The sequence below is a fragment of the Chenopodium album genome, chromosome 26, assembly GCF_948465745.1.
Source record: "Chenopodium album chromosome 26, dcCheAlbu1.1, whole genome shotgun sequence".
Classification (NCBI taxonomy): Eukaryota; Viridiplantae; Streptophyta; class Magnoliopsida; order Caryophyllales; family Amaranthaceae; genus Chenopodium; species Chenopodium album.
The window spans coordinates 25,932,619-26,004,707 of NC_137859.1; positions in this window are offsets into that span (position 1 = coordinate 25,932,619).

Here is a 72,089-nt window from a genome sequence, read left to right on the forward strand (position 1 = left end):
AATTGCATTCCATAATGCTAATTGAGTAAAATGAAATTCAAACACATTCAACAAAGCTAATTGAGTCAAATAAATGTCAAACACTTTCAACAAAGCTTTTAGAATCAAATGCAAGTCAAATACATTCAAACAAAGCTTTTCGAATCAAATGAAAGTCAATTGCATTCCACAATGCTTAGTGAGTAAAATGAAAGTCAAACACATTCAACAAAGCTAATTGAGTCAAATGAAAGTCAAACACTTTCAACAAAGATTTTACAATCATATGAAAGTTAAATACATTCAAACAAAGATTTTTGAGTCAAATCAAAGTCAATTGCATTCTACAATGCTAATTGAGTCAAATGAAAGTCAAACACATTCAACAAAGCTAATTGATTCAAATGAAAGTAAAACACATTCAAACAAAGTTTTTTGAATCAAATGAAAGTCAAATGCATTCGACAAAGCTAATTGAGTCAAATGAAAGTCAAACACTTTCAACAAAGCTTTTAGAATCAAATGAAAGTTAAATACATTCAAACAAAGCTTTTTGAATCAAATGAAAGTCAATTGCATTCCACAATGCTAATTGAGTCAAATGAAAGTCAAACACATTCAACAAAGCTAATTGAGTCAAATGAAAGTCAAACACATTCAAATAAAGCTTTTTGAATCGAATGAAAGTCAAACACTTTCAACAAAGCTTTTAGAATCAAATAAATGTCAAATACATTCAACACAAAGCTTTTTGAATCAAATGAATGTCAATTGCATTCCACAATGGTAATTGAGTCAAATGAAAGTCAAACACATTCACCAAAGCTAATTGAGTCAAATGAAAGTTAAACACATTCAAACAAAGCTTTTTGAATCAAATGAAAGTCAAATGCATTCAACAAAGCTAACTGAGTCAAATGAAAGTCAAACACTTTCAACAAAGCTTTTAGAATCAAATGAAAGTCAAATACATTCACACAAAGCTTTCGGAATCAAATGAAAGTGAATTGCATTCCACAATGCTAATTGAGTCATATGAAACTGAAACACATTCAACAAAGCTAATTGAGTCAAATGAAAGTCAAACACATTAAAACAAATCTTTTTGAATCAAATGAAAGTCAAATGCATTCAACAAAGCTAATTGAGTCAATGAAAGTCAAACACTTTGAACAAAGCTTTTAGAATCAAATGAAAGTCAAATACATTCAAACAAAGCTTTTTGAATCAAATGAAAGTCAATTGCATTCCACAATACTAACTAAGTCAAATGAAAGTCAAACACATTCACCAAAGCTAATTGAGTCAAATGAAAGTCAAACACATTCAAACAAATCTTTTTGAATCAAATGAATGTCAAATGCATTCAACAAAGCTAATTGAGTCAAATGAAAGTCCAACACTTTCAACAAAGCTTTTAGAATCAAATGCAAGTCAAATACGTTCAAACAAAGCTTTTTGAATCAAATGAAATTCAATTGCATTCCATAATGCTAATTGAGTAAAATGAAATTCAAACACATTCAACAAAGCTAATTGAGTCAAATAAATGTCAAACACTTTCAACAAAGCTTTTAGAATCAAATGCAAGTCAAATACATTCAAACAAAGCTTTTCGAATCAAATGAAAGTCAATTGCATTCCACAATGCTTAGTGAGTAAAATGAAAGTCAAACACATTCAACAAAGCTAATTGAGTCAAATGAAAGTCAAACACTTTCAACAAAGATTTTACAATCATATGAAAGTTAAATACATTCAAACAAAGATTTTTGAGTCAAATCAAAGTCAATTGCATTCTACAATGCTAATTGAGTCAAATGAAAGTCAAACACATTCAACAAAGCTAATTGATTCAAATGAAAGTAAAACACATTCAAACAAAGTTTTTTGAATCAAATGAAAGTCAAATGCATTCGACAAAGCTAATTGAGTCAAATGAAAGTCAAACACTTTCAACAAAGCTTTTAGAATCAAATGAAAGTTAAATACATTCAAACAAAGCTTTTTGAATCAAATGAAAGTCAATTGCATTCCACAATGCTAATTGAGTCAAATGAAAGTCAAACACATTCAACAAAGCTAATTGAGTCAAATGAAAGTCAAACACATTCAAATAAAGCTTTTTGAATCGAATGAAAGTCAAACACTTTCAACAAAGCTTTTAGAATCAAATAAATGTCAAATACATTCAAACAAAGCTTTTTGAATCAAATGAATGTCAATTGCATTCCACAATGGTAATTGAGTCAAATGAAAGTCAAACACATTCACCAAAGCTAATTGAGTCAAATGAAAGTTAAACACATTCAAACAAAGCTTTTTGAATCAAATGAAAGTCAAATGCATTCAACAAAGCTAACTGAGTCAAATGAAAGTCAAACACTTTCAACAAAGCTTTTAGAATTAAATGAAAGTCAAATACTTTCGTACAAAGCTTTTTGAATCAAATGAAAGTCAAATGCATTCTACAAAGCTAATTGAGTCAAATGAAAGTTAAATGCATTCAACAAAGCTTTTAGAATCAAATGAAAGTCAAATACATTCACACAAAGCTTTCGGAATCAAATGAAAGTCAATTGCATTCCACAATGCTAATAGAGTCATATGAAACTCAAACACATTCAACAAAGCTAATTGAGTCAAATGAAAGTCAAACACATTAAAACAACTCTTTTTGAATCAAATGAAAGTCAAATGGATTCAACAAAGCTAATTGAGTCAAATGAAAGTCAAACACTTTGAACAAAGCTTTTAGTATCAAATGAAAGTCAAATACATTCAAACAAAGCTTTTTGAATCAAATGAAAGTCAATTGCATTCCACAATGCTAATTGAGTTAAATGAAAGTCAAACACATTCAAACAAAGCTTTTTGAATCAAATGAAAGTCAAATGCATTCAACAAAGCTAATTGAGTCAAATGAAAGTCAAACACTTTCAACAAAGCTTTTAAGATCAAATGAAGGTCAAATACAATCAAACAAAGCTTTTTTAATTAAATGAAAGTTAATTGCATTCCACAATGCTAATTGAGTCAAATGAAAGTCAAACACATTCAACAAAGCTAATTGAGTCAAATGAAAGTGAAATACATTCAAACAAAGCTTTTTGAATCAAATGAAAGTCAATTGCATTCCACAATGCTAATTGCGTCAAATGAAAGTCAAACACGTTCTACAAAGCTAATCGAGTCAAATGAAAGTCAAACACATTCAAATAAAGCTTTTTGAATCGAATGAAAGTCAAACACTTTCAACAAAGCTTTTAGAATCAAATAAATGTCAAATACATTCAAACAAAGCTTTTTGAATCAAATGAATGTCAATTGCATTCCACAATGGTAATTGAGTCAAATGATAGTCAAACACATTCACCAAAGCTAATTGAGTCAAATGAAAGTCAAATACATTCAAACAAAGCTTTTTGAATCAAATGAAAGTCAAATGCATTCAACAAAGCTAATTGAGTCAAATGAAAGTCAAACACTTTCAACAAAACGTTTAAAATCAAATGAAAGTCAAATACATTCAATCAATGCTTTTTAAATCAAATGAAAGTCAATTGCATTCCACAAAGCTAATTGAGTCAAATGAAAGTCTAATGCATTCAACAAAGCTTTTAGAATCAAATGAAAGTCAAATACATTCACACAATGCTTTCGGAATCAAATGAAAGTCAATTGCATTCCACAATGCTAATTGAGTAATATGAAACTCAAACACATTGAACAAAGCTAATTGAGTCAAATGAAAGTCAAACACATTAAAACAACTCTTTTTGAATCAAATGAAAGTCAAATGCATTCAACAAAGCTAATTGAATCAAATGAAAGTCAAACACTTTGAACAAAGCTTTTAGAATCAAATGAAAGTCAAATACATTCAAACAAAGCTTTTTGAATCAAATGAAAGTCAATTGCATTCCACAATGCTAATTGAGTTAAATGAAGGTCAAACACATTCAACAAAGCTAATTGAGTCAAATGAAAGTCAAACACATTCAAACAAAGCTTTTTGAATCAAATGAAAGTCAAATGAATTCAACAAAGCTAATTGAGTCAAATGAAAGTCAAACACTTTCAACAAAGCTTTTAAGATCAAATGAAGGTCAAATACAATCAGACAAAGCTTTTTTAATTAAATGAAAGTTAATTGCATTCCACAATGCTAATTGAGTCAAATGAAAGTCAAACACATTCAACAAAGCTAATAGAGTCAAATGAAAGTCAAACACATTCAAACAAAGCTTTTTGAATCAAATGAAAGTCAAATGCATTCAGCAAAGCTAATTAAGTCAAATGAAAGTCAAACACTTTCAACAAAGCTTTTTAGATAAAATGAAAGTCAAATACAATCAAACAAAGCTTTATTAATTAAATGAAAGTCAATTGCATTCCACGATGCTAATTGAGTCAAATGAAAGTCAAACACATTCACCAAAGCTAATTGAGTCAAATGAAAGTCAATTGCATTCTACAATGCTAATTGAGTCAAATGAAAGTCAAACACATTCAACAAAGCTAATTGAGTCAAATGAAAGTTAAACACATTCAAATAAAGCTTTTTGAATCGAATGAAAGTCAAACACTTTCAACAAAACTTTTAGAATCAAATAAATGTCAAATACATTCAAACAAAGCTTTTTGAATCAAATGAATGTCAATTGCATTCCACAATGGTAATTGAGTCAAATGAAAGTCAAACACATTCACCAAAGTGAATTGAGTCAAATGAAAGTCAAACACATTCAAACAAAGCTTTTTGAATCAAATGAAAGTCAAATGCATTCAACAAAGCTAATTGAGTCAAATGAAAGTCAAACACTTTCAACAAAGCTTTTAGAATTAAATGAAAGTCAAATACTTTCATACAAAGCTTTTTGAATCAAATGAAAGTCAATTGCATTTCACAAAGCTAATTGAGACAAATGAAAGTAAAATGCATTCAACAAAGCTTTTATAATCAAATGAAAGTCAAATACATTCACACAAAGCATTCGGAATCAAATGAAAGTCAATTGCATTCCACAATGCTAATTGAGTCATATAAAACTCAAACACATTGAACAAAGCTAATTGAGTCAAATGAAAGTCAAACACATTAAAACAAATCTTTTTGAATCAAATGAAAGTCAAATGCATTCAACAAAGCTAATTGAGTCAAATGAAAGTCAAACACTTTCAACAAAGCTTTTAGAATTAAATGAAAGTCAAATACTTTCATACAAAGCTTTTTGAATCAAATGAAAGTCAATTGCATTCCACAAAGCTTTTAGAATCAAATGAAAGTCAAATACATTCAAACAAAGCTTTTTGAGTCAAATGAAAGTCAATTGCATTCCACAATGCTAATTGAGTCAAATGAAAGTCAAACACATTCAACAAAGCTAATTGAGTCAAATGAAAGTCAAGCACATTCAAACAAAGCTTTTTGAATCAAATGAAAGTCAAATGAATTCAACAAAGCTAACTGAGTCAAATGAAAGTCAAACACTTTCAACAAAGCTTTTAAGATCAAATGAAGGTCAAATACAATCAAACAAAGCTTTTTAATTAAATGAAAGTTAATTGCATTCCACAATGCTAATTGAGTCAAATGAAAGTCAAACACATTCAACAAAGCTAATTGAGTCAAATGAAAGTCAAACACATTCAAATAATGTTTTTTGAATCAAATGAAAGTCAAATGAATTCAACAAAGCTAATTGAGTCAAATGAAAGTCAAACAATTTCAACAAAGCTTTTAAGATCAAATGAAAGTCAAATACAATCAAACAAAGCTTTTATAATTAAATGAAAGTCAATTGTATTCCACAATGCTAATTGAGTCAAATGAAAGACAAACACATTCACCAAAGCAAATTGAGTCAAATGAATGTCAAATACATTCAAACAAATCTTTTTGAATCAAATAAAAGTCAAATGCATTCAACAAAGCTAATTAAGTCAAATGAAATTCAAACACTTTCAACAAAGCTTTTAGAATCAAATGCAAGTCAAATACATTCAAATAAAGCTATTTGAATCAAATGAAAGTCAATTGCATTCCAAAATGCTAATTGAGTAAAATGAAAGACAAACACATTCAACAAAGCTAATTGAGTCAAATGAAAGTCAAACACATTCAAACAAAGCTTTTTGATTCAAATGAAAGTCAAATGCATTCAACAAAGCTAATTGAGTCAAATGAAAGTCAAACACTTTCAACAAAGCTTTTAAGATCAAATGAAAGTCAAATACAATCAAACAAAGCTTTATTAATTAAATGAAAGTCAATTGCATTCCACAATGCTGATTGAGTCAAATGAAAGTCAAACACATTCAACAAAGCTAATTGAGTCAAATGAAAGTCAAACACATTCAAATAATGCTTTTTGAATCAAATGAAAGTCAAATGAATTCAACAAAGCTAATTGAGTCAAATGAAAGTCAAACAATTTCAACAAAGCTTTTAAGATCAAATGAAAGTCAAATACAATCAAACTAAGCTTTTATAATTAAATGAAAGTCAATTGTATTCCACAATGCTAATTGAGTCAAATGAAAGACAAACACATTCACCAAAGCAAATTGAGTCAAATGAATGTCAAATACATTCAAACAAATCTTTTTGAATCAAATAAAAGTCAAATGCATTCAACAAAGCTAATTAAGTCAAATGAAATTCAAACACTTTCAACAAAGCTTTTAGAATCAAATGCAAGTCAAATACATTCAAATAAAGCTATTTGAATCAAATGAAAGTCAATTGCATTCCAAAATGCTAATTGAGTAAAATGAAAGACAAACACATTCAACAAAGCTAATTGAGTCAAATGAAAGTCAAACACATTCAAACAAAGCTTTTTGATTCAAATGAAAGTCAAATGCATTCAACAAAGCTAATTGAGTCAAATGAAAGTCAAACACTTTCAACAAAGCTTTTAAGATCAAATGAAAGTCAAATACAATCAAACAAAGCTTTATTAATTAAATGAAAGTCAATTGCATTCCACAATGCTAATTGAGTCAAATGAAAGTCAAACACATTCACCAAAGCTAATTGAGTAAATTGAAAGTCAAATACATTCAAACAAAGCTTTTTGAATCAAATGAAAGTCAATTGCATTCCACAATGCTAATTGAGTCAAATGAAAGTGAAACACATTCAAACAAAGCTTTTTGAATCAAATGAAAGTCAAATGCATTCAACAAAGCTAATTGAGTCAAATGAAAGTCAAACACTTTCAACAAAGCTTTTAGAATTAAATGAAAGTCAAATACTTTCATACAAAGCTTTTTGAATCAAATGAAAGTCAATTGCATTTCACAAAGCTAATTGAGACAAATGAAAGTAAAATGCATTCAACAAAGCTTTTATAATCAAATGAAAGTCAAATACATTCACACAAAGCATTCGGAATCAAATGAAAGTCAGTTGCATTCCACAATGCTAATTGAGTCATATGAAACTCAAACACATTCAACAAAGCTAATTGAGTCAAATGAAAGTCAAACACATTAAAACAAATCTTTTTGAATCAAATGAAAGTCAAATGCATTCAACAAAGCTAATTGAGTCAAATGAAAGTCAAACACTTTCAACAAACCTTTTAAGATCAAATGAATGTCAAATACAATCAAACAAAGCTTTTTTAATTAAATGAAAGTTAATTGCATTCCACAATGCTTATTGAGTCAAATGAAAGTCAAACACATTCAACAAAGCTAATTGAGTCAAATGAGAGTCAAACACATTCAAATAATGCTTTTTGAATCAAATGAAAGTCAAATGCATTCAACAAAGCTAATTGAGTCAAATGAAAGTCAAACAATTTCAACAAAGCTTTTAAGATCAAATGAAAGTCAAATACAATCAAACAAAGCTTTTTTAATTAAATGAAAGTCAATTGCATTCCACAATACTAATTGAGTCAAATGAAAGTCAAACACATTCACCAAAGCTAATTGAGTCCAATGAATGTCAAATACATTCAAACAAATCTTTTTGAATCAAATAAAAGTCAAATGCATTCAACAAAGCTAATTAAGTCAAATGAAATTCAAACACTTTCAACAAAGCTTTTAGAATCAAATGCAAGTCAAACACATTCAAATAAAGCTATTTGAATCAAATGAAAGTCAATTGCATTCCACAATGCTAATTGAGTAAAATGAAAGACAAACACATTCAACAAAGCTAATTGAGTCAAATGAAAGTCAAACACATTCAAACAAAGCTTTTTGAATCAAATGAAAGTCAAATGCATTCAACAAAGCTAATTGAGTCAAATGAAAGTCAAACACTTTCAACAAAGCTTTTAAGATCAAATGAAAGTCAAATACAATCAAACAAAGCTTTATTAATTAAATAAAAGTCAATTGCATTCCACAATGCTAATTGAGTCAAATGAAAGTCAAACACATTCACCAAAGCTAATTGAGTAAATTGAAAGTCAAATACATTCAAACAAAGCTTTTTGAATCAAATGAAAGTCAATTGCATTCCACAATGCTAATTGAGTCAAATGAAAGTCAAACACATTCAACAAAGCTAATTGAGTCAAATGAAAGTTAAACACATTCAAATAAAGCTTTTTGAATCGAATGAAAGTCAAACACTTTCAACAAAGCTTTTAGAATTAAATAAATGTCAAATACATTCAAACAAAGCTTTTTGAATCAAATGAATGTCAATTGCATTCCACGATGCTAATTGAGTCAAATGAAAGTCAAACACATTCACCAAAGCTAATTGAGTCAAATGAAAGTCAAACACTTTCAAACAAAGCTTTTTGAATCAAATGAAAGTCAAATGCATTCAACAAAGCTAATTAAGTCAAATGAAAGTCAAACACTTTCAACGAAGCATTTTGAATCGAATGAAAGTCAAACACTTTCAACAAAGCTTTTAGAATTAAATGAATACAATCAGACAAAGCTTTTTTAATTAAATGAAAGTTAATTGCATTCCACAATGCTAATTGAGTCAAATGAAAGTCAAACACATTCAACAAAGCTAATTGAGTCAAATGAAAGTCAAACACATTCAAACAAAGCTTTTTGAATCAAATGAAAGTCAAATGCATTCAACAAAGCTAATTAAGTCAAATGAAAGTCAAACACTTTCAACAAAGCTTTTTAGATAAAATGAAAGTCAAATACAATCAAACAAAGCTTTATTAATTAAATGAAAGTCATTTGCATTCCACGATGCTAATTGAGTCAAATGAAAGTCAAACACATTCAACAAAGCTAATTGAGTCAAATGAAAGTCAATTGCATTCTACAATGCTAATTGAGTCAAATGAAAGTCAAACACATTCAACAAAGCTAATTGAGTCAAATGAAAGTTAAACACATTCAAATAAAGCTTTTTGAATCGAATGAAAGTCAAACACTTTCAACAAAACTTTTAGAATCAAATAAATGTCAAATACATTCAAACAAAGCTTTTTGAATCAAATGAATGTCAATTGCATTCCACAATGGTAATTGAGTCAAATGAAAGTCAAACACATTCACCAAAGTGAATTGAGTCAAATGAAAGTCAAACACATTCAAACAAAGCTTTTTGAATCAAATGAAAGTCAAATGCATTCAACAAAGCTAATTGAGTCAAATGAAAGTCAAACACTTTCAACAAAGCTTTTAGAATTAAATGAAAGTCAAATACTTTCATACAAAGCTTTTTGAATCAAATGAAAGTCAATTGCATTTTACAAAGCTAATTGAGACAAATGAAAGTAAAATGCATTCAACAAAGCTTTTATAATCAAATGAAAGTCAAATACATTCACACAAAGCATTCGGAATCAAATGAAAGTCAATTGCATTCCACAATGCTAATTGAGTCATATGAAACTCAAACACATTCAACAAAGCTAATTGAGTCAAATGAAAGTCAAACACATTAAAACAAATCTTTTTGAATCAAATGAAAGTCAAATGCATTCAACAAAGCTAATTGAGTCAAATGAAAGTCAAACACTTTCAACAAAGCTTTTAGAATTAAATGAAAGTCAAATACTTTCATACAAAGCTTTTTGAATCAAATGAAAGTCAATTGCATTCCACAAAGCTAATTGAGTCAAATGAAAGTCAAATGCATTCAACAAAGCTTTTAGAATCAAATGAAAGTCAAATACATTCAAACAAAGCTTTTTGAATCAAATGAAAGTCAATTGCATTCCACAATGCTAATTGAGTCAAATGAAAGTCAAACTCATTCAACAAAGCTAATTGAGTCAAATGAAAGTCAAACACATTTAAACAAAGATTTTTGAATCAAATGAAAGTCAAATGAATTCAACAAAGCTAATTGAGTCAAATGAAAGTCAAACACTTTCAACAAAGCTTTTAAGATCAAATGAAGGTCAAATACAATCAAACAAAGCTTTTTTAATTAAATGAAAGTCAATTGCATTCCACAATGCTAATTGAGTCAAATGAAAGTCAAACACATTCACCAAAGCTAATTGAGTAAATTGAAAGTCAAATACATTCAAACAAAGCTTTTTGAATCAAATGAAAGTCAATTGCATTCCACAATGCTAATTGAGTCATATGAAACTCAAACACATTCAACAAAGCTAATTGAGTCAAATGAAAGTCAAACACATTAAAACAAATCTTTTTGAATCAAATGAAAGTCAAATGCATTCAACAAAGCTAATTGAGTCAAATGAAAGTCAAACACTTTCAACAAAGCTTTTAGAATTAAATGAAAGTCAAATACTTTCATACAAAGCTTTTTGAATCAAATGAAAGTCAATTGCATTCCACAACGCTAATTGAGTCAAATGAAAGTCAAATGCATTCAACAAAGCTTTTAGAATCAAATGAAAGTCAAATACATTCAAACAAAGCTTTTTGAATCAAATGAAAGTCAATTGCATTCCACAATGCTAATTGAGTCAAATGAAAGTCAAACACATTCAACAAAGCCAATTGAGTCAAATGAAAGTCAAACACATTTAAACAAAGCTTTTTGAATCAAATGAAAGTCAAATGAATTCAACAAAGCTAATTGAGTCAAATGAAAGTCAAACACTTTCAACAAAGCTTTTAAGATCAAATGAAGGTCAAATACAATCAAACAAAGCTTTTTTAATTAAATGAATGTCAATTGCATTCCACAATGCTAATTGAGTCAAATGAAAGTCAAACACATTCAACAAAGCTAATTGAGTCAAATGAAAGTCAAACACATTCAAACAAATCTTTTTGAATCAAATAAAAGTCAAATGCATTCAACAAAGCTAATTAAGTCAAATGAAATTCAAACACTTTCAACAAAGCTTTTAGAATCAAATGCAAGTCAAATACATTCAAATAAAGCTATTTGAATCAAATGAAAGTCAATTGCATTCCACAATGCTAATTGAGTAAAATGAAAGACAAACACATTCAACAAAGCTAATTGAGTCAAATGAAAGTAAAACACATTCAAACAAAGCTTTTTGAATCAAATGAAAGTCAAATGCATTCAACAAAGCTAATTGAGTCAAATGAAAGTCAAACACTTTCAACAAAGCTTTTAAGATCAAATGAAAGTCAAATACAATCAAACAAAGCTTTATTAATTAAATGAAAGTCAATTGCATTCCACAATGCTAATTGAGTCAAATGAAAGTCAAACACATTCACCAAAGCTAATTGAGTAAATTGAAAGTCAAATACATTCAAACAAAGCTTTTTGAATCAAATGAAAGTCAATTGCATTCCACAATGCTAATTGAGTTAAATGAAAGTCAAACACATTCAACAAAGCTAATTGAGTCAAATGAAAGTTAAACACATTTAAATAAAGCTTTTTGAATCGAATGAAAGTCAAACACTTTCAACAAAGCTTTTAGAATCAAATAAATGTCAAATACATTCAAACAAAGCTTTTTGAATCAAATGAATGTCAATTGCATTCCACAATGGTAATTGAGTCAAATGAAAGTCAAACACATTCACCAAAGCTAATTGAGTCAAATGAAAGTCAAATACATTCAAACAAAGCTTTTTGAATCAAATGAAAGTCAAATGCATTCAACAAAGCTAATTGAGTCAAATGAAAGTCAAACACTTTCAACAAAGCTTTTAGAATTAAATGAAAGTCAAATACTTTCATACAAAACTTTTTGAATCAAATGAAAGTCAATTGCATTCCACAAAGCTAATTGAGACAAATGAAAGTCAAATGCATTCAACAAAGCTTTTAGAATCAAATGAAAGTCAAAAAAACAATCACACAAAGCTTTCGGAATCAAATGAAAGTCAATTGCATTCCACAATGCTAGTTGAGTCATATGAAACTCAAACACATTCAACAAAGCTAATTGAGTCAAATGAAAGTCAAACACATTAAAACAACTCTTTTTGAATTAAATGAAAGTCAAATGCATTCAACAAAGCTAATTGAGTCAAATGAAAGTCAAACACTTTGAACAAAGCTTTTAGAATCAAATGAAAGTCAAATACATTCAAACAAAGCTTTTTGAATCAAATGAAAGTCAATTGCATTCCACAATGCTAATTGAGTTAAATGAAAGTCAAACACATTCAACAAAGCTAATTGAGTCAAATGAAAATCAAACACATTCAAACAAAGCTTTTTGAATCAAATGAAAGTCAAATGCATTCAACAAAGCTAATTGAGTCAAATGAAAGTCAAACACTTTCAACAAAGCTTTTAAGATCAAATGAAGGTCAAATACAATCAAACAAAGCTTTTTTAATTAAATGAAAGTTAATTGCATTCCACAATGCTAATTGAGTCAAATGAAAGTCAAACACATTCAACAAAGCTAATTGAGTCAAATGAAACTCAAACACATTCAACAAAGTTAATTGAGTCAAATGAAAGTCAAACACATTCAAACAAATCTTTTTGAATCAAATGAAAGTCAAATGCATTCAACAAAGCTAATTGAGTCAAATGAAAGTCAAACACTTTCAACAAAGCTTTTATAATCAAATGAAAGTCAAATACATTTAAACAAAGCTTTTTGAATCAAATGAAAGTCAATTGCATTCCACAATGCTAATTGAGTCAAATGAAAGTCAAACACATTCAACAAAGCTAATTGAGTCAAATCAAAGTCAAATATATTCAAACAAAGCTTTTTGAATCAAATGAAAGTCAAATGCATTCAACAAAGCTAATTGAGTCAAATGAAAGTCAAACACTTTCAACAAAGCTTTTAAGATCAAATGAAAGTCAAATACAATGAAACAAAGCTTTATTAATTAAATGAAAGTCAATTGCATTCCACAATGCTAATTGAGTCAACTGAAAGTCAAACACATTCACCTAAGCTAATTGAGTCAAATAAAAGTCAAATACATTCAAACAAAGCTTTTTGAATAAAATAAAAGTCAAATGCATTCAACAAAGCTAATTAAGTCAAATGAAAGTCAAACACTTTCAACTAAGCTTTTAGAATCAAATGAAAGTCAAATACATTCAAACAAAGCTTTTTGGATCAAATTAAAGTCAATTGCATTCTACAATGCTAATTGAGTCAAATGAATGTCAAACACATTCACCAAAGCTAATTCAGTCAAATGAAAGTCAAACAAATTCAAACAAAGCTTTTTGAATCAACTGAAAGTCAAATGCATACAACAAAGCTCATTGAGTCAAATGAAAGTCAAACACTTTCAACAAAGCTTTTAGAATCAAATGAAAGTCAAATTTATTCTAACAAAGCTTTTTAGATGAAATGAAAGTCAATTGCATTCCACAACGCTAATTGAGTCAAATGAAAGTCAAACACATTCAACAAACCTAATGGAGTCAAATGAAAGTCATCAAACAAAACTTTTTAAATCAAATGAAAGTCAACCACTTTCAACAAAGCTTTTAGAATCAAATGAAAGTCAAATACATTCAAACAAAGCTTTTTGAATCAGATGAAAGTCAATTGCATTCCACAATGCTAATTGAGTCAAATGAAAGTCAAACACATTCACCATAGCTAATTGAGTCAAATGAAAGTCAAACACATTCAAACAAATCTTTTTGAATCAAATGAAAGTCAAATGCATTCAACAAAGCTAATTGAGTCAAATGAAAGTCTAACACTTTCAACAAAGCTTTTAGAATCAAATGCAAGTCAAATACATTAAAACAAAGCTTTTTGAATCAAATGAAAGTCAATTGCATTCCACAATTAATTGAGTAAAATGAAACTCAAACACATTCAACAAAGCTAATTGAGTCAAATGAAAGTCAAACACATTCAAACAAATCTTTTTGAATCAAATGAAAGTCAAATGCATTCAACAAAGCTAATTGAGTCAAATGAAAGTCAAACACTTTGAACAAAGCTTTTAAAACCAAATGAAAGTCAAATACATTTAAACAAAGCTTTTTGAATCAGATGAAAGTCAAATGCATTCAACAAAGCTAATTGAGTCAAATGAAAGTCAAACACTTTCAACAAAGCTTTTAAGATCAAATGAAGGTCAAATACAATCAAACAAAGCTTTTTGAATCAAATGAAAGTCAATTGCATTCCACAATGCTAATTGAGTCAAATGAAAATCAAACACATTCAACAAAGCTAATTAAGTCAAATGAAAGTCAAACACATTTAAACAAAGCTTTTTGAATCAAATGAAAGTCAAATGCATTCAACAAAGCTAATTGAGTCAAATGAAAGTCAAACACTTTCAACAAAGCTTTTAAGATCAAATGAAAGTCAAATACAATCAAACAAAGCTTTTTTAATTAAATGAAAGTCAATTGCATTCCACAATGCTAATTGAGTCAAATGAAAGTCAAACACATTCACCAAAGCTAATTGAGTCAAATGAAAGTCAAATACATTCAAACAAAGCTTTTTGAATCAAATAAAAGTCAAATGCATTCAACAAAGCTAATTAAGTCAAATGAAAGTCAAACACTTTCAACAAAGCTTTTAAAATCAAATGAAAGTCAAATACATTCAAACAAAGCTTTTTGAATCAAATGAAATTCAATTGCATTCCACAATGGTAATTGAGTCAAATAAAAGTCAAACACATTCACCAAAGCTAACTGAGTCAAATGAAAGTCAAACACATTCAAACAAATCCTTTTGAATCAAACGAAAGTGAAATGCATTCAACAAAGCTAATTGAGTCAAATGAAAGTCAAACACTTTTAACAAAGCTTTAAGAATCAAATGCAAGTCAAATACATTCAAATAAAGCTATTTGAATCAAATGAAAGTCAATTGCACACAATGCTAATTGAGTAAAATGAAAGTCAAACACATTCAACAAAGCTAATTGAGTCAAATGAAAGTCAAACACATTCAAACAAAGCTTTTTGAAACAAATGAAAGTCAAATGCATTCAACAAAGCTAATTGAGTCAAATGAAAGTCAAACACTTTCAACAAAGCTTTTAAGATCAAATGAAAGTCAAATACAATCGAACAAAGCTTTATTAGTTAAATGAAAGTCAATTGCATTCCACAATGCTAATTGAGTCAAATGAAAGTCAAACACATTCACCAAAGCTAATTAAGTCAAATGAAAGTCAAATACATTCAAACAAAGCTTTTTGAATTAAATGAAAGTCAAATGAATTCAACAAAGCTAATTGATTCAAATGAAAGTCGAACACTTTCAACAAAGCTTTTAAGATCAAATGAAAGTCAAATACAATCAAACAAAGCTTTATTAATTAAATGAAAGTCAATTGCATTCCACAATGCTAATTGAGTCAAATGAAAGTCAAACACATTCACCAAAGCTAATTGAGTCAAATGAAAGTCAATTGCATTCTACAATGCTAATTGAGTCAAATGAAAGTCAAACACATTCAACAAAGCTAATTGAGTCAAATGAAAGTTAAACACATTCAAATAAAGCTTTTTGAATCGATTGAAAGTCAAACACTTTCAACAAAGCTTTTAGAATCAAATAAATGTCAAATACATTCAAACAAAGCTTTTTGAATCAAATGAATGTCAATTGCATTCCACAATGGTAAATGAGTCAAATGAAAGTCAAACACATTCACCAAAGTGAATTGAGTCAAATGAAAGTCAAACACATTCAAACAAAGCTTTTTGAATCAAATGAAAGTCAAATGCATTCAACAAAGCTAATTGAGTCAAATGAAAGTCAAACACTTTCAACAAAGCTTTTAGAATTAAATGAAAGTCAAATACTTTCATACAAAGCTTTTTGAATCAAATGAAAGTCAATTGCATTCCACAAAGCTAATTGAGGCAAATTAAAGTAAAATGCATTCAACAAAGCTTTTATAATCAAATGAAAGTCAAATACATTCACACAAAGCATTCGGAATCAAATGAAAGTCAATTGCATTCCACAATGCTAATTGAGTCATATGAAACTCAAACACATTCAACAAAGCTAATTGAGTCAAATGAAAGTCAAACACATTCAAACAAATCTTTTTGAATCAAATGAAAGTCAAATGCATTCAACAAAGCTAATTGAGTCAAATGAAAGTCAAACACTTTGAACAAAGCTTTTAAAACCAAATGAAAGTCAAATACATTTAAACAAAGCTTTTTGAATCAAATGAAAGTCAAATGCATTCAACAAAGCTAATTGAGTTAAATGAAAGTCAAACACTTTCAACAAAGCTTTTAAGATCAAATGAAGGTCAAATACAATCAAACAAAGCTTTTTGAATCAAATGAAAGTCAATTGCATTCCACAATGCTAATTGAGTCAAATGAAAGTCAAACACATTCAACAAAGCTAATTAAGTCAAATGAAAGTCAAACACATTCAATCAAAGCTTTTTTAATCAAATGAAAGTCAAAAGCATTCAACAAAGCTAATTGAGTCAAATGAAAGTCAAACACTTTCAAAAAAGCTTTTAAGATCAAATGAAAGTCAAATACAATCAAACAAAGCTTTATTAATTAAATGAAAGTCAATTGCATTCCACAATGCTAATTGAGTCAAATGAAAGTCAAACACATTCACCAAAGCTAATTGAGTCATATGAAAGTCAAATACATTCAAACAAAGCTTTTTGAATCAAATAAAAGTCAAATGCATTCAACAAAGCAAATTAAGTCAAATGAAAGTCAAACACATTCACCAAAGCTAATTGAGTCAAATGAAAGTCAAACACATTCAAACAAATCTTTTTGAATCAAACGAAAGTGAAATGCATTCAACAAAGCTAATTGTGTCAAATGAAAGTCAAACACTTTCAACAAAGCTTTTAGAATTAAATGCAAGTCAAATACATTCAAATAAAGCTATTTGAATCAAATGAAAGTCAATTGCATTCCACAATGCTAATTGAGTAAAATGAAAGTCAAACACATTCAACAAAGCTAATTGAGTCAAATGAATGTCAAACACATTCAAACAAAGCTTTTTGAATCAAATGAAAGTCAAATGCATTCAACAAAGCTAATTGAGTCAAATGAAAGTCAAACACTTTCAAAAAAGCTTTTAAGATCAAATGAAAGTCAAATACAATCAAACAAAGCTTTATTAATTAAATGAAAGTCAATTGCATTCCACAATGCTAATTGAGTCAAATGAAAGTTAAACACAATCACCAAAGCTAATTAAGTCAAATGAAAGTCAAATACATTCAACCAAAGCTTTTGAATTAAATGAAAGTCAATTGCATTCCACAATGCTAATTGAGTCAAATGAAAGTCAAACACTTTCAACAAAGCTTTTAAGATCAAATGAAAGTCAAATACAATCAAACAAAGCTTTATTAATTAAATGAAAGTCAATTGCATTCCACAATGCTAATTGAGTCAAATGAAAGTCAAACACATTCAACAAAGCTAATTGAGTCAAATGAAAGTCAAACACATTCAAACAAAGCTTTTTGAATCAAATGAAAGTCAAATGAATTCAACAAAGCTAATTGAGTCAAATGAAAGTCAAACACTTTCAACAAAGCTTTTAAGATCAAATGAAGGTCAAATACAATCAAACAAAGCTTTTTTAATTAAATGAAAGTTAATTGCATTCCACAATGCTAATTGAGTAAAATGAAAGACAAACACATTCAACAAAGCTAATTGAGTCAAATTAAAGTCAAACACATTCTAACAAAGCTTTTTGAATCAAATGAAAGTCAAATGCATTCAACAAAGCTAATTGAGTCAAATGAAAGTCAAACACTTTCAACAAAGCTTTTAAGATCAAATGAAGGTCAAATACAATCAAACAAAGCTTTATTAATTAAATGAAAGTAAATTGCATTCCACAATGCTAATTGAGTCAAATGAAAGTCAAACACATTCACCAAAGCTAATTGAGTAAAATGAAAGTCAAATACATTCAAACAAAGCTTTTTTAATCAAATGAAAGTCAATTGCATTCCACAATGCTAATTAAGTCAAATGAAAGTCAAACACATTCAAAAAAGCTAATTGAGTCAAATGAAAGTTAAACACATTCAAATAAAGCTTTTTGAATCGAATGAAAGTCAAACACTTTCAACAAAGCTTTTAGAATCAAATAAATGTCAAATACATTCAAACAAAGCTTTTTGAATCAAATGAAAGTCAAATGCATTCCATAATGCTAATTGAGTCAAATGAAAGTCAAACACATTCAACAAAGCTAATTGAGTCAAATCAAAGTCAAACACATTCAAACAAAGCTTTTTGAATCAAATGAAAGTCAAATGCATTCAACAAAGCTAATTGAGTCAAATGAAAGTCTAAAACTTTCAACAAAGCTTTTAGAATCAAATGCAAGTCAAATACATTAAAACAAAGCTTTTTGAATCAAATGAAAGTCAATTGCATTCCACAATGCAAATTGAGTAAAATGAAACTCAAACACATTTAACAAAGCTAATTGAGTCAAATGAAAGTCAAACACATTCAAACAAATCTTTTTGAATCAAATGAAAGTCAAATGCATTCAACAAAGCTAATTGAGTCAAATGAAAGTCAAACACTTTCAACAAAGCTTTTAGAATCAAATGAAAGTCAAATACATTCAAACAAAGCTTTTTGAATCAAATGAAAGTCAATTGCATTCCACAATGCTAATTGAGTCAAATGAAAGTCAAACACATTCAACAAAGCTAATTGAGTCAAATGAAAGTCAAACACATTCAAACAAAGCTTTTTGAATCAAATGAAAGTCAAATGCATTCAACAAAGCTAAGTGAGTCAAATGAAAGTCAAACACTTTCAACAAAGCTTTTAAGATCAAATGAAAGTTAAATACAATCAAACAAAGTTTTATTAATTAAATGAAAGGCAATTGTATTCCACAATGCTAATTGAGTCAAATGAAAGTCAAACACATCCACCAAAGCTAATTGAGTCAAATGAAAGTCAAATACATTCAAACAAAGCTTTTTGAATAAAATAAAAGTCAAATGCATACAACAAAGCTAATTAAGTCAAATGAAAGTCAAACACTTTCAACTAAGCATTTAGAATCAAATGAAAGTCAAATACATTCAAACAAAGCTTTTTGAATCAAATTAAAGTCAATTGCATTCTACAATGCTAATTGAGTCATATGAAAGTCAAACACATTCACCAAAGCTAATTGAGTCAAATGAAAGTCAAACTAATTCAAACAAAGCTTTTTGAATCAAATGAAAGTCAAATGCATACAACAAAGCTAATTGAGTCAAATGAAAGTCAAACACTTTCAACAAAGCTTTTAGAATCAAATGAAAGTCAAATTTATTCAAACAAAGCTTTTTAAATCAAATGAAAGTCAATTGCATTCCACAACGCTAATTTAGTCAAATGAAAGTCAAACACATTCAACAAAGCTAATGGAGTCAAATGAAAGTCAAACACATTCAAACAAAGCTTTTTAAATCAAATGAAAGTCAACCACTTTCAGCAAAGCTTTTAGAATCACATGAAAGTCAAATACATTCAAACAAAGCTTTTTAAATCAAATGAAAGTCAATTGCATTCCACAATGCTAATTGAGTCAAATGAAAGTCAAATGAATTCAACAAAGCTTTTAAGATCAAATGAAAGTCAAATACAATCAAACAAAGCTTTATAAATTAAATGAAAGTCAATTGCATTCGACAATGCTAATTGAGTCAAATGAAAGTCAAACACATTCACCAAAGCTAATTGAGTCAAATGAAAGTCAAATACATTTTAACAAAGCTTTTTGAATCAAATGAAAGTCAATTGCATTCCACAATGCTAATTGAGTCAAATGAAAGTCAAACACATTCAACAAAGCTAATTGAGTCAAATGAAAGTCAAACACATTCAAATAAAGCTTTTGGAATCGAATGAAAGTCTAACACTTTCAACAAAGCTTTTATAATCAAATAAATGTCAAATACATTCAAACAAAGCTTTTTGAATCAAATGAATGTCAATTGCATTCCACAATGGTAATTGAGTCAAATGAAAGTCAAACACATTCACCAAAGCTAATTGAGTCAAATGAAAGTCAAACACATTCAAACAAAGCTTTTTGAATCAAATGAAAGTCAAATGCATTCAACAAAGCTAATTGAGTCAAATCAAAGTCAAACACTTTTAACAAAGCTTTTAAAATTTAATGAAAGTCAAATACTTTCATACAAAGCTTTTTGAATCAAATAAAAGTCAATTGCATTCCACAAAGCTAATTGAGTCAAATGAAAGTCAAATGCATTCAACAAAGCTTTTAGAATCAAATGAAAGTCAAATACATTCACACAAAGCTTTCGGAATCAAATGAAAGTCAAATGCATTCAACAAAGCTAATTGAGTCAAATGAAAGTCAAACACATTCAACAAAGCTTTTAGAATCAAATGAAAGTCTAATACTTTCATACAAAGCTTGTTAAATCAAATGAAAGTCAATTGCATTCCACAATGCTAATTGAGTCAAATGAAAGTCAAACACATTCAAAAAAGCTAATTGAGTCAAATGAATGTCAAAAACATTCAAACAAAGCTTTTTGAATAAAATGAAAGTCAAATGCATTCAACAAAGCTAATTGAGTCAAATGAAAGTCAAATGCATTCAACAAAGCTAATTGAGTCAAATAAAAGTCAAACACTTTCAACAAAGCTTTTAGAATCAAATGAAAGTCAAATACATTCAAACAAAGCTTTTTGAATCAAATCAAAGTCAATTGCATTCCACAACGCTAATTGAGTCAAATAAAACTCAAACACATTCAACAAAGCTAATTGAGTCAAATGAAAGTCAAACACATTCAAACAAATCTTTTTGAATCAAATGAAAGTCAAATGCATTCAACTAAGCTAATTGAGTCAAATGAAAGTCAAACACTTTCAACAAAGCTTTTAAGGTCAAATGAAAGTCAAATACAATCAAACAAAGCTTTATAAATTAAATGAAAGTCAATTGCATTCGACAATGCTAATTGAGTCAAATGAAAGTCAAACACATTCACCAAAGCTAATTGAGCCAAATGAAAGTCAAATACATTCAAACAAAGCTTTTTGAATCAAATGAAAGTCAATTGCATTCCACAATGCTAATTGAGTCAAATGAAAGTCAAACACATTCAACAAAGCTAATTGAGTCAAATGAAAGTCAAACACATTCAAATAAAGCTTTTTGAATCGAATGAAAGTCTAACACTTTCAACAAAGCTTTTAGAATCAAATAAATGTCAAATACATTCAAACAAAGCTTTTTGAATCAAATGAATGTCAATTGCATTCCACAATGGTAATTGAATCAAATGAAAGTCAAACACATTCACCAAAGCTAATTGAGTCAAATGAAAGTCAAACACATTCAAACAAAGCTTTTTGAATCAAATGAAAGTCAAATGCATTCAATAAAGCTAATTGAGTCAAATCAAAGTCAAACACTTTTAACAAAGCTTTTAAAATTAAATGAAAGTCAAATACTTTCATACAAAGCTTTTTGAATCAAATGACAGTCAATTACATTCCACAAAGCTAATTGAGTCAAATGAAAGTCAAATGCATTCAACAAAGCTTTTAGAATCAAATGAAAGTCAAATACATTCACACAAAGCTTTCGGAATCAAATGAAAGTCAAATGCATTCAACAAAGCTAATTGAGTCAAATGAAAGTCAAACACATTCAACAAAGCTTTTAGAATCAAATGAAAGTCTAATACTTTCAAACAAAGCTTGTTAAATCAAATGAAAGTCAATTGCATTCCACAATGCTAATTGAGTCAAATGAAAGTCAAACACATTCAAAAAAGCTAATTGAGTCAAATGAATGTCAAACACATTCAAACAAAGCTTTTTGAATAAAATGAAAGTCAAATGCATTCAACAAAGCTAATTGAGTCAAATGAAAGTCAAATGCATTCAACAAAGCTAATTGAGTCAAATAAAAGTCAAACACTTTCAACAAAGCTTTTAGAATCAAATGAAAGTCAAATACATTCAAACAAAGCTTTTTGAATCAAATCAAAGTCAATTGCATTCCACAACGCTAATTGAGTCAAATAAAACTCAAACACATTCAACAAAGCTAATTGAGTCAAATGAAAGTCAAACACATTCAAACAAAGCTTTTTGAATCAAATGAAAGTCAAATGAATTCAACAAAGCTAATTGAGTCAAATGAAAGTCAAACACTTTCAACAAAGCTTTTAAGATCAAATGAAGGTCAAATACAATCAAACAAAGCTTTTTTAATTAAATGAAAGTTAATTGCATTCCACAATGCTAATTGAGTAAAATGAAAGACAAACACATTCAACAAAGCTAATTGAGTCAAATTAAAGTCAAACACATTCTAACAAAGCTTTTTGAATCAAATGAAAGTCAAATGCATTCAACAAAGCTAATTGAGTCAAATGAAAGTCAAACACTTTCAACAAAGCTTTTAAGATCAAATGAAGGTCAAATACAATCAAACAAAGCTTTATTAATTAAATGAAAGTCAATTGCATTCCACAATGCTAATTGAGTCAAATGAAAGTCAAACACATTCACCAAAGCTAATTGAGTAAAATGAAAGTCAAATACATTCAAACAAAGCTTTTTTAATCAAATGAAAGTCAATTGCATTCCACAATGCTAATTGAGTCAAATGAAAGTCAAACACATTCAAAAAAGCTAATTGAGTCAAATGAAAGTTAAACACATTCAAATAAAGCTTTTTGAATCGAATGAAAGTCAAACACTTTCAACAAAGCTTTTAGAATCAAATAAATGTCAAATACATTCAAACAAAGCTTTTTGAATCAAATGAAAGTCAAATGCATTCCATAATGCTAATTGAGTCAAATGAAAGTCTAAAACTTTCAACAAAGCTTTTAGAATCAAATGCAAGTCAAATACATTAAAACAAAGCTTTTTGAATCAAATGAAAGTCAATTGCATTCCACAATGCAAATTGAGTAAAATGAAACTCAAACACATTTAACAAAGCTAATTGAGTCAAATGAAAGTCAAACACATTCAAACAAATCTTTTAGAATCAAATGAAAGTCAAATGCATTCAACAAAGCTAATTGAGTCAAATGAAAGTCAAACACTTTCAACAAAGCTTTTAGAATCAAATGAAAGTCATATACATTCAAACAAAGCTTTTTGAATCAAATGAAAGTCAATTGCATTCCACAATGCTAATTAAGTCAAATGAAAGTCAAACACATTCAACAAAGCTAATTGAGTCAAATGAAAGTGAAACACATTCAAACAAAGCTTTTTGAATCAAATGAAAGTCAAATGCATTCAACAAAGCTAAGTGAGTCAAATGAAAGTCAAACACTTTCAACAAAGCTTTTAAGATCAAATGAAAGTTAAATACAATCAAACAAAGTTTTATTAATTAAATGAAAGGCAATTGTATTCCACAATGCTAATTGAGTCAAATGAAAGTCAAACACATCCACCAAAGCTAATTGAGTCAAATGAAAGTCAAATACATTCAAACAAAGCTTTTTGAATAAAATAAAAGTCAAATGCATACAACAAAGCTCATTAAGTCAAATGAAAGTCAAACACTTTCAACTAAGCATTTAGAATCAAATGAAAGTCAAATACATTCAAACAAAGCTTTTTGAATCAAATTAAAGTCAATTGCATTCTACAATGCTAATTGAGTCATATGAAAGTCAAACACATTCACCAAAGCTAATTGAGTCAAATGAAAGTCAAACTAATTCAAACAAAGCTTTTTGAATCAAATGAAAGTCAAATGCATACAACAAAGCTACTTGAGTCAAATGAAAGTCAAACACTTTCAACAAAGCTTTTAGAATCAAATGAAAGTCAAATTTATTCAAACAAAGCTTTTTAAATCAACTGAAAGTCAATTGCATTCCACAACGCTAATTTAGTCAAATGAAAGTCAAACACATTCAACAAAGCTAATGGAGTCAAATGAAAGTCAAACACATTCAAACAAAGCTTTTTAAATCAAATGAAAGTCAACCACTTTCAGCAAAGCTTTTAGAATCACATGAAAGTCAAATACATTCAAACAAAGCTTTTTAAATCAAATGAAAGTCAATTGCATTCCACAATGCTAATTGAGTCAAATGAAAGTCAAATGAATTCAACAAAGCTTTTAAGATCAAATGAAAGTCAAATACAATCAAACAAAGCTTTATAAATTAAATGAAAGTCAATTGCATTCGACAATGCTAATTGAGTCAAATGAAAGTCAAACACATTCACCAAAGCTAATTGAGTCAAATGAAAGTCAAATACATTTTAACAAAGCTTTTTGAATCAAATGAAAGTCAATTGCATTCCACAATGCTAATTGAGTCAAATGAAAGTCAAACACATTCAACAAAGCTAATTGAGTCAAATGAAAGTCAAACACATTCAAATAAAGCTTTTGGAATCGAATGAAAGTCTAACACTTTCAACAAAGCTTTTATAATCAAATAAATGTCAAATACATTCAAACAAAGCTTTTTGAATCAAATGAATGTCAATTGCATTCCACAATGGTAATTGAGTCAAATGAAAGTCAAACACATTCACCAAAGCTAATTGAGTCAAATGAAAGTCAAACACATTCAAACAAAGCTTTTTGAATCAAATGAAAGTCAAATGCATTCAACAAAGCTAATTGAGTCAAATCAAAGTCAAACACTTTTAACAAAGCTTTTAAAATTTAATGAAAGTCAAATACTTTCATACAAAGCTTTTTGAATCAAATGAAAGTCAATTGCATTCCACAAAGCTAATTGAGTCAAATGAAAGTCAAATGCATTCAACAAAGCTTTTAGAATCAAATGAAAGTCAAATACATTCACACAAAGCTTTCGGAATCAAATGAAAGTCAAATGCATTCAACAAAGCTAATTGAGTCAAATGAAAGTCAAACACATTCAACAAAGCTTTTAGAATCAAATGAAAGTCTAATACTTTCATACAAAGCTTGTTAAATCAAATGAAAGTCAATTGCATTCCACAATGCTAATTGAGTCAAATGAAAGTCAAACACATTCAAAAAAGCTAATTGAGTCAAATGAATGTCAAAAACATTCAAACAAAGCTTTTTGAATAAAATGAAAGTCAAATGCATTCAACAAAGCTAATTGAGTCAAATGAAAGTCAAATGCATTCAACAAAGCTAATTGAGTCAAATAAAAGTCAAACACTTTCAACAAAGCTTTTAGAATCAAATGAAAGTCAAATACATTCAAACAAAGCTTTTTGAATCAAATCAAAGTCAATTGCATTCCACAACGCTAATTGAGTCAAATAAAACTCAAACACATTCAACAAAGCTAATTGAGTCAAATGAAAGTCAAACACATTCAAACAAATCTTTTTGAATCAAATGAAAGTCAAATGCATTCAACTAAGCTAATTGAGTCAAATGAAAGTCAAACACTTTCAACAAAGCTTTTAAGGTCAAATGAAAGTCAAATACAATCAAACAAAGCTTTATAAATTAAATGAAAGTCAATTGCATTCGACAATGCTAATTGAGTCAAATGAAAGTCAAACACATTCACCAAAGCTAATTGAGCCAAATGAAAGTCAAATACATTCAAACAAAGCTTTTTGAATCAAATGAAAGTCAATTGCATTCCACAATGCTAATTGAGTCAAATGAAAGTCAAACACATTCAACAAAGCTAATTGAGTCAAATGAAAGTCAAACACATTCAAATAAAGCTTTTTGAATCGAATGAAAGTCTAACACTTTCAACAAAGCTTTTAGAATCAAATAAATGTCAAATACATTCAAACAAAGCTTTTTGAATCAAATGAATGTCAATTGCATTCCACAATGGTAATTGAATCAAATGAAAGTCAAACACATTCACCAAAGCTAATTGAGTCAAATGAAAGTCAAACACATTCAAACAAAGCTTTTTGAATCAAATGAAAGTCAAATGCATTCAATAAAGCTAATTGAGTCAAATCAAAGTCAAACACTTTTAACAAAGCTTTTAAAATTAAATGAAAGTCAAATACTTTCATACAAAGCTTTTTGAATCAAATGAAAGTCAATTACATTCCACAAAGCTAATTGAGTCAAATGAAAGTCAAATGCATTCAACAAAGCTTTTAGAATCAAATGAAAGTCAAATACATTCACACAAAGCTTTCGGAATCAAATGAAAGTCAAATGCATTCAACAAAGCTAATTGAGTCAAATGAAAGTCAAACACATTCAACAAAGCTTTTAGAATCAAATGAAAGTCTAATACTTTCAAACAAAGCTTGTTAAATCAAATGAAAGTCAATTGCATTCCACAATGCTAATTGAGTCAAATGAAAGTCAAACACATTCAAAAAAGCTAATTGAGTCAAATGAATGTCAAACACATTCAAACAAAGCTTTTTGAATAAAATGAAAGTCAAATGCATTCAACAAAGCTAATTGAGTCAAATGAAAGTCAAATGCATTCAACAAAGCTAATTGAGTCAAATAAAAGTCAAACACTTTCAACAAAGCTTTTAGAATCAAATGAAAGTCAAATACATTCAAACAAAGCTTTTTGAATCAAATCAAAGTCAATTGCATTCCACAACGCTAATTGAGTCAAATAAAACTCAAACACATTCAACAAAGCTAATTGAGTCAAATGAAAGTCAAACACATTCAAACAAAGCTTTTTGAATCAAATGAAAGTCAAATGAATTCAACAAAGCTAATTGAGTCAAATGAAAGTCAAACACTTTCAACAAAGCTTTTAAGATCAAATGAAGGTCAAATACAATCAAACAAAGCTTTTTTAATTAAATGAAAGTTAATTGCATTCCACAATGCTAATTGAGTAAAATGAAAGACAAACACATTCAACAAAGCTAATTGAGTCAAATTAAAGTCAAACACATTCTAACAAAGCTTTTTGAATCAAATGAAAGTCAAATGCATTCAACAAAGCTAATTGAGTCAAATGAAAGTCAAACACTTTCAACAAAGCTTTTAAGATCAAATGAAGGTCAAATACAATCAAACAAAGCTTTATTAATTAAATGAAAGTCAATTGCATTCCACAATGCTAATTGAGTCAAATGAAAGTCAAACACATTCACCAAAGCTAATTGAGTAAAATGAAAGTCAAATACATTCAAACAAAGCTTTTTTAATCAAATGAAAGTCAATTGCATTCCACAAAGCTAATTGAGTCAAATGAAAGTTAAACACATTCAAATAAAGCTTTTTGAATCGAATGAAAGTCAAACACTTTCAACAAAGCTTTTAGAATCAAATAAATGTCAAATACATTCAAACAAAGCTTTTTGAATCAAATGAAAGTCAAATGCATTCCATAATGCTAATTGAGTCAAATGAAAGTCTAAAACTTTCAACAAAGCTTTTAGAATCAAATGCAAGTCAAATACATTAAAACAAAGCTTTTTGAATCAAATGAAAGTCAATTGCATTCCACAATGCAAATTGAGTAAAATGAAACTCAAACACATTTAACAAAGCTAATTGAGTCAAATGAAAGTCAAACACATTCAAACAAATCTTTTAGAATCAAATGAAAGTCAAATGCATTCAACAAAGCTAATTGAGTCAAATGAAAGTCAAACACTTTCAACAAAGCTTTTAGAATCAAATGAAAGTCATATACATTCAAACAAAGCTTTTTGAATCAAATGAAAGTCAATTGCATTCCACAATGCTAATTAAGTCAAATGAAAGTCAAACACATTCAACAAAGCTAATTGAGTCAAATGAAAGTGAAACACATTCAAACAAAGCTTTTTGAATCAAATGAAAGTCAAATGCATTCAACAAAGCTAAGTGAGTCAAATGAAAGTCAAACACTTTCAACAAAGCTTTTAAGATCAAATGAAAGTTAAATACAATCAAACAAAGTTTTATTAATTAAATGAAAGGCAATTGTATTCCACAATGCTAATTGAGTCAAATGAAAGTCAAACACATCCACCAAAGCTAATTGAGTCAAATGAAAGTCAAATACATTCAAACAAAGCTTTTTGAATAAAATAAAAGTCAAATGCATACAACAAAGCTCATTAAGTCAAATGAAAGTCAAACACTTTCAACTAAGCATTTAGAATCAAATGAAAGTCAAATACATTCAAACAAAGCTTTTTGAATCAAATTAAAGTCAATTGCATTCTACAATGCTAATTGAGTCATATGAAAGTCAAACACATTCACCAAAGCTAATTGAGTCAAATGAAAGTCAAACTAATTCAAACAAAGCTTTTTGAATCAAATGAAAGTCAAATGCATACAACAAAGCTAATTGAGTCCAATGAAAGTCAAACACTTTCAACAAAGCTTTTAGAATAAAATGAAAGTCAAATTTATTCAAACAAAGCTTTTTAAATCAAATGAAAGTCAATTGCATTCCACAACGCTAATTTAGTCAAATGAAAGTCAAACACATTCAACAAAGCTAATGGAGTCAAATGAAAGTCAAACACATTCAAACAAAGCTTTTTAAATCAAATGAAAGTCAACCACTTTCAGCAAAGCTTTTAGAATCACATGAAAGTCAAATACATTCAAACAAAGCTTTTTAAATCAAATGAAAGTCAATTGCATTCCACAATGCTAATTGAGTCAAATGAAAGTCAAATGCATTCAACAAAGCTTTTAAGATCAAATGAAAGTCAAATACAATCAAACAAAGCTTTATAAATTAAATGAAAGTCAATTGCATTCGACAATGCTAATTGAGTCAAATGAAAGTCAAACACATTCACCAAAGCTAATTAAGTCAAATGAAAGTCAAATACATTCAAACAAAGCTTTTTGAATCAAATGAAAGTCAATTGCATTCCACAATGCTAATTGAGTCAAATGAAAGTCAAACACATTCAACAAAGCTAATTGAGTCAAATGAAAGTCAAACACATTCAAATAAAGCTTTTGGAATCGAATGAAAGTCTAACACTTTCAACAAAGCTTTTATAATCAAATAAATGTCAAATACATTCAAACAAAGCTTTTTGAATCAAATGAATGTCAATTGCATTCCACAATGGTAATTGAGTCAAATGAAAGTCAAACACATTCACCAAAGCTAATTGAGTCAAATGAAAGTCAAACACATTCAAACAAAGCTTTTTGAATCAAATGAAAGTCAAATGCATTCAACAAAGCTAATTGAGTCAAATCAAAGTCAAACACTTTTAACAAAGCTTATAAAATTTAATGAAAGTCAAATACTTTCATACAAAGCTTTTTGAATCAAATGAAAGTCAATTGCATTCCACAAAGCTAATTGAGTCAAATGAAAGTCAAATGCATTCAACAAAGCTTTTAGAATCAAATGAAAGTCAAAAACATTCACACAAAGCTTTTCGGAATCAAATGAAAGTCAAATGCATTCAACAAAGCTAATTGAGTCAAATGAAAGTCAAACCCATTCAACAAAGCTTTTAGAATCAAATGAAAGTCTAATACTTTCATACAAACCTTGTCAAATCAAATGAAAGTCAATTGCATTCCACAATGCTAATTGAGTCAAATGAAAGTCAAACACATTCAACAAAGCTAATTGAGTCAAATAAATGTCAAACACATTCAAACAAAGCTTTTTGAATCAAATGAAAGTCAAATGCATTCAACAAAGCTAATTGAGTCAAATGAAAGTCAAATGCATTCAACATAGCTAATTGAGTCAAATAAAAGTCAAACACTTTCAACAAAGCTTTTAGAATCAAATGAAAGTCAAATACATTCAAACAAAGCTTTTTGAATCAAATCAAAGTCAATTGTATTCCACAATGCTAATTGAGTCAAATAAAACTCAAACACATTTAACAAAGCTAATTGAGTCAAATGAAAGTCAAACACATTCAAACAAATCTTTTTGAATCAAATGAAAGTAAAATGCATTCAACAAAGCTAATTGAGTCAAATGAAAGTCAAACACTTTGAACAAAGCTTTTATAATCAAATGACAGTCAAATACATACAAACAAAGCTTTTTAAATCAAATGAAAGTCAATTGCATTCCACAACGCTAATTTAGTCAAATGAAAGTCAAACACATTCAACAAAGCTAATGGAGTCAAATGAAAGTCAAACACATTCAAACAAAGCTTTTTAAATCAAATGAAAGTCAACCACTTTCAGCAAAGCTTTTAGAATCACATGAAAGTCAAATACATTCAAACAAAGCTTTTTAAATCAAATGAAAGTCAATTGCATTCCACAATGCTAATTGAGTCAAATGAAAGTCAAATGCATTCAACAAAGCTTTTAAGATCAAATGAAAGTCAAATACAATCAAACAAAGCTTTATAAATTAAATGAAAGTCAATTGCATTCGACAATGCTAATTGAGTCAAATGAAAGTCAAACACAATCACCAAAGCTAATTGAGTCAAATGAAAGTCAAATACATTCAAACAAAGCTTTTTGAATCAAATGAAAGTCAATTGCATTCCACAATGCTAATTGAGTCAAATGAAAGTCAAACACATTCAACAAAGCTAATTGAGTCAAATGAAAGTCAAACACATTCAAATAAAGCTTTTTGAATCGAATGAAAGTTTAACACTTTCAACAAAGCTTTTAGAATCAAATAAATGTCAAATACATTCAAACAAAGTTTTTGAATCAAATGAATGTCAATTGCATTCCACAATGGTAATTGAGTCAAATGAAAGTCAAACACATTCACCAAAGCTAATTGAGTCAAATGAAAGTCAAACACATTCAAACAAAGCTTTTTGAATCAAATGAAAGTCAAATGCATTCAATAAAGCTAATTGAGTCAAATCAAAGTCAAACACTTTTAACAAAGCTTTTAAAATTAAATGAAAGTCAAATACTTTCATACAAAGCTTTTTGAATCAAATGAAAGTCAATTACATTCCACAAAGCTAATTGAGTCAAATGAAAGTCAAATGCATTCAACTAAGCTTTTAGAATCAAATGAAAGTCAAATACATTCACACAAAGCTTTCGGAATCAAATGAAAGTCAAATTCATTCAACAAAGCTAATTGAGTCAAATGAAAGTCAAACACATTCAACAAAGCTTTTAGAATCAAATGAAAGTCAATTGCATTCCACAATGCTAATTGAGTCAAATGAAAGTCAAACACATTCAACAAAGCTAATTGAGTCAAATGAATGTCAAACACATTCAAACAAAGCTTTTTGAATCAAATGAAAGTCAAATGCATTCAACAAAGCTAATTAAGTCAAATGAAAGTCAAATGCATTCAACATAGCTAATTGAGTCAAATAAAAGTCAAACACTTTCAACAAAGCTTTTAGAATCAAATGAAAGTAAAATACATTCAAACAAAGCTTTTTGAATCAAATCAAAGTCAATTGCATTCCACAATGCTAATTGAGTCAAATAAAACTCAAACACATTTAACAAAGCTAATTGAGTCAAATGAAAGTCAAACACATTCAAACAAATCTTTTTGAATCAAATGAAAGTAAAATGCATTCAACAAAGCGAATTGAGTCAAATGAAAGTCAAACACTTTGAACAAAGCTTTTATAATCAAATGACAGTCAAATACATACAAACAAAGCTTTTTAAATCAAATGAAAGTCAATTGCATTCCACAACGCTAATTTAGTCAAATGAAAGTCAAACACATTCAACAAAGCTAATGGAGTCAAATGAAAGTCAAACACATTCAAACAAAGCTTTTTAAATCAAATGAAAGTCAACCACTTTCAGCAAAGCTTTTAGAATCACATGAAAGTCAAATACATTCAAACAAAGCTTTTTAAATCAAATGAAAGTCAATTGCATTCCACAATGCTAATTGAGTCAAATGAAAGTCAAATGCATTCAACAAAGCTTTTAAGATCAAATGAAAGTCAAATACAATCAAACAAAGCTTTATAAATTAAATGAAAGTCAATTGCATTCGACAATGCTAATTGAGTCAAATGAAAGTCAAACACATTCACCAAAGCTAATTGAGTCAAATGAAAGTCAAATACATTCAAACAAAGCTTTTTGAATCAAATGAAAGTCAATTGCATTCCACAATGCTAATTGAGTCAAATGAAAGTCAAACACATTCAACAAAGCTAATTGAGTCAAATGAAAGTCAAACACATTCAAATAAAGCTTTTTGAATCGAATGAAAGTTTAACACTTTCAACAAAGCTTTTAGAATCAAATAAATGTCAAATACATTCAAACAAAGTTTTTTGAATCAAATGAATGTCAATTGCATTCCACAATGGTAATTGAGTCAAATGAAAGTCAAACACATTCACCAAAGCTAATTGAGTCAAATGAAAGTCAAACACATTCAAACAAAGCTTTTTGAATCAAATGAAAGTCAAATGCATTCAATAAAGCTAATTGAGTCAAATCAAAGTCAAACACTTTTAACAAAGCTTTTAAAATTAAATGAAAGTCAAATACTTTCATACAAAGCTTTTTGAATCAAATGAAAGTCAATTACATTCCACAAAGCTAATTGAGTCAAATGAAAGTCAAATGCATTCAACTAAGCTTTTAGAATCAAATGAAAGTCAAATACATTCACACAAAGCTTTGTGAATCAAATGAAAGTAAAATGCATTCAACAAAGCTAATTGAGTCAAATGAAAGTCAAACACTTTGAACAAAGCTTTTATAATCAAATGAAAGTCAAATACATTCAAACAAAGCTTGTTGAATCAAATGAAAGTCAATTGCATTCCACAATGCTAATTGAGTCAAATGAAAGTCAAAGAAATTCAACAAAGCTAATTGAGTCAAATGAAAGTCAAACACATTCAAACAAAGCTTTTTGAATCAAATGAAAATCAAATGCATTCAACAAAGCTAATTGAGTCAAATGAAAGTCAAACACTTTCAACAAAGCTTTTAAGGTCAAATGAAAGTCAAATACAATCAAACAAAGCTTTATAAATTAAATGAAAGTCAATTGCATTCCACAATGCTAATTGAGTCAAATGAAAGTCAAACACATTCACCAAAGCTAATTGAGTCAAATGAAAGTCAAATACATTCAAACAAAGCTTTTTGAATCAAATGAAAGTCAATTGCATTCCACAATGCTAATTGAGTCAAATGAAAGTCAAACACATTCAACAAAGCTAATTGAGTCAAATGAAAGTCAAACACATTCAAATAAAGCTTTTTGAATCGAATGAAAGTCTAACACTTTCAACAAAGCTTTTAGAATCAAATAAATGTCAAATACATTCAAACAAAGCTTTTTGAATCAAATGAATGTCAATTGCATTCCACAATGGTAATTGAGTCAAATGAAAGTCAAACACATTCACCAAAGCTAATTGAGTCAAATGAAAGTCAAACACATTCAAACAAAGCTTTTTGAATCAAATGAAAGTCAAATGCATTCAACAAAGCTAATTGAGTCAAATCAAAGTCAAACACTTTTAAAGAAGCTTTTAAAATTAAATGAAAGTCAAATACTTTCATACAAAGATTTTTGAATCAAAAGAAAGTCAATTGCATTCCACAAAGCTAATTGAGTCAAATGAAAGTCAAATGCATTCAACAAAGCTTTTAGAATCAAATGAAAGTCAAATACATTCACACAAAGCTTTTCGGAATCAAATGAAAGTCAAATGCATTCAACAAAGCTAATTGAGTCAAATGAAAGTCAGACACATTCAACAAAGCTTTTAGAATCAAATGAAAGTCTAATACTTTTATACAAAGCTTGTTAAATCAAATGAAAGTCAATTGCATTCCACAATGCTAATTGAGTCAAATGAAAGTCAAACACATTCAACAAAGCTAATTGAGTCAAATGAATGTCAAACACATTCAAACAAAGCTTTTCGAATCAAATGAAAGTCAAATGCATTCAACAAAGCTAATTGAGTTAAATGAAAGTCAAATGCATTTAACATAGCTAATTGAGTCAAATAAAAGTCAAACACTTTCAACAAAGCTTTTAGAATCAAATGTAAGTCAAATACATTCAAACAAAGCTTTTTGAATCAAATCAAAGTCAATTGCATTCCACAATGCTAATTGAGTCAAATAAAACTCAAACACATTTAACAAAGCTAATTGAGTCAAATGAAAGTCAAACACATTCAAACAAATCTTTTTGAATCAAATGAAAGTAAAATGCATTCAACAAAGCTAATTGAGTCAAATGAAAGTCAAACACTTTGAACAAAGCTTTTATAATCAAATGAAAGTCAAATACATTCAAACAAAGCTTTTTGAATCAAATGAAAGTCAATTGCATTCCACAATGCTAATTGAGTCAAATGAAAGTCAAACACATTCAACAAAGCTAATTGAGTCAAATGAAAGTCAAACACATTCAAATAAAGCTTTTTGAATCAAATGAAAGTCAAATGCATTCAACAAAGCTAATTGAGTCAAATGAAAGTCAAACACTTTCAACAAAGCTTTTAAGGTCAAATGAAAGTCAAATACAATCAAACAAAGCTTTATAAATTAAATGAAAGTTAATTGCATTCCACAATGCTAATTGAGTCAAATGAAAGTCAAACACATTCACCAAAGCTAATTGAGTCAAATACATTCAAACAAAGCTTTTTGAATCAAATGAAAGTCAATTGCATTCCACAATGCTAATTGAGTCAAATGAAAGCCAAACACATTCAACAAAGGTAATTGAGTCAAATGAAAGTCAAACACATTCAAATAAAGCTTTTTGAATCGAATGAAAGTCTAACACTTTCAACAAAGCTTTTAGAATCAAATAAATGTCAAATACATTCAAACAAAGCATTTTGAATCAAATGAATGTCAATTGCATTCCACAATGGTAATTGAGTCAAATGAAAGTCAAACACATTCACCAAAGCTAATTGAGTCAAATGAAAGTCAAACACATTCAAACAAAGCTTTTTGAATCAAATGAAATTCAAATGCATTCAACAGAGCTAATTGAGTCAAATCAAAGTCAAACACTTTTAAAGAAGCTTTTAAAATTAAATGAAAGTCAAATACTTTCATACAAAGATTTTTGAATCAAAAGAAAGTCAATTGCATTCCACAAAGCTAATTGAGTCAAATGAAAGTCAAATGCATTCAACAAAGCTTTTAGAATTAAATGAAAGTCAAATACATTCACACAAAGCTTTCGGAATCAAATGAAAGTCAAATGCATTCAACAAAGCTAATTGAGTCAAATGAAAGTCAAACACATTCAACAAAGCTTTTAGAATCAAATGAAAGTCTAATACTTTCATACAAAGCTTGTTAAATCAAATGAAAGTCAATTGCATTCCACAATGCTAATTGAGTCAAATGAAAGTCAAACACATTCAAAAAAGCTAATTGAGTCAAATGAATGTCAAACACATTCAACAAAGCTAATTGAGTCAAATGAAAGCCAAACACATTCAAACAAAGCTTTTTGAATCAAATGAAAGTCAAATGCATTCAACAAAGCTAATTGAGTCAAATGAAAGTCAAACACTTTCAACAAAGCTTTTAAGGTCAAATGAAAGTCAAATACATTCAAACAAAGCTTTTTGAATCAAATGAAAGTCAATTGCATTCCACAATGCTAATTGAGTCAAATGAAAGTCAAACACATTCAACATAGCTAATTGAGTCAAATGAAAGTCAAACACATTCAAATAAAGCTTTTTGAATCGAATAAAAGTCTAACACTTTCAACAAAGCTTTTAGAATCAAATAAATGTCAAATACATTCAAACAAAGCTTTTTGAATCAAATGAATGTCAATTGCATTCCACAATGGTAATTGAGTCAAATGAAAGTCAAACACATTCACCAAAGCTAATTGAGTCAAATGAAAGTCAAACACATTCAAACAAAGCTTTTTGAATCAAATGAAAGTCAAATGCATTCAACAAAGCTAATTGAGTCAAATCAAAGTCATACACTTTTAAAGAAGCTTTTAAAATTAAATGAAAGTCAAATACTTTCATACAAAGCTTTTTGAACAAATGAAAGTCAATTGCATTCCACAAAGCTAATTGAGTCAAATGAAAGTTTAATGCATTCAACAAAGCTTTTAGAATCAAATGAAAGTCAAATACATTCACACAAAGCTTTCGGAATCAAATGAAAGTCAAATGCATTCAACAAAGCTAATTGAGTCAAATGAAAGTCAAACACATTCAACAAAGCTTTTAGAATCAAATGAAAGTCTAATACTTTCATACAAAGCTTGTTAAATCAAATGAAAGTCAATTGCATTCCACAATGCTAATTGAGTCAAATGAAAGTCAAACACATTCAACAAAGCTAATTGAGTCAAATGAATGTCAAACACATTCAAACAAAGCTTTTTGAATCAAATGAAAGTCAAATGCATTCAACATAGCTAATTGAGTCAAATAAAAGTCAAACACTTTCAACAAAGCTTTTAGAATCAAATGAAAGTCAAATACATTCAAACAATGCTTTTTGAATCAAATGAAAGTCAATTGCATTCCACAATGCTAATTGAGTCAAATAAAACTCAAACACATTCAACAAAGCTAATTGAGTCAAATGAAAGTCAAACACATTCAAACAAATCTTTTAGAATTAAATGAAAGTCAAATGCATTCAACAAAGCTAATTGAGTCAAATGAAAGTCAAACACTTTGAACAAAGCTTTTATAATCAAATGAAAGTCAAATACATTGAAACAAAGCTTTTTAATCAAATGAAAGTCAAACTCATTCCACAATGCTAATTGAGTCAAATGAAAGTCAAATACATTCAAACAAAGCTTTTTGAATCAAATGAAAGTCAATTGCAATCCACAATGCTAATAGAGTCAAATAAAACTCAAACACATTCAACAAAGCTAATTGAGTCAAATGAAAGTCAAACACATTCAAACAAATCTTTTTGAATCAAATGAAAGTCAAATGCATTCGACAAAGCTAATTGAGTCAAATGAAAGTCAAACACTTTGAACAAAGCTTTTATAATCTAATGAAAGTCAAATACATTGAAACAAAGCTTTTTAATCAAATGAAAGTAAAACTCATTCCACAATGCTAATTGAGTCAAATGAAAGTCAAACACATTCACCAAAGCTAATTGAGTCAAATGAAAGTCAAACACATTCAAACAAAGCTTTTTGAATCAAATGAAAGTCAAATGCATTCAACAAAGCTAATTGAGTCAAATGAAAGTCAAACACTTTGAACAAAGCTTTTATAATCAAATGAAAGTCAAATACATTCAAACAAAGCTTTTTGAATCAAATGAAAGTCAATTGCATTCCACAATGCTAATTGAGTCAAATGAAAGTCAAACACATTCAACAAAGCTAATTGAGTCAAATGAAAGTTAAACACATTCAAACAAAGCTTTTTGAATCAAATGAAAGTCAAATGCATTCAACAAAGCTAATTGAGTCAAATGAAAGTCAAACACTTTCAACAAAGCTTTTAAGGTCAAATGAAAGTCAAATACAATCAAACAAAGCTTTATAAATTAAATGAAAGTCAATTGCATTCCACAATGCTAATTGAGTCAAATGAAAGTCAAACACACTCACCAAAGCTAATTGAGTTAAATGAAAGTCAAATACATTCAAACAAAGCTTTTTGAATCAAATGAAAGTCAATTGCATTCCACAATGCGAATTGAGTCAAATGAAAGTCAAACACATTCAACAAAGCTAATTGAGTCAAATGAAAGTCAAACACATTCAAATAAAGCTTTTTGAATCGAATGAAAGTCTAACACTTTCAACAAAGCTTTTAGAATCAAATAAATGTCAAATACATTCAAACAAAGCTTTTTGAATCAAATGAATGTCAATTGCATTCCACAATGGTAATTGAGTCAAATGAAAGTCAAACACATTCACCAAAGCTTATTGAGTCAAATGAAAGTCAAACACATTTAAAAAAGCTTTTTGAATCAAATGAAATTCAAATGCATTCAAAAAAGCTAATTGAGTCAAATCAAAGTCAAACACTTTTAACAAAGCTTTTAAAATTAAATGAAAGTCAAATACTTTCATACAAAGATTTTTGAATCAAATGAAAGTCAATTGCATTCCACAAAGCTAATTGAGTCAAATGAAAGTCAAATGCATTCAACAAAGCTTTTAGAATCAAATGAAAGTCAAATACATTCACACAAAGCTTTCGGAATCAAATGAAAGTCAAATGCATTCTGTTTAGGGTAATTTTACCACTCACACGTGGCCCAATCAGAGGGTGACACGTGTCAGCCTAGGAATGGACCAAAATGGTCCATTTCTTGGGTGACACGTGTCTTCCCAGATATCAGGGGGAATGTCGGCCTTCAGGCCCAAATCCCGAGAAAGCCGCAAAACGGCACAGCCCATCTCTGATTAGGGTTCTGTCACCTAATCAGGGGCACAAATCCCAATGACCCTATAAATAGGGGGATTCCCCTCTTTTGGGGGGCACGTTCCTTCATTTTATTACACACAACTGTCCTTTTGATAGAGACAACTGAGCTAGACAACCTAGCAGATCCCCTCCTAAATTTCCGCACCTTTTTCTCTCCTTCAAGTTACTAACTTGATCGTTGGAGGCGGAACACCACCCAAACGGTGTCTCCGTTGATTTTGCCGGTACAGAAGCTTCCCGGATCAGTCCTTGAGTTGTAACTCTCCCGAGGGACAAAAACACCCAAAACATTTGGCGCCGTCTGTGGGGAGAGTACCTCAAGATGGTTGAAAATTCTGTACCGATTCTCAATTCTACCTCTCTACGTCTGGGCACTCAGACGGGTGCCCCGGACGACAACCAGGTTATTCAGCCGGTGGGGTTTAAAATCCCCCAGCCTCCACCTCAGCCTCAGCCAGAGGTATTCACTGAGGAGGAGGAAGAAGATGAAGATGATGATGTGGAGACTTACATATCTAAGGATGGCTCCCTCATCTCTAAGTCTGTTCGTTCCAGGGATCAACTGGAGCGAAATGAAGACCAGGGGGGCCCCAGCAGGCGCCCATCTGGAAGGCCAGAAGGGGAAACCCAGAAGGCCAAAGGTCAGGCTCTAGTCACCCGAGATGAGCTCATGAAATTCATGAACTCTTTCAAAGGTGAAATCAAGGCCATGATCAACCAAAACAAGGCAGGCTCTAGTAAGAGTCAGCAGGCTAAAAAGACTCCCAATGATGGGAAGAAGAAGAAGCCAGTCAAGGACAGGCAACCAACTCCTCACCCAAAGGAGAAGGCAGCCGCAAAACTTGACTAGTCTAAGATTTTGATGCCTCGACGACCCCAGCCGGAGGGCAAGAAGACGCCTACCTTCGATGCAAGAGAAGTCATTAATCGAAGGAGGCAGTAGCAGTCTAAGTCAGCCTCTAACTCGAGCTTTCCAGACAGCTTCAAACAAGCTTCAGCAAGGAATTCAATGTCCTTGCATGAGAGTCGGACAGGCGGTAAATCCGTCAACACCGAGCCTCAACTGATGATAGGGTCAATGCCATACGCACCTCAGGCGCAGTATGGGCAGTATGGCCTTCAATTCATGCAGCCGCCTCCTTTTGGGGGTCAGGCGGCGTTCCTCCTGCCCAGCCTCTGGACTGGCAGCTTCGGCTAATGAGGCTAGGCGAGCAACCGTTTGCCTTTGCAGCCAATATAACCGAAGCGGCTCTACCGGCCAAGGTTATGAATGTACTGGTGGGCGCCTATGATGGTACCACCAACCCTGAAGACCACCTGATGGCATACACCAACCTTATGTGCTTACAAGGTTGGGACAATGTCACCTGGTGTCGATGTTTCCCGGCTACACTGAAGGGCATTGCCCAGTAGTGGTTTGGCAACTTGCCAGCCGGCTCTATTGACAGCTTCAAGAGGCTAGCCTTCTTGTTTGCTACAAACTTCTTGATGAACATCCCTGCCAAAAAGACGAGCCTTGATTTGAGCACCGTCAGGCAGGGTGAGAGAGAAGGGCTACGCTCATATGTCAGGCGGTTAAACCTGGTCAGAATACAGATCCAGGGGCTGTCTGACGAGGTAGCTTTCACAGACTTCTTCAAGGGTCTAAAGGATGGGTCGGCCTTTAAGTTCGATCTTGTCCAAAAAGGGGCATTTACGCTACAGGCGGCCCTGAGGGAGGCGGAGAGCTACATCCAGGCTACTGACCTCTGCTCGCCTGGTAGCCAGTCAGACTCCAAGAAGTCTGACAAGCAAAAGGAAAGCCGGTCTGCTCAGCCGGGTAACAAAAAAGAAGAGAGCAAGAAGAGAAAAGAAGTCTGGGCGGTTAGTGATTCTGACCAGCCGTCCCAGAAGAAGAAGAAAGAGTTTAAACCGTACGTCCCCAAGTACGAGTTTAACAAAGACTGCAACTCCATTTTCATGGAGGTGAAGGACCGGCTGTCTATTGAGAAGCCGAATCCGATGAAGAGTTCCGTCCAGTCTCGGAACAAAAATAAATTTTGCCACTTCCATGAGGAGGTTGGCCATGACACCAACGACTGCTTCAGTCTACAGCGGACGTTGGACCGTCTGGCTGACAAGGGGCTCCTCAAGTCCTACATCTCTAATTCCCCTGCCGGGGCAAAGAAGAAAGATAAGGGTCAGGCCTCCAAGGCTGGCCCCCAGCCGGCTAGTAGCTCGGAAACTGACAAGGATCCGGTCTACACTATAGCAGGCGGATTTTCATGTGGTGGCCCTACCATCCGGGGCACCAAGAGCCATCTCCGAAAGATGGATAAGGATGATGATGAGCAGGCGTCTGCCTCCTCCACCTTCCTAGATGTTCTTATAACTGAGAAGGATAGGGGCAGCGTCCGCCGTCCGCATGATGACCCGGTTGTCATTGAATGTAAGGTTGCCAACCAGCTGGTTGGACGGATTCTTATTGACACCGGCAGCTCGTCCGATATAATCAGCCTCCGGTGCCTGCAGAAGCTAAAATATAATGCCAGTAGCATGCATCCGGTCACCCACCCCTTGGTTGGTTTTGGGGGTGGGATGGTCTACCCAGCCGGTAGAGTCGACTTGCCCATCCGGCTGGGAGAAAAAGGCCAGGGGCGGCATATAGTCGTCAGGTTCTTGGTCATTGAGGAGTTGACCGCCTACAATATCATCCTTGGAAGGCCAACCCTCAACGAAGCTAAGGCGGTCATTATCCCGTCTCTCATGCTCATTAAGTATGAGCGGGATGATGGCTCTGTTGGTTCCCTGAACGGGGATCAGAAGACGGCAAGGGAGTGCTATCTCTCAGCCGTGAAAGATACTGTGGCCTCAGACGGCCAAGGGAAGGAACCAATAGACCTTGACGATGTCAAGGAAGCCAACCCAGCCCCACCAGCCGTTGGTAAGAAAAGAAAAGCACCTCTGCTGGTGGAGGTGAAAAAAGAGAAGAAATAGCAATCACTGACCGGTGAGCGGTCAGACAAGCTCCGTCCTCAACCGGCTGGAGAAAGCGTTGATCTCGTTCTGGACGACAACCGTCCAGAGCGTACGGTGAAGGTTGGGACGGTTGCTTATGCTACTCTGGGTGCAAGCTTGCACCTTCTGCTGCAAGAGTTTAAAGACATTTTTGCCTTTGAAGTGGAAGAGATGTCAGGCGTCAGTCCGGATCTCGCTGTCCACAAACTCGCCGTGGACCCCAAAAAGAAGCCCATCCGGCAAAAGAAAAGAAACCATGGCGAAGAAAGAAGTCAGGCGGCAGCTGCCAAAGTCAAAAAGCTGCTGGACGCCAGGTTCATTCGGCCCTGTAATTTTCCCGACTGGGTGGCCAATGTGGTCCTTGTAAAGAAACCGAATGGGACCTGGCGCATGTGTGTAGACTACACAGATCTCAACAAGGCGTGTCCAAAAGACAGTTACCCGCTTCCAAAGATCGACAATCTGGTCGACTCTACAGCCGGTCACGCCTTGATGAGCTTCATGGATGCCTATTCCGGCTTCCATCAAATACCCCTCTGGAAAAAGGATCAAGAGAAGACGGCCTTCGTCACTGATTTGGGGTTATTCTACTATACTGTGATGCCGTTTGGCTTGAAGAATGCGCCTGCCACTTTCCAACGGATGATTAATACGGTCTTCATTAATCAAATTGGGAGGAATGTGGAGGCGTACATAGACGACATGATAGTCAAATCCAAGCAGCAGGCGGATCACCTTGCTGATCTCCGAGAAACGTTCACCACCCTCAGGCGGCATAAGGTCATGTTAAACCCCAAGAAATGCGTCTTTGGTGTTGAGTCTGGGAAGTTTCTCGGATTCCTGATTGATCAAAGGGGGATAGAGGCTAACCCCGAAAAGATACAGGCGGTGATTGACATGAAGTCACCCCGTTCTGTCAAGGAAGTTCAAAGGCTAACCGGTTGCCTGGCCGCCTTGGGAAGGTTCCTCAGCCGGTCAGGTGACAAATGCCTCTACTTCTTCCAAGCAATCAGGAAGAAGACCAGGTTCGAATGGGGAGACGATGCTGAGACGGCATTCCAAAAGTTGAAAGAGCACTTGCACTCTCTGCCTAGGCTGGTCAGTCCCCTACCTAGGGAGACGTTGTATATGTATTTAGCCGTCTCAGATCATGCTCTCAGTGCCGTTCTCCTTGCTGAGCGAGACAGCGTTCAACTCCCAGTTTACTTCATTAGTCATGTTCTGAAAAATGCTGAGCTCCGGTACCCTGTGGTGGAAAAATTTGGTCTTGCTTTGTATATGGCATTCAAAAAGTTGAAGCCTTACTTTCTGGCTCATCCGGTGGTGATTTACACCGACCAGCCACTCAAACGGCCAATGTCTACCTTGGAGTCATCCGGCAGAATGTTAAAATGGGCTATTGAAATGCAAAGTCTTGAAATCACTTACGAACCAAGAAAGGCAGTGAAAGGACAGGCGTTTGCTGACTTCATTGTGGAAATGACCCGTCCGGTGGCTCCGGATAATCTCAATCAGGTTTGGAAGGTGTATGTAGACGGGAGTTCAACTAAAAACGGCTGTGGTGCAGGCGTAATTTGTGAGTCTCCTGAGGGAGACAGATATGAGTATGCACTAAGGTTCAAGTTTCAGGCCTCAAACAATGAGGCGGAATATGAAGCCCTGCTAGCCGGAATCCGCATGTGTAAGGCGGCAGGGGCCACAAAAATTGACGCCTACTCTGATTCACAGTTGGTCGTTAGCCAATATGAGGGTACATTTGAAGCAACTCACCCGGCTATGATCAAATATCTTCAGGCGGTCAAAGATGAGGCGGGGTTACTTGAGGAATTCCATCTGAATCAGGTGCCCAGGTCAGATAACAACCAGGCGGATGCTTTGTCTAAACTTGCATCTTCCGCCTGCCATGACACGCCTCGGTCAGTCTTCTGGGAAGTACTTGAAAAAAGAAGCATCTATGAAGATCCCATTGGAGTCCTAGACCGAATCTCTACCTGGATGGATGGCATCCGGGCTTATCTCTCAGACGGGACACTTCCTGATTCGCCACAGGAGGCGGCCGTCCTGAAAAAGCGAGCTGCAAACTTCGAGTTAAGAAATGGAGAGCTCTTCAAGGCGGGGTTCCTTAAGCCTCTTTTGAAGTGTGTAACCCCAGAAAAGGGGAAGGAAGTTCTTGAAGATTTGCACTCAGGGTTCTGCGCCTCTCATATAGGCGGCAAATCCCTAGCCGTCAGAGCCAGACGACATTATTTCTGGCCCACTTTAGAGGCAGACGCCAAGGAATTGGTGAGAAAATGTGACAAATGCCAGAAATTTGGCAAACTTATTCACCGTCCGGCTACTGATCTGACGGCCATCCACAGCCCAATCCCGTTTGCCAAATGGGGCATGGACATTTTGGGTCCTTACACGCCTGCACCAGGCGGAAAGCGCTACATCTTGGTAGCTGTGGATTACTTCACCAAGTGGGTAGAGGCTGAGGCGGTAAAAAATATCAGAACCTCAGACGTGATCTCCTTCATCTGGAAGAACATCATCGCCCGTTATGGGGTTCCTATGTCTATGGTGTTTGATAATGGGCCTCAGTTTGAGACGCCTCAGCTCAAAACTTGGTTGGGAGATCAGGGGGTCTCAAGTTTCTTTGCATCTGTCGGCCGGCCTCAAGCAAACGGCCAAGTTGAAGCCTTCAACAAGCTAATCTCAGACGGTATAAAGAAGAAAATTGAGAGAGCCGGTGGTTTATGGGCTGAGGAGTTAATTCATGTCCTATGGGCCATCCGGACAACTGCAAAGGGGGCAACCGGTGAAAACCCATTTCTCATGGTTTATGGTGCTGAGGCCGTCTTGCCTATTGAGCACTATGAGCCTACTCTTCGAGTCATGTTATATGATGAAGAGGTAAACTGGGAGGCAATGCGTCTAGCATTGGATTCACTTCCAGAACGTAGGGGCAATGCCGCCTTACGCCATGAGATTTACCGTCTGAGAATGATAAGAGCCTACAACAAGAGAGTACACAAGCGTCCCTTGAAAGTGGACGACCTTGTGTTACGAAAAATGGAGGCAACCGGTAGGGCCAATGAGCTTGGAAAGCTGACTCCGAATTGGGAAGGCCCCTACCGGATCTATGAAGAAGTAAGAGACGGCACCTACCGCCTGGAAACTCCAGACGGTAGGCGCCTGCCTAGAACTTGGAACGTAGATAATCTAAAAAGATACTACGTCTGAGATTTTGTAATAATTTTTTGTAAGCAAGAAGTGTACTTTAATGAGAAAAGGCTTTTTGTTTTCATTTCTAAGTTTTTATTTCCGTCTAAAACACAGACGGGTTGCATGTTTATTTTTCTAAGTTTGATACTTGGGAATTTAATGTATGCCAGATTGGCAAAGAGGCCAATGGCCAGATAACTAAGCTGAGCACAAAAACGCTCAGTGGCTACACAGCCGCTCTAAACCAAGACAATTGGCCAATGGCCAGACGGCTGATTATCCCATAAAACCGCCTGTCCCTACATGGACCAAGGCGTCCAGCGACACCCCTCAGGGTGCAATCGTCGCAGAGAGAAGCCAACATGCTAACTCTACGTACCAATGCAGACGGCCACAATTGGACAGCTGAATCAGCCGTCCATAGCCATCTGCCCAAGCAAATTAAGAAAGTCTTAAGGTTGGAGAACCAGATGCCAATTGACATCAGACGGTTTCCTTTACCGGCTGCATTCCTTACTTAGCGTATTTTCGCGTTAAAATTGTACGCAGCCTCATTTGGGGCAAAAGAGTCGTACAAGTGACCTAGTGAACTTCACCTAGGCGGTCAAGACCGTCTAGGTAGAAGCAGAAACGCCTGTATATGTACGGCTGTGCACTTGGCTTGGGGGCAATCACTATTGTGACAAATTGACTTGCAGACGTTTCATGCTCTTTGCAGCATTACACGTCCCCAGGTCCATCAACCAACCCGGCTTAAAACCAAGCACACAACCGTCCAGGGGCAAGGACAGCCGTATACTTTTGATAAGTTAGGCAAAAAATAAAAAATGAAGTGCAAACACAAGCGGAGAAAATATCAAATTCGACTCAGTCGGTGCATTCATTAATATTCCACCCAGCCAAACGGCTGTAGTGGATCAGTTGTTACCCGGACCCCGTCCGGGAAAAGAGAAATTGTTTGATAACACGGCTCCTCAGCCGGTAAAGATACAAATTTACTCGGCACACAGGCCGGAAAAGCAAGTTTTTTGGCATACTGCCGCAGAAGAAAAAAAAAAAAAAAAAGCAAGACTTGGCTCACAGCCGCTGAACTCATTGCCCCGCAGACGGCCCCTCCTGGTCTTTCCCGCCTCCGTCCAGGATCTCAACCTCTGGAGCATTGGCTTCGGCTTCGGCCCCCGGCTCAGGATGTTCCGTCTCGGCCCAGACCATGAAGGATTTCGGCTCAGGCAGCCCCTTCTCTCTCAAGTAGATGACCTCGTCAGCATACTTGTGAGCCAGAGCCCAGACGCCGTATTCCTTCCCAGGGTAAAGGGCTTCCCAGGCGATCCTCATCATACCATCCTGGTCGTTGGACATTTCAGCGACCAGGCGGTTTTGCTCCGCCTCGAGGGTGGCCTTGAAGTTCTCCTGGGCCTTGGCTGCCGCCTCCTCCAGACGGGCCACCTTACTCTTCAGATCAGCATTTTCTGAAGAGGCGTTTTGGAGCGCCTGGAGGCTCTCCTGGCCTTCTGGAGGTCCTCCCTGAGCTTGGGAAGGTCTGCCTCCGCCTGCTTCTGAGCCGCCTCTGCAGCCTCAGCCTTCTGGTTAGCCGCCTGCAGCTGCGACTCCAGCTCTGAGACCTTGGCCGCCTGCGTCATTTCGCTTGCTTTAGTTTTAAGTTCATTAACTATAGATGTGTATAAAGCAACATCATTGGCAGTAGTGGCAGACTGATTGGCCCGTCTTACCTCATCCCGCTTGCGGGTGTAGGGACGCTTGAGCCCGTCTACCCGCAGCATGGCCTGCAAAAGAAGTCAAGTTCAGGAATGCAAGCGGAAAAAAGGGTAAAGAACAGATAAAAATAAAGAGAAAAATGGCCAAGTTACCTCAGCCAGAAGGGTCAGGATGCGTTCCAGATTGAACGTCTCAATCCCTGGGATAGCATCCTTATCCCGTTTGCCCACAGCCTCCAGCATAGCCCGCGCATGCTGCTGGACGTCTGGCCAGCGAGGCGACCGATCTGTACCATAATCAGCGTCAGATTGAGTAACTAAAGCTGCGCCTATCTGGTTTCGACCGTCTGAGGATGACGTTTGCTGAGAGTGTGATTTCACTCGCAACGGCCATCCCAGCTCAGGCGAGGATTCAAAAGGATTCTTACCTGCAGAGCCGGCGTGGCGAGCGCCACTAGCAGCCGTGGAAATCCCCCCGGTTGCAGGAAGACGTTGAACCAAATCAAGGCCAAAGGGGCCTGACACTTGTTCACTCCTCCCCCCAATTCTCATTTGCCTCCCAGACGGGGCAACGGGGGTGGTAACGGAGGCGGCCTTTTTCGAGGACTTTTTGGAGACAGACGTCTCCTCCCTCGCCCGTTTGAGATTTTTCTCAAACGATTTATCTATAATGCCTCCCTGAAAAATTACAACATAATGTCAGCAGGCGAAGAAATGAAACTTTGAAAGAAAAACGCTTAAAAGAGGTCAGGCGGTTACCTTGGCCCTGAGGTCCTTCGCCTGGGCCTCCGCCAAGTCTCGGCGGATCTGAGCGGAGGACCGCCTGGTGGTTTACTCTTCTGGCAACATGTTCAGAGCTTCTTCTGCAAAGATCAGACGGGAAAACAGTTAGAACAATTTCAAGAAATAGACTTCCGATACAAAAGTAATACAGACGGAAGCAAGGCAGGCGCATACGTCTCTCAAACATGTGCCTTAGCCCGCAGGCGGCTAGGAAGCACTCGTCCCTGAACCAGGCGCTCTTGGGGATCCAATTTTTTGGAACCTTTATTTTCTCGCCTGTAGACAGAGTTGCGTCTTTAAGGCCAAAGAGATCAGCCTCGATTATTGCATCGAAATCCCCATCCGGGATACGAGGCAGACAGCATTTTCGCCCCATTAGCTCGGGCTTTTTATTGTACCGGCGGAGTTAGGAATTCTCCCGCCTGGTAGGAGCCGTACACAGGTAGAACCTGTTCTTCCAGCCGTCGAACTTGGACACTTTGTCCAAGGTCATCACATATTGGGGGAACGTGGTCAGAGTATACCACGCTCTATACCCGCCTGGGTTGCGACTTAGATAGTGCATTTTGGCAAATGCCTCCCAGCCGGGGTGAACCCCTTGAAACTCACAGGCGGCAACATACCCCAATATGTTTGCCCAAGAATTGGGGGTAAGTTACCAGACGCCGAGGCCGTAGCCTCTCAAAATTGCCTTCACCGCCTGGTGAAGAGGGAAGCGAAGTCCCGCCTTGAATGCGGCCTCATAACAGCCAAAATAGTCGTCTGCGTTGCGCTGATCGTCTTCCCAGGAAATGGTGCCGTCTGGGGGAGGCACCCTTATCTTCCACCCGTCTCCCATGGGGTGAGTCTGCAGAAACTTTTCAAGACCTCTTTGCATGAGGTCAATGTCCTTTGAGGAGACGTGGATCTTAAACGGATCGTCCTTCTCCTTCCACGTCTTCCTCTCTTCTTCTTCACTATCCTCGAAGGGAGGAAGATCATCTATATCATCTGAAGAAGAGGCGTTGAGGCTACTTTCCGCCTCCTCCCCAGAGGAGGACGAAGAGATTGAGACGGCCTCCACACCGCCTTGGTTGTGGGTCTCTTCCACACTTAGGTCACATTCCTCCAAAAAGGAATCTGGAGGAGTTGGGGGGCCTCGAGGCGGAGATCTCTCCGCAGCCGTCTGGTGTCCAGAGCCAGACGACTCCCCATCAGGCGAATGGCCGCCTGAGGCATCACTTCTGTAATCTGGATCTCGTGCCGTCTGCATTGTCCGAGCCATTGTGTCCTGCACAGACGCGCAAATGGTCGGAATCCAAGCATGAGGGTGGTCCCAACACCCTGAGACGGCACTACCAGTCCTAGACTCAGCCGTTCCTGGTGAACGGCTGGATTTTACCCTAGGTTGTGCCGTGTGTGTTGGTGATGAATCCATTTATTGCAAGGAATATATACAAACGGAAAAATGAAAAAGAGCTGAAAGAGTCAGAGACGGTACCTTTAGATTTGATATCTGAAGGTAGACGGGTCCGCCTGTGTTGATGCGACTGAGTTTCTTCGGAAAAGTGCGCCTGACTCAGACGGGTGACTTCTGATCTCTCTTTCAAGAAAATTCTCTAAGTTTGTTTTGAAAATTTGAGAAGGGTAAATGAAAATCTGAGGGGTAAAAACGCCTATATATGGGAGGTAAAAGAAGGGGTATTCCCGTAATTTACCCAGAATTTGAAAAGTTAAAATAGGCGGTAAAATTACCACCACTCGTAGTGTGACACGTGTCACAGATGCCACGTGGCATGCCACGTCACATCTGTGAGGGGCAAATGTTTAGGGTAATTTTACCCCTCACACGTGGCCCAATCAGAGGGTGACACGTGTCAGCCTAGGAATGGACCAAAATGGTCCATTCCCTGGGTGACACGTGTCTTCCCAGATATCAGGGGGAATGTCGGCCTTCAGGCCCAAATCCCGAGAAAGCCGCAAAACGGCACAGCCCATCTCTGATTAGGGTTCTGTCACCTAATCAGGGGCACAAATCCCAATGACCCTATAAATAGGGGGATTCCCCTCTTTTGGGGGGCACGTTCCTTCATTTTATTACACACAATTGTCCCTTTGATAGAGACAACTGAGCTAGACAACCTAGCAGATCCCCTCCTAAATTTCCGCACCTTTTTCTCTCCTTCAAGTTACTAACTTGATCGTTAGAGGCGGAACACCACCCAAACGGTGTCTCCGTTGATTTTGCAGGTACAGAAGCTTCCCGGACCAGTCCTTGAGTTGTAACTCTCCCGAGGGACAAAAACACCCAAAACACATTCAACAAAGCTAATTGAGTCAAATGAAAGTCAAACACATTCAACAAAGCTTTTAGAATCAAATGAAAGTCTAATACTTTCATACAAAGCTTGTTAAATCAAATGAAAGTCAATTGCATTCCACAATGCTAATTGAGTCAAATGAAAGTCAAACACATTCAACAAAGCTAATTGAGTCAAATGAATGTCAAACACATTCAAACAAAGCTTTTTGAATCAAATGAAAGTCAAATGCATTCAACAAAGCTAATTGAGTCAAATGAAAGTCAAATGCATTCAACATAGCTAATTGAGTCAAATAAAAGTCAAACACTTTCAACAAAGCTTTTAGAATCAAATGAAAGTCAAATACATTCAAACAAAGCTTTTTGAATAAAATGAAAGTCAATTGCATTCCACAATGCTAATTGAGTCAAATAAAACTCAAACACATTCAACAAAGCTAATTGAGTCAAATGAAAGTCAAACACATTCAAACAAATCTTTTTGAATCAAATGAAAGTCAAATGCATTCAACAAAGCTAATTGAGTCAAATGAAAGTCAAACACTTTGAACAAAGCTTTTATAATCAAATGAAAGTCAAATAAATTCAAACAAAGCTTTTTGAATCAAATGAAAGTCAAACTCATTCCACAATGCTAATTGAGTCAAATGAAAGTCAAACACATTTAACAAAGCTAATTGAGTCAAATGAAAGTCAAACACATTCAAACAAAGCTTTTTGAATCAAATGAAAGTCAAATGCATTCAACAAAGCTAATTGAGTCAAATGAAAGTCAAACACTTTCAACAAAGCTTTTAAGGTCAAATGAAAGTCAAATACAATCAAACAAAGCTTTATAAATTAAATGAAAGTCAATTGCATTCCACAATGCTGATTGAGTCAAATGAAAGTCAAACACATTCACCAAAGCTAATTGAGTCAAATGAAAGTCAAATACATTCAAACAAAGCTTTTTGAATCAAATGAAAGTCAATTGCATTCCACAATGCGAATTGAGTCAAATGAAAGTCAAACACATTCAACAAAGCTAATTGAGTCAAATGAAAGTAAAACACATTCAAATAAAGCTTTTTGAATCGAATGAAAGTCTAACACTTTCAACAAAGCTTTTAGAATCAAATAAATGTCAAATACATTCAAACAAAGCTTTTTGAATCAAATGAATGTCAATTGCATTCCACAATGCTAATTGAGTCAAATGAAAGTGAAACACATTCACCAAAGCTAATTGAGTCAAATGAAAGTCAAACACATTCAAAAAAAGCTTTTTGAATCAAATGAAAGTCAAATGCATTCAACAAAGATAATTGAGTCAAATCAAAGTCAAATGCATTCAACAAAGCTTTTTAAAATAAATGAAAGTCAAATACTTTCATACAAAGCTTTTTGAATCAAATGAAAGTCAAATTTATTCAACAAATCAAATTGAGTCAAATGAAAGTCAAACACATTCAACACAGCTTTTAGAATCAAATGAAAGTCTAATAGTTTCATACAAAGCTTGTTAAATCAAATGAAAGTCAATTGCATTCCACAATGGTAATTGAGTCAAATGAAAGTCAAACACATTCACCAAAGCTAATTGAGTCAAATGAAAGTCAAACACATTCAAACAAAGCTTTTTGAATCAAATGAAAGTCAATTGCATTCCACAATGCTAATTGAGTCAAATGAAACTCAAACACATTCAACAAAGCTAATTGAGTCAAATGAAAGTCAAACACATTCAAATAAAACTTTTTGAATCAAATGAAAGTCAAACACTTTCAACAAAGCTTTTAGAATCAAATAAATGTCAAATACATTCAAACAAAGCTTTTTGAATCAAATGAATGTCAATTGCATTCCACAATGGTAATTGAGTCAAATGAAAGTCAAACACTTTCACCAAAGCTAATTTAGTCAAATGAAAGTCAAACACAGTCAAACAAAGCTTTTTGAATCAAATGAAAGTCAAATGCATTCAACAAAGCTAATTGAGTCAAATGAAAGTCAAACACTTTCAACAAATCTTTTAGAATCAAATGAAAGTCTAATACTTTCATACAAAGCTTTTTGAATCAAATGAAAGTCAATTGCATTCCACAATGCTAATTGAGTCAAATAAAACTCAAACACATTAAACAAAGCTAATTGAGTCAAATGAAAGTCAAACACATTCAAATAAAACTTTTTGAATCAATTGAAAGTCAAACACTTTCAACAAAGCTTTTAGAATCAAATAAATGTCAAATACATTCAAACAAAGCTTTTTGAATCAAATGAATGTAAATTGCATTCCACAATGGTAATTGAGTCAAATGAAAGTCAAACACTTTCACCAAAGCTAATTTAGTCAAATGAAAGTCAAACACAGTCAAACAAAGCTTTTTGAATCAAATAAAAGTCAAATGCATTCAACAAAGCTAATTGAGTCAAATGAAAGTCAAACACTTTCAACAAATCTTTTAGAATCAAATGAAAGTCTAATACTTTCATACAAAGCTTTTTGAATCAAATGAAATTCAATTGCATTCCACAATGCTAATTGAGTCAAATGAAACTCAAACACATTCAACAAAGCTAATTGAGCCAAATGAAAGTCAAACACATTCAACCAAAACTTTTTGAATCAAATGAAAGTCAAATGCATTCAACAAAGCTAATTGAGTCAAATGAAAGTCAAACACTTTCAACAAAGTTTTTAGAATCAAATGAAAGTCAAATACATTCAAACAAAGCTTTTTGAATCAGATGAAAATCAATTGCATTCCACAGTGCTAATTGAGTCAAATGAAAGTCAAACACATTCACCAAAGCTAATTGAGTCAAATGAAAGTAAAACACATTCAAACAAATCTTTTTGAATCAAATGAAAGTCAAATGCATTCAACAAAGCTAATTGAGTCAAATGAAAGTCAAACGCTTTCAACAAAGCTTTTAGAATCAAATGCAAGTCAAATACATTAAAACAAAGCTTTTTAAATCAAATGAAAGTAAATTGCATTTCACAATGCTAATTTAGTAAAATGAAACTCAAACACATTCAACAAAGCTAATTGAGTCAAATGAAAGTCAAACACATTCAAACAAATCTTTTTGAATCAATTGAAAGTCAAATGCATTCAACAAAGCTAATTGAGTCAAATGAAAGTCAAACACTTTGAACAAAGCTTTTATAATCAAATGAAAGTCAAATACATTCAAACAAAGCTTTTTGAATCAAATGAAAGTCAATTACATTCCACAATGCTAATTGAGTCAAATGAAAGTCAAACACATTCAACAAAGCTAATTGAGTCAAATAAAAGGTCAAACACATTCAAATAAAGCTTTTTGAATCAAATGAAAGTCAAATGCATTCAACAAAGCTTTTAGAATCAATTAAATGTCAAATACATTCAAACAAAGCTTTTTGAATCAAATGAATGTCAATTGCATTCCACAATGGTAATTGAGTCAAATGAAAGTCAAACACATTCACCCAAGCTAATTGAGTCAAATGAAAGTTAAACACATTCAAACAAAGCTTTTTGAATCAAATGAAAGTCAAATGCATTCAACAAAGCTAATTGAGTCAAATGAAAGTCAAACACTTTCAACAAAGCTTTTAGAATCAAATGAAAGTCTAATACTTTCATACAAAGCTTTTTAAATCAAATGAAAGTTAATTGCATTCCATAATGCTAATTGAGTCAAATGAAAGTCAAACACATTCAACAAAGCTAATTGAGTCAAATGAATGTCAAACACATTCAAACAAAGCTTTTTGAATCAAATGAAAGTCAAATGCATTCAACAAAGCTAATTTAGTCAAATGAAAGTCAAATGCATTCAACATAGCTAATTGAGTCAAATTAAAGTCAAACACTTTCAACAAAGCTTTTATAATCAAATGAAAGTCAAATATATTCAAACAAAGCTTTTTGAATCAAATGAAAGTCAATTGCATTCCACAATGCTAATTGAGTCAAATAAAAGTCAAACACATTCAACAAAGCTAATTAAGTCAAATGAAAGTCAAACAGATTCAAACAAAGCTTTTTGAATCAATAAAAGTCAAATGTATTCAACAAACAAATTGAGTTAAATGAAAGTCAAACACTTTCAACAAAGCTTTTAGAATCAAATGAAAGTCAAATACATTCAAACAAAGCTTTTTGAATCAAATGAAAGTCAATTGCATTCCACAATTCTAATTGAGTCAAATGAAAGTCAAACACATTCAACAAAGGTAATTGAGTCAAATAAAAGTCAAACACATTCAAATAAAACTTTTTGAATCAAATGAAAGTCAAACACTTTCAACAAAGCTTTTAGAATCAAATAAATGTCAAATACATTCAAACAAAGCTTTTTGAATCAAATGAATGTCAATTGCATTCCACAATGGTAATTGAGTCAAATGAAAGGAAAAACATTCACCAAAGCTAATTGAGTCAAATGAATGTCAAACACAGTCAAACAAAGCTTTTTGAATCAAATGAAAGTCAAATGCATTCAACAAAGCTAATTGAGTCAAATGAAAGTCAAACACATTCAACAAAGCTTTTAGAATCAAATGAAATTCTAATACTTTCATACAAAGCTTTTTAAATCAAATGAAAGTCAATTGCATTCCACAATGCTAATTGAGTCAAATGAAAGTCAAACACATTCAACAAAGCTAATTGAGTCAAATGAATGTCTAACACATTGAAACAAAGCTTTTGGAATCAAATGAAAGTCAAATGCATTCTGTTTAGGGTAATTTTACCCCTCCATGTGGCCCAATCAGAAGGTGACACGTGTCAGCCCAGGGATGGTAAAAAATTGACCTATCCCTGTGTGACACGTGTCATTCCGGACATTAAGGGAAAAAGTCAGCCTTCAGGCCCAAATCCCGAGAAAGCCGCAATGCGGCGTAGCCCATCTCTAATTAGGGTTCTGTCACCTAATCAGGGGCACAAATCCCAATGACCCTATAAATAGGGGGATTCCCCTCTTTTGGAGGGCACGTTTTCCATTCACTACAAATTGTCCCTTTGATAGAGACAACTGAGCTAGAAAACCTAGCAGATCCCCACCTAAATTTCCGCACCTTTTTCTCTCCTTCAAGTTACTAACTTGAGCGTTGGAGGCGGAGCACCACCCAAACGGTGTCTCCGTTGATTTTGCAGGTACAGAAGCCCTCCGGACCAGTCTTCGAGTTGTAACTCTCCCAAGGGACAAAAACACCCAAAACATTTGGCGCCGTCTGTGGGGAGAGTACCTCAAGATGGTTCAAAGTTCTGTACCGATTCTCAATTCTACCTCTCTACGTCCGGGCACTTAGACGGGTACCCCGGACGACATGCAATCGGTTATTCAGCCGGTAGGGTTTGAAATCCCTCAGCCTCCCCCTCAGCTTCAGCCAGAGGTATTCACTAAGGAGGAGGAAGAAGATGAAGATGATGATGTGGAGACCTACACATCTAAGGATGGCTCTCTCATCTCTAAATCCATTCGTTCCAGGGATCAACTGGAGCGAAATGAAGACCAGGCGGGCCCAAGCAGGCGCTCATCTGGAAGGCTAGAAGAGGAAACCCAGAAGGCCAAAGGTCAAGCTCTAGTCACCCGAGATGAGCTCATGAAATTCATGAACTCTTTCAAAGGTGAAATCAAGGCCATGATCAACCAAAACAAGGCAGGCTCTAGCAAGAGTCAGCCGGCTAAAAAGACACCCAATGATGGGAAGAAGAAGAAGCCAGTCAAGGACAGGCAGCCAACTCCTCACCCAAAGGAGAAGGCAGCCGCAAAACTTGACTGGTCCAAGATTCCGATGCCCCGGCGACCCCAGCCGGAGGGCAAAAAAGCCTCCACCTTCGATGCTCGAGAAGTCATCAATCGAAGGAGGCAGCAGCAGTCTGAGTCAGCTTCCACCTCAAGCTTTCCAGACAGCTTCAAGCAAGCTTCTGCGAGGAACTCTATGTCCTTGCATGAGAGTCAGACAGGCGGTAAATCCGTCAACACCGAACCTCAGCTGATGATAGGGTCTATGCCATACGCACCTCAGGCGCAGTATGGGCAATATGGCCTCCAATTCATGCAGCCACCTCCTTTTGGAGGTCAGGCGGCATATACTCCTGCCCAGCCTCTGGACTGACAGCTTCGGCTAATGAGGCTAGGTGAACAACCGTCTGCCTTTGCAGCCAATATAACCGAGGCGGCTCAGCCGGCCAAGGTTATGAATGTATTGGTGGGCACCTATGATGGTACCACCAACCCAGAAGACCACCTGATGGCATATACCAACCTCATGTGCTTACAAGGTTGGGACAATGCCACCTGGTGTCGTTGTTTCCCGGCTACACTGAAGGGCATCGCCTAGCAGTGGTTTGGCAATTTGCCAGCCGGTTCTATTGACAGCTTCAAGAGGCTAGCCTTCTTGTTTGCTACCAACTTCTCTATGAACATTCCTGCCAAGAAGACGAGCCTTGATTTGAGCACCGTCAGGCAGGGTGAGAGAGAAGGGCTACGCTCATATGTCAGGCGGTTTAACCTGGTCAGAATACAGATCCAGGGGCTGTCTGACGAGGTAGCTTTCACAGACTTTTTCAAGGGTCTGAAGGACGGGTCAGCCTTTAAGTTTGACCTTGTCCGAAAAGGGGCATTTACGCTACAGGCGGCCCTAAGGGAGGCGGAGAGCTACATTCAGGCTACCGACCTCTGCTCGCCTGATAGCCAGTCAGACTCCAAGAAGTCTGACAAACAAAAAGAAAGTCGGTCTGCTCAGCCGGGTAACAAAAAAGAAGACAGCAAGAAGAGAAAATAAGTCTGGGCGGTTAGTGATTCTAACCAGCCGTCCTAGAAGAAAAAGAAAGAGTTTAAACCGTACGTCCCCAAGTACGAGTTTAACAAAGATTGCAACTCCATCCTCATGGAGGTGAAGGATCGGCTGTCAATTGAGAAGCCGAATCCGATGAAGAGTTCCGTCCAGTCGCGGAACAAAAATAAATTTTGCCAGTTCCATGAGGAGGTTGGCCATGACACCAACGACTGCTTCAGTCTACAGCGGACGTTGGACCGTATGGCTGACAAGGGGCTCCTAAAGTCCTACATCTCTAAGTCCCCTGCCGGGGCAAAGAAGAAGAATAAGGGTCAGTCCTCCAAGGCTGGCCCCCAGCCTGCCAGTAGCTCGGAAACCGACAAGGATCCGGTCTACACTATAGCTGGCGGATTTTCATGTGGTGGTCCTACCATCCGGGGCACCAAGAGCCATCTTCGAAAGATGGACAAGGATGATGATGAGCAGGCGTCTGCCTCCTCCACCTTCCCAAACGTCCTCATAACTGAGAAGGATAGGGGCAGCGTCCGCCGTCCGCATGACGACCCGGTCGTCATTGAATGTAAGGTTGCCAACCAGCTGGTTGGACGGATCCTTATTGACACCGGCAGCTCGTCGGATATTATCAGCCTCCGGTGCCTGCAGAAGCTGAAATACAATGTCAGCAGCATGCATCCGGTTACCCACCCCTTATTTGGTTTTGGGGGTGGGATGGTCTACCCAGCCGGCAGATTTGACTTGCCCATCCGGCTGGGAGAAAAAGGCCAGGGACGGCATATTGTCGTCAGGTTCTTGGTCGTTGAGGAGTTGACCGCCTACAATATCATCCTTGGTAGGCCAACCCTCAACGAGGCTAAGGCGGTGATCATCTCGTCTCTCATGCTCATCAAGTACGAGCGGGATGACGGCTCTGTTGGTTCCCTGAACGGGGATCAGAAGACGGCAAGGGAGTGCTATCTCTCAGCCGTGAAAGATACTGTGGCCTCAGACGGCCAAGAGAAGGAAGCAATAGACCTTGACGATGTCAAGGATGCCAACCCTGCCCCACCAGCCGTTGGAAAGAAAAGAAAAGCACCTCTGCTGGTGGAGGTGAAGAAAGAGAAGAAATAGCAATCACTGACCGGTGAACGGTCAGACGAGCTCTGTCCCCAACCGGCTGGAGAAAACATTGATCTCGTTCTGGACCACAGCCGTCCAGAGCGTACGGTGAAGGTTGGGACGGTTGCTTATGCTACTCTGGGTGCAAGCTTGCACCTTCTGCTGAAAGAATTCAAAGACATCTTTGCCTTTAAAGTGGAAGAGATGCCAGGCGTCAGCCCGGATCTCGCTGTCCACAAACTCGCCGTGGACCCCAAAAAGAAGCCCATCCGGCAAAAGAAAAGAAACCATGGCGAGGAAAGAAGTCAGGCGGCAGCTGCCGAAGTCAAAAAGCTGCTAGACGCCAGGTTCATTCGGCCCTGAAATTTCCCCGTCTGGGTGGCCAATGTGGTCCTTGTCAAGAAACCGAATGGGACCTGGCGCATGTGTGTAGACTACACAGACCTCAACAAGGCGTGTCCAAAGGACAGTTACCCGCTTCCAATGATCGACAGTTTGGTCGACTCTACAGCCGGTCACGCCTTGATGAGCTTTATGGATGCCTATTCCGGCTTCCATCAGATACCCCTCTGGAAGAAAGATCAAGAGAAGACGGCCTTCGTCAATGATTTGGGGTTATTCTGTTATACTGTGATGCCGTTTGGCTTGAAGAATGCGCCTGCCACTTTCTAACGAATGATTAATACGGTCTTCATTAATCAAATTGGGAGGAATGTGGAGGCGTACATAGATGACATGATAGTCAAATCCAAGCAACAGGCGGATCACCTTGCTGATCTCCGAGAAACATTCACCACCCTCAGGCGGCATAAGGTCATGTTAAACCCCAAGAAATGCGTCTTTGGTGTTGAGTCTGGGATGTTTCTCGGATTCCTGATTGATAAAAGGGGGATAGAGGCTAACCCCGAAAAGATACAGGCGGTAATTGACATGAAGTCACCCCGTTCTGTCAAGGAAGTTCAGAGACTAACTGGTTGCCTGGCCGCCTTGGGAAGGTTCCTCAGCCGGTCAGGTGACAAATGCCTTTACTTCTTCCAAGCAATCAGGAAGAAGACCAGGTTCGAATGGGGAGACGATGCTGAGACTGCATTCCAGAAGCTGAAAGAGCACTTGCACTCTCTGCCTAGGCTGGTCAGTCCTCTACCTAGGGAGACGCTGTATATGTATTTAGCCGTCTCAGATCATGCTCTCAGTGTCGTTCTCCTTGCTGAGCGAGACGGCGTTCAACTCCGGGTTTACTTCATTAGCCATGTTCTTAAAAATGCTGAACTCCGGTACCCCGTGGTTGAAAAATTTGGTCTTGCTTTGTACATGGCTTTCAAAAAGTTGAAGCCTTACTTTCTGGCTCATCCGGTGGTGATTTACACTGACCAGCCACTCAAGCGGCCAATGTCTACCTTGGAGTCATCCGGCAGAATGTTAAAATGGGCTATTGAAATGCAAAGTCTTGAAATCACTTACGAACCGAGAAAGGCAGTGAAAGGTCAGGCGTTTGCCGACTTCATTGTGGAAATGACCCGTCCGGTGGCTCCGGATAATCTCAATCAGGTTTGGAAAGTGTATGTGGACAGGAGTTCAACAAAAACCGGCTGTGGTGCAGGCGTAATTTATGAGTCTCCTGAGGGGGACAGATATGAGTATGCACTACGGTTCAAATTTCAGGCCTCAAACAATGAGGGGGAATATGAAGCTCTGCTAGCCGTAATCCGCATGTGTAAGGCGGCAGGGGCAACAAAGATTGACGCCTACTCTGATTCACAGTTGGTCGTTAGCCAATATGAGGGCACATTTGAAGCAACTCACCCGGCTATGATCAAATATCTTCAGGCGATCAAAGAGGAGGCTGGGTCACTTGAGGAATTTCATTTGAATCAAGTACCTAGGTCTGATAACAACCAGGCGGATGCTTTGTCAAAACTCGCATCCTCCGCCTGCCATGATACGCCTCGGTCAGTCTTTTGGGAAGTACTTGAAAAAAGAAGCATCTATGAAGATCCCATTGGAGTCCTAGACCGAAGCTCTACCTAGATGGATGGCATCCGGGCTTATCTCTCAGACGGGACACTTCCTGATTCGCCACAGGAGGCAGCCGTTCTAATAAAGCGAGCTGGAAATTTCGAGTTATGAAACGGAGAGCTCTTCAAGGCAGGGTTTCTTAAGCCTCTTTTGAAGTGTGTAACCCAAGAGAAGGGGAAGGAAGTTCTCGAAGATTTGCACTCAGGGTTCTGCGCCTCCCATATAGGCGGCAGATCTCTAGCCGTCAGAGCCAGACGACATTATTTTTGGCCCACTTTAGAGGCAGACGCCAAGGAATTGGTGAGAAAATGTGACAAGTGCCAGAAATTTGGCAAACTTATTCACCGTCCGGCTATTGATCTGACGGCCATCCACAGCCCAATCCCGTTTGCAAAATGGGGCATGGACATTTTGGGTCCTTACACGCCTGCTCCAGGCGGAAAGCGCTACATCTTGGTGGCTGTGGATTATTTTACCAAGTGGGTAGAGGCTGAGGCGGTAAAAAATATCAAGACCTCAGACGTGATCTCCTTCATCTGGAAGAATATCATCACTCGGTATGGGGTTCCTATGTCTATGGTATTTGATAATGGGCCTCAGTTTGAGACGCCTCAGCTTAAGACTTGGTTGGGAGATCAGGGGATCTCAAGTTATTTTGCATCAGTTGGCCGGCCCCAAGCTAACGGCCAAGTTGAAGCCTTCATCAATTAATCTCAGACGGTATAAAGAAGAAAATTGAAAGAGTCGGTGGCTTATGGGCTGAAGAATTAATTCATGTCCTATGGGCCATCCGGACAACTGCAAAGGGGCCAACCGGTGAAACCCCATTTCTCATGGTTTACGGTGCTGAAGCCGTCTTGCCCATTGAGCACTATGAGCCGACTCTCCGAGTCATGCTATATGATGAAGAGGCAAACTGGGAGGCAATGCGTCTGGCATTGGACTCACTTCCAGAACGCAGGGGCAATGCCGCCTTGCGTCATGAGATTTACCGTCTGAGAATGACAAGAGCCTACAACAAGAGAGTACACAGGCGTCCCTTGAAAGTGGACGACCTAGTGTTACGGAAAATGGAGGGAACCGGTAGGACCAATGAGCTTGGAAAGCTAACTCCTAATTGGGAAGGCCCCTACCGGATTTATGAAGAAGTAAGAGACGGCACCTACCGCCTGGAAACTCCAGACGGCAGGCGCCTGCCTAGAACTTGGAACGTAGATAATTTGAAAAAATACTACGTCTGAGATTTTGTAATAATTTTTGTAAACAAGAAGTGTACATTAATGAGAAGCGGCTTTTTGTTTTCACTTTTGAAGTTTTTTATACCCCGTCTGAAACACAGATGGGTTACATGTTTGTTTTTCTAAGTTTGATACTTGGAAATTGAATTGACGTCTGATTGACGAAGAGGCCAATGGCCAGATAATTAAGCTAAGCACAAAAACGCTTAGTGGCTACCCAGCTGGTCTCAAACAAGACCAGAGGCCAATGGCCAGACGGCTGAATTTCCCATAAAATTGCCTGTCCCTGCACGGACTAAGGCGTCCGGCGACACCCCTCCGGGTGCAATCGTCGCAGAGAGAAGCCAACTTGCTTACTCTACGTACCAATGCAGGCGACCACGATTGGACGGCTGAATCAGCCATTCATAGCCGTCTGCCTGAACAACTTAAGGAATGACCAAGGTTGGAAAACCGGATGTCCATGGATATCAGTCGGCTACCAGCTGCATTCCTTACTTAGCGTTTTTCGCATTAAAATTGTACACATCCTCGTTTGGGGCAAAAGAGTTGTACAATGGCTAAATGAACTTCACTTAGACGGACATTACCGTCTAGGTAGAAGCGGAAACGCCTGTAAATGTACGGCTGTGCACTTGGTTTGGGGCAATCATTATTGTGATTGATTGACTTACAAACGTATCATGCTCTTTGCAGCATCAGACGTTCCCAAGTCAATCAACCAACTCCACTTGAAACCAAGCACACAGCCGTCCAGGGGCAAGGACAGCCGCATACTTTTGATAAGTTAGGCAAAAAATTGAAAATTGAAGCCGCATGCTTTTGATAAGTTAGGCAAAAAATTGAAAATTGAAGTGCAAACACAAGCGCAGATAAGATCAAAACCGACTCAGTCGGTGCATTCATTAAATTTCCACCCAGCCAAACGGCTGTGATGGATCAATTGTTATCCGGATCCCGTCCGGGAAAGTGAAATTGTTTGATAAAAACACGGCTCCTCAGGCGGTAAAGATACACATACTCGGCACGCAGGTCGGAAAAGCAAAGTAAATGGCATACTGCCGCAGAAAAAATAAAAAAAGAAGAAGACTTGGCACACAGCCGCTGAAATAATTGCCCTGCAGGCGGCCCCTCCTAGTCCCTCTCCTCCTCGATGATCTCAACCTCTGGAGCTTCGGCTTCAGGCTCAAGTTGCTCCGTCTCAGCCCAGACGAGGAAGGACTCAGGCTCCGGCAGACCCTTTTCTCGCAAGTAGATGACTTCATCAACATACTTGTGAGCCAGAGCCCAGACGCCATACTCCTTCCCAAGATACAAGGCTTCCTAGGCGATCCTCATCATGGCATCATTGTCGGAGGCCATCTCAGTAACCAGGCGGTCTTGCTCTGCCTTAAGAGTTGCTCGGAAGTTCTCCTGAGCTTTGGCTGCCTCCTCCTCCATTTTAGCAACTTTGCTCTTCACATCAGCATTCTCTGAAAAGGCACTTTGGAGTTCTTGGAGGCTCTCTTGGGCCTTCTTGAGGTCCTCCCTAAGTTTAGGGAGGTCAGCCTCTGCCTGCTTCTGGGCCGCCTCTGCAGCCTCAGCCTTCTGGTTGGCCGCCTGCAACTGCGACTCCAGCTCTGAGATCTTGGCCGCCTGCGTCATTTGGGTTGCTTTAGTTTTAAATTCATTAACTATAGAGGTGTGTAAAGCAACGTCATTGGCATTTGTGGCGGACTGATTGGCCCGTCTTACCTCATCCCGCTTGCGGGTGTAAGGACGCTTGAGCCCGTCTACCCGCAACATGGCCTGCAAAAGTGAACAAGGTTAAGAATATAGGCGGGGAAAGGGGCAGAAAAAGTTATATAAAAAAAATGGCTAAGTAAGCTACCTCAGCCAGAAGGGTCAAGATACGTTCAAGATTGAACGTCTCAATCCCTGGGATAGCATCCTTATCCCGTTTGCCCACAGCCTCTAGCATGGCCCTCGCATGCTGCTGGACGTCTGGCCAGCGAGGCAATTGATCTGCACCACAATCAACATCAGATTGAAATCAGCGCCTATCTGGTTCCGACCGTCTGAGGATGACGTTTGCTGGGAGTGTGATTTCACTCACAACGGCCATCCCAGTTCAGGCGGGGATTCAAAACGATTCTTACCTGCAGAGCCGGTGCTGCGAGAGCCGCTGACAGCCGTTGAATGCCCCCCGGTTGCAAGAAGACGGAGAGCCAAATCTAGGCCAAAGGGGCCTGACACTTGCTCATTTCTCCCCCCAACCCTCATTTGCCTCCCAGACGGGGCAACAGGGGTGGCCGAGGAGGCAGCCTTTTTTGAGGACATACTAGGGTTAGAGACGGGGGTCTCCTCCCTAGCCCGTTTGAGAGTCTTCTCAACGTCTTGTCCACCTTGCCTCCTTGGAAAAATAACAACTTAATGTTAGCAGACGAAGAAAGGAAACTTTGAAAGTAAACTCATAAAAGGGTCAGGCGTTTACCTTGGACCGCTTGGGGGTCTTCTCTTCAGGCAGCATGTTTAATGCGTCTTCTGCAAGTTCAGAAGGGAAAACAGTTAGAACATTATCAAGAAATATATTTCCAATACAAAAGTACTACAGACGGAAGTAATTCAAGCGCATAGGTCTATCAAACATGTGCCCTAGCCCGCAGGCGGCTAGGAAGCACTCGTCCCTGAACCAAGCGCTCTTGGGGATCCAATTTTTTGGAACCTTTATTGTTTTCCCGGTTGACAGGGTTGCGTCTGTGAGGCCGAAGAGATCAGCCTCAATTATTTTGTCGTAATCCTCATCCGGGATTCGAGGAAGACAACACTTCCGACCCATAAGGTCGGGCTTTTTATTGTACTGACGGAGCTCGTAATTCTCCCGCTTGGTGGGAGCCGTGCACAGGTAGAACCTGTGTTTCCAGCCGTCAAACTTGGATACCTTGTCCAAGGTCATCATGTATTGGGGGAACGTGGTCAGAGTATACCACGCTCTATACCCGCCTGGGTTGCGACTGAGATAGTGCATCTTGGCGAATGCTTCCCAGCCGGGGTGAACCCCTTGGAATTCGCAGGCGGCAACATACCCCAGAATGTTTGCCCAAGAATTGGGGGTAAGTTGCCAGACGCCGAGGCCATAGCCTCTCAAAATTGCCTTCACCGCCTAAGGAAGGGGGAAACGAAGGCCTGCCTTGAACGTCGCTTCGTAACAGCCGAACTAGCCGTTTGCGTTGCGTTCAGTGCTTTCCCAAGAAATGGTGCCGTCTGGGGGAGGCACCCTTATTTTCCACCCCTCTCCCATGGGGTGTGCCTTCAAAAATTTATCAAGACCTTTTTCCATAAGGTCAATGTCTTTTGAGGAGACGTGGATCTTATAGGGATCATCTTTCTCCTTCCACGTCTTCCTCTCTTCTTCCTCACTATCCTCAAACGGAGGAAGATCGTCACTGCTTTCTGAGGAAGAGGCGTCAAGACCACTTCCCGTCTCCTCCCCAGACAAAGATATGGAAGCTGAGGCGGCCTCCTCACCGCCTTGGCTGTGGACCTCCTCCACGCTTTGGTCGCATTCCTCCAAAAAGGAATCTGGAGGAGTTGGGGGGCCACGTGGAGGAGATCTCTCCGGAGCCGTCTGGTGTCCAGAGCCATTGTCCGAGCCATTGTGTCCACGCTTTTAGGCGTTTGGCCGCCTAAGCCATCACTTCTATAATCCGGATCTCGTGCCGTCTGCATTGTCCGAGCCATTGTGTCCTGCACAGACGCGCAAATGGTCGGAATCCAAGCATGAGGGTGGTCCCAACACCCTGAGACGGCACTACCAGTCCTAGACTCAGCCGTCCCTGGTGAACGGCTGGATTCTACCCTAGGTTGTGCTGTGTGTGTTGGTGATGAATCCATTTATTGCAAGGAATATATACAAACGGAAAAATGAAAAAAGAGCTGAAAGAGTCAGAGACGGTACCTTTAGATTTGATATCTGAAGGTAGACGGGTCCGCCTGTGTTGGTGCGACTAAGTTCCTTCGAATTTGCGCCTGACTTAGACGGATGACTTCTGTTCTCTCTTTCAAGAATCTCTCTAAGTTTACTTTGAAATTTTTGTGAAGCGTAAACAAAATTATGAGGGTAAACGGCTATATAAAGAGGGTAAATGAGGGGGTATTCCCGTAATTTACTCAGAAGTTGAAAAGTTAAAATTAGGCGGTAAAATTACCACCACTCAGAGAGTGACACGTGTCACAGATGCCACGTGGCGTGCCACGTCACACCTGTGAGGGGCAAATGTTTAGGGTAATTCATCACCCTGAGACGGCACTACCAGTCCTAGACTCAGCCGTCCCTGGTGAACGGCTAGATTCTACCCTAGGTTGTGCTGTGTGTGTTGGTGATGAATCCATTTATTGTAAGGAATATATACAAACGGAAAAATGAAAAAAGAGCTGAAAGAGTTAGAGACGGTACCTTTAGATTTGATATCTGAAGGTAGACGGGTCCGCCTGTGTTGGTGCGACTAAGGTAGGCGGTAAAATTACCACCACTCAGAGAGTGACACGTGTCACAGATGCCACGTGGCGTGCCACGTCACACCTGTGAGGGGCAAATGTTTAGGGTAATTTTACCCCTCCATGTGGCCCAATCAGAGGGTGACACGTGTCAGCCCAGGGATGGTCCAAAATGGACCTATCCCTGTGTGACACGTGTCATTCCGGACATTAAGGGAAAAAGTCGGCCTTCAGGCCCAAATCCCGAGAAAGCTTTTTGAGTCAAATAAAAGTCAATTGCATTCCACAATGCTAATTGAGTCAAATGAAAGTCAAACAGATTCAAACAAAGCTTTTTGAATCAAATAAAAGTCAATTGCATTCCACAATGCTAATTGAGTAAAAATAAAGTCAAACACATTCAACAAAGCTTATTAAGACAATTGAAAGTCAAATACATTGAAACAAAGCTTTTTGAGTCAAATGAAAGTCAGTTGCATTCCACAATGCTAATTGAGTCAAACGAAAGTCAAACACATTCAACAAAGCTAATTGAGTCAAATGAAAATCAAACACATTCAAACAAAGCTTTTTGAATGAAATGAAAGTCAAATGCATTCAACAAAGCTAATTGAGTCAAATGAAAGTCAAACACTTTCAACAAAGCTTTTAGAATCAAATGAAAGTCAAATACATTCAAACAAAGCTTTTAGAATCAAATGAAAGTCAATTGCATTCCATAATGCTAATTGAGTCAAAGGAAAGTCAAACACATTCAACAAATCAAATTGAGACAAATGAAAGTCAAACACGTTCAAACAAATCTTTTTAAATCAAAAGAAAGTCAAACACATTCAACAAAGCTAATTGAGTCAAATGAAAGTCAAACACTTTCAAACAAAGCTTTTAGAATCAAATGAGTCAAATACATTCAAACAAAGCTTTTTGAATCAAATGAATGTCAATTGCATTCCACAATGCTAATTGAATCAAATGAAAGTCAAACACATTCAACAAAGCTAATTGAGTCAAATGAAAGTCAAACACATTCAAACAAAGCTTTTTGAATCATATGAAAATCATATGCATTCAACAAAGCTAATTGAGTCAAATGAAAGTCAAATGCATTCAACAAAGCTTTTAGAATCAAATGAAAGTCAAATACATTTAAACAAACCTTTTTGAATCATATGAAAGTCAATTGCATTCCACAATGCTAATTGAGTCAAAAGAAAGTCAAACACATTCAACAAAGATAATTGACTGAAATGAAAGTCAAACACATTCAAACAATGCTTTTTGAATCAAATGAAAGTCAAATGCATTCAACAAAGCTAATTGAGTCAAATGAAAGTCAAACACTTTCAACAAAGCTTTTAAGATCAAATGAAAGTCAAATACAATCAAACAAAGCTTTTTATATCAAATGAAAGTCAATTGCATTCCACAATGCTAAATGAGTCAAATGAAAGTCAAACACATTCACCAAAGCTAATTGAGTCAAACGAAAGTCAAATACATTCAAACAAAGCTTTTTTAATCAAACAAAAGTCAAATTCATTCAACAAAGCTAATTAAGTCAAATGAAAGTCAAACACATTCAACAAAGCTTTTAGAATCAAATGAAAGTCAAATAGATTCAAACAAAGCTTCTTGAATCAAATTAAAGTCAAATGCATTAAAAAAAGCTAATTGAGTCAAATGAAAGTCAAAGACTTTCAACAAAGCTTTTAGAATCAAATGAAAGTTAAATTTATTCTAACAAAAGTTTTTAAATCAAATTAAAGTCAATTGCATTCCACAACGCTAATTGAGTCAAATGAAAGTGAAACACATTCAAACAATGCTTTTTAAATCAAATGAAATTCAACCACTTTCAACAAAGCTTTTAGAATCAAATGAAAGTCAAATACATTCAAATAAAGCTTTTTGAATCAAATGAAAATCAATTGCATTCCACAATGCTAATTGAGTCAAATGAAAGTCAAACATATTCACTAGAGCTAATTGAGTCAAATGAAAGTTAAACACATTCAAACAAATCTTTTTGAATCAAATGAAAGTTAAATGCATTCAACAAAACTAATTGAGTCAAATGAAAGTCAGACACTTTCAACAAAGCTTTTAGAATCAAATGCAACTCAAATACATTAGAACAATGCTTTTAGAATCAAATGAAAGTCAAATGCATTCCACAATGCTAATTGAGTAAAAACAAAGTCAAACACATTCAACAAAGCTAATTGAGTCAAATGAAAGTCAAACACATTCAATTAAAGCTTTTTGAATCAAATGAAAGTCAAATGCATTCAATAAAGCTAATTGAGTCAAATGAAAGTCAAACACTTTCAACAAAGCTTTTCGAATCAAATGAAAGTCAACTACATTCAAACAAAGCTTTTTGAATCAAATGAAAGTCAATTGCATTCCACAATGCTAATTGAGTCAAAGGAAAGTCAAACACATTCAACAAAGCTAATTGAGTCAAATGAAAGTCAAACTCATTTAAACAAAGCTTTTTGAATCAAATGAAAGTCATATGCATTCAACAAAGCTAATTGAGTCAAATGAAAGTCAAACACTTTCAACAAAGCTTTTAGAATCAAATGAAAGTCAAATACATTCAAACAAAGCTTTTTGAGTCAAATAAAAGTCAATTGCATTCCACAATGCTAATTGAGTCAAATGAAAGTCAAACACATTCAACAAAGCTAATTGAGTCAAATGAAAGTCAAACACATTCAAACAAAGCTTTTTGAATCAAATGAAAGTCAATTGCATTCCACAATGCTAATTGAGTCAAATGAAAGTCAAACACTTTCAACAAAGCTTTTAGAATCAAATGAAAGTCAAATGCATTCAAACAAAGCTTTTTGAATCAAATGAAAGTCAATTGCATTCCAGAATGCTAATTGAGTCAAATGAAAGTCAAACACATTCACCAAATCTAATTGAGTCAAATGAAAGTTAAACACATTCAAACAAAGCTTTTAGAATCAAATAAAAGTCAAATACTTTCAAATAAAGCTTTTTGAATCAAATGAAAGTCAATTGCATTCCACAATGCTAATTGAGTCAAATGAAAGTCAAACACATTCAACAAAGCTAATTGAGTCAAATGAAAGTCAAACACATTCAAACAAAGCTTTTTGAAATAATGAAAGTCAAATGCATTCAACAAAGATAATAGAGTCAAATGAGAGTCAAATGCATTCAACAAAGCTAATTGAGTCAGATCAACGTCAAACTCTTTGAACAAAGCTTTTAGAATCAAATGAAAGTCAAATACATTCAAACCAAGCTTTTTGAATCATATGAAAGTCAATTGCATTCCATAATGCTAATAGAGTCAAATGAAAGTTAAACACATTTAACAAAGCTAATTGAGTTAAATGAAAGTCAAACATTTTCAAACAAAGCTTTTTGAATCAAATTAAAGTCAAATGCATTCAATAAAGCTAATTGAGTTAAGTGAAAGTCAAACACTTTCTAAAAAACTTTTAGAATCAAATGAAAGTCAAATACATTCAAACAAAGCTTTTTTAATTAAATTAAGTTAATTGAATTCCACAATGCTAATTGAGTCAAATGAAAGTCAAACACATTCAACAAAGCTAATTGAATCAAATGAAAGTCAAATACATTCAAACAAAGCTAATTGAGTCAATTGAAAGTCATACACATTCACCAAAGCTAATTGAGTAAAATGAAAGTCAAACACATTCAAACAAAGCTTTTTGAATTAAATAAAAGTCAAATGCATTCAACAAAGCTAATTGAGTCAAATGAAAGTCAAACACTTTCAACAAAGCTTTTAGAATCAAATGAAAGTCAAATACATTCAAACAAAGCTTTTTAAATCAAATGAAAGTCAATTGCATTCCACAATGCTAATTGAGTCAAATGGAAGTCAAAGACATTCACCAAAGCTAATTGAGTCAAATGAAAGTGAAACACATTCAAACAAAGCTTTTTGAATCAAATGAAAGTCGAATGCATTCTACAAAGCTAATTGAGTCAAAGGAAAGTTAAACACTTTCAACAAAGCTTTTAGAATCAAATGAATGTCAAATATATTTAAACAAAGCTTTTTAATCAAATAAAAGTCAATTGCATTCCACAATTCTAATTGAGTCAAATGAAAGTCAAACACATTCACCAACGCTAATTGAGTCAAATGAAAGTCAAACACATTCACCACAGCTAATTGAGTCAAATGAAAGTCAAACACTTTCAACAAAGCTTTTAGAATCAAATGAAAGTCAAATACATTCAAACAAAGCTTTTAGAATCAAATGAAAGTCAATTGCATTCCATAATGCTAATTGAGTCAAAGGAAAGTCAAACACATTCAACAAATCAAATTGAGACAAATGAAAGTCAAACACGTTCAAACAAATCTTTTTAAATCAAAAGAAAGTCAAACACATTCAACAAAGCTAATTGAGTCAAAAGAAAGTCAAACACTTTCAAACAAAGCTTTTAGAATCAAATGAGTCAAATACATTCAAACAAAGCTTTTTGAATCAAATAAATGTCAATTGCATTCCACAATGCTAATTGAGTCAAATGAAAGTCAAACACATTCAACAAAGCTAATTGAGTCAAATGAAAGTCAAACACATTCAAACAAAGCTTTTTGAATCATATGAAAATCATATGCATTCAACAAAGCTAATTGAGTCAAATGAAAGTCAAATGCATTCAACAAAGCTTTTAGAATCAAATGAAAGTCAAATACATTTAAACAAACCTTTTTGAATCATATGAAAGTCAATTGCATTCCACAATGCTAATTGAGTCAAAAGAAAGTCAAACACATTCAACAAAGATAATTGACTGAAATGAAAGTCAAACACATTCAAACAATGCTTTTTGAATCAAATGAAAGTCAAATGCATTCAACAAAGCTAATTGAGTCAAATGATTTTCAAACACTTTCAACAAAGCTTTTAAGATCAAATGAAAGTCAAATACAATCAAACAAAGCTTTTTATGTCAAATGAAAGTCAATTGCATTCCACAATGCTAAATGAGTCAAATGAAAGTCAAACACATTCACCAAAGCTAATTGAGTCAAACGAAAGTCAAATACATTCAAACAAAGCTTTTTTAATCAAATAAAAGTCAAATTCATTCAACAAAGCTAATTAAGTCAAATGAAAGTCAAACACATTCAACAAAGCTTTTAGAATCAAATGAAAGTCAAATAGATTCAAACAAAGCTTCTTGAATCAAATTAAAGTCAAATGCATTAAAAAAAGCTAATTGAGTCAAATGAAAGTCAAAGACTTTCAACAAAGCTTTTAGAATCAAATGAAAGTTAAATTTATTCTAACAAAAGTTTTTAAATCAAATTAAAGTCAATTGCATTCCACAACGCTAATTGAGTCAAATGAAAGTGAAACACATTCAAACAATGCTTTTTAAATCAAATGAAATTCAACCACTTTCAACAAAGCTTTTAGAATCAAATGAAAGTCAAATACATTCAAATAAAGCTTTTTGAATCAAATGAAAATCAATTGCATTCCACAATGCTAATTGAGTCAAATGAAAGTCAAACATATTCACTAGAGCTAATTGAGTCAAATGAAAGTTAAACACATTCAAGCAAATCTTTTTGAATCAAATGAAAGTCAAATGCATTCAACAAAACTAATTGAGTCAAATGAAAGTCAGACACTTTCAACAAAGCTTTTAGAATCAAATGCAACTCAAATACATTAGAACAATGCTTTTAGAATCAAATGAAAGTCAAATGAATTCCACAATGCTAATTGAGTAAAAAGAAAGTCAAACACATTCAACAAAGCTAATTGAGTCAAATGAAAGTCAAACACATTCAATTAAAGCTTTTTGAATCAAATGAAAGTCAAATGCATTCAATAAAGCTAATTGAGTCAAATGAAAGTCAAACACTTTCAACAAAGCTTTTCGAATCAAATGAAAGTCAACTACATTCAAACAAAGCTTTTTGAATCAAATGAAAGTCAATTGCATTCCACAATGCTAATTGAGTCAAAGGAAAGTCAAACACATTCAACAAAGCTAATTGAGTCAAATGAAAGTCAAACTCATTTAAACAAAGCTTTTTGAATCAAATGAAAGTCATATGCATTCAACAAAGCTAATTGAGTCAAATGAAAGTCAAACACTTTCAACAAAGCTTTTAGAATCAAATGAAAGTCAAATACATTCAAACAAAGCTTTTTGAGTCAAATGAAAGTCAATTGCATTCCACAATGCTAATTGAGTCAAATGAAAGTCAAACACATTCAACAAAGCTAATTGAGTCAAATGAAAGTCAAACACATTCAAACAAAGCTTTTTGAATCAAATGAAAGTCAATTGCATTCCACAATGCTAATTGAGTCAAATGAAAGTCAAACACTTTCAACAAAGCTTTTAGAATCAAATGAAAGTCAAATGCATTCAAACAAAGCTTTTTGAATCAAATGAAAGTCAATTGCATTCCACAATGCTAATTGAGTCAAATGAAAGTCAAACACATTCACCAAATCTAATTGAGTCAAATGAAAGTTAAACACATTCAAACAAAGCTTTTAGAATCAAATGAAAGTCAAATACTTTCAAATAAAGCTTTTTAAATCAAATGAAAGTCAATTGCATTCCACAATGGTAATTGAGTCAAATGAAAGTCAAACACATTCAACAAAGCTAATTGAGTCAAATGAAAGTCAAACACATTCAAACAAAGCTTTTTGAAATAATGAAAGTCAAATGCATTCAACAAAGATAATAGAGTCAAATGAGAGTCAAATGCATTCAACAAAGCTAATTGAGTCAAATCAACGTCAAACTCTTTGAACAAAGCTTTTAGAATCAAATGAAAGTCAAATACATTCAAACCAAGCTTTTTGAATCATATGAAAGTCAATTGCATTCCATAATGCTAATA